General features: G+C 37.3%; 1 protein-coding gene and 1 long non-coding RNA gene across 3 annotated transcripts; one reads left to right on the forward strand and one right to left on the reverse strand.

Annotated features, from left to right (window-relative positions):
• Positions 1 to 15,061: 15,061 nt before the first annotated feature.
• LOC135318411 (sperm flagellar protein 2-like) lies at positions 15,062 to 60,693 on the forward strand. Of its 2 annotated transcripts, XM_064480010.1 has the most exons (10): positions 15,062 to 15,200; positions 25,905 to 26,007; positions 33,234 to 33,486; positions 36,565 to 36,735; positions 38,686 to 38,826; positions 40,305 to 40,369; positions 43,735 to 43,918; positions 48,318 to 48,506; positions 54,323 to 54,510; positions 60,504 to 60,693. In XM_064480010.1, the coding sequence occupies exons 1-10, from the start codon at positions 15,143 to 15,145 to the stop codon at positions 60,691 to 60,693; spliced, it is 1,542 nt and encodes a 513-aa protein (XP_064336080.1). In that variant the 5' UTR covers positions 15,062 to 15,142. The 2 variants fall into 2 exon arrangements, with proteins under 2 accessions (XP_064336080.1, XP_031299767.1); XM_031443907.2 differs by lacking the exon at positions 36,565 to 36,735.
• On the reverse strand, positions 49,434 to 52,589 carry LOC116150328 (uncharacterized). Its single transcript, XR_004134023.2, has 3 exons — positions 52,477 to 52,589; positions 51,496 to 51,599; positions 49,434 to 50,760 (listed from the first exon to the last, which is right to left on the reverse strand). It is a non-coding gene; the product is annotated as an uncharacterized LOC116150328 (long non-coding RNA).
• Positions 60,694 to 60,948: the final 255 nt, after the last annotated feature.

Below are 60,948 nucleotides of genomic sequence, written 5' to 3' on the forward strand. Positions count from 1 at the left end.
CAAACTTGGGGAAGAAAACAGATATCCAGGTCCAGGAAACACAGAGAATCCCAAACAAGATGACCCAAATATATCTACACCAAGTCAAATTATAATTAAAATTTCACAAATTAAAGAGACACTATTAAAAACCCCCAAAAAACTAGTACATATATGGGAGTCCTCAGAATATATCCAGTGATTTTTCCAGCAGAAACTTTGCAGACCAGAAGCATGGTATCTTCAATCTGCGGAAAGGGAAACAATTTCCAGCCAAGAATACTCTACCTGGCAAGGTTATCATTCAGAATTGAAGGAGAGATAAAGAGTTTCCCAGATAAGCAAAGCTAAAGGAGTCTGTAACCACTAAACCAGCTATATAGAAATGTTAAAAGGACTTCTTAAACTTTAAAAAAATAAATAAGTAAAATAATCAGAAGTAAGAAAATACATAAAGGAAAAAAATCTCACTGGTAAAGGCAAATGTACAGTAAAGGTAGTGGATCAACCACTTATAAATCTAGTGTAAAGGTTAAAAGATGAAAGTAGTAAAATCAACTATAATTAGTTAAGAAATTCACAAAAATTTTAAAATGTAAAATAGTACATCAAAAACATAAAATGTCACAGGGTGAGGAGAATAAAAATTATAGTGCTTTTACTGTGTGTTTGAATTACATGGCTATCAACTTAAAATAGACTCCTATACATATATATAGGTTGTTATACACAAACATCATGGTAACCACAAACAAAAAACCTGTATCAGATGCACAAAAATAACGAGAAAAGAGTCTGAACAACACTGGAGGAAATTATAAAACCCCAAGGGAAGAGAGCAAGAGAAGAGGCAAGGAAGAGCGACTACAAAAACAACCAACAAACTGGCAATAAGTGCACACCTATTAATAATAACTTTAAGTGCAAGTAGACTAAATTCTCCAACCAAAACCATAGATTGGCTGAATGGGTAAAAAGAAGTAAGACCCATCTATATGCTGCCTACAAGAGATTCACTTCAGATCTAAAGATACACACAGGCTGAAACGGAAGGGATGCAAAAAGATATTCCATGCAAATAAAAAAAATTGCTAAGGTAGCAATTTTTATCTCAGACAAAATAACTTTAAAACACAGACTGTAACTGAAGGCAAAGAAGGGCAATTTATAATGATAAAGAGGTCAATTCAACAAGAGAACGTAACATTTGTAAATATTTATGCATCCAACATATAAGTACCTAAATATATAAAGCAAATATTAACAGACATAAAGGGAGAAATTGACAGCAATACAATAGTAGTAAGGAACTTTAATCAATGAATACATCATCCAGACAGAAAATCAGTACAGAAACATCAGCCTCAAGCAATCCATTAGATCAAACAGACTTAATAGAATATGACATCCAAAAGCAACTGAATATACACTCTTTTCAAGTTACACACAGAGCATTCTCCAGGATAGAGCATATGTTAGCCCACAAAACAAGTTTCCATAAATTTAAGAATATTGAAATCATATCAAACATCTTTTCTAACCAAAATGATATGTAGTAAAAATCAATTACAAGAAGAAAACTGGAAAAAAAAAACCTAGATAACATGCTACTAGAAATCCAATAAGTCAATGAAGAAATAAAAGGGAAAATTAAAGAATAGCTTGAGACAAATGAAATCAGAAACACAAACTTCCAAAATCTATGGGATGTAGCAAAAGAAGGAAAGTTTATACACTACATGCATACATACCACAGGAAACAAGAAAATGTCAAATAAACAGTCTAACCTTACACCTAAAGGAACTAGAAAGAGAAGAACAAACAAAACCCAATGTTAATAAAAGGAAAGAAATAATAAAGTTCAGAGCAGAAATAAATGAAATAGAGACTAAAACAAATAGAAAAGATCAATGAAATTTAAAGTTGGCTCTTTGGAAAGATAAACAACATTGACAAAATTTTAGACAGGCTCATCAAGAAAAAAGAGAGGGCCCAAATTAAAAAAAAATGAAGGAGGAGAAATTACAACTGATATCAGGGAAATACAAAGGATTTATGATCCTATCTAGATATCAGCTGTAACTACTATGAAAAATAGTACAGCAACAAATTAGAAAGCTTCAAAGAAATTAAATTTCTAGAAATACACAATTTTCCAAGAAAATTGAATAAACCAATTACTAATGATGAGAATAAATCAGTAATAAAAACTCCCACAGACAAAAGTCTAGGACCAGATAGCTTCAATGGTAAATTCTACCAAACATTGAAACATTCAAAGAATTACTAGCTATTCTTCTCAAACTATTCCAAAAAATTGTAGAGAAGAGAATAGTTCTCTCGTTTTTGGAGGCCAGCATTACCCTGATACCAAATACAAAGACATCACACACACACAAAAAGAAAATCAGAGACCAATATCACTGATGAAAAAATCCTCAACAAAATATTTGCAAACTAAATTCAACAATACATTAAAATAATCACACACCATGATCACATGGAATTTACTTCAGGGATGCAAGGATGGTTCCATATCAGCAAATCAATCAACATGATACATCACATTGACAAAATAAAAGATAAAAATTTCCATAAAGGCAGAAAAAAGCATTTGACAAAATTCAATATACATTTATGATAAAAAGAAAAAAACTCTCAACAAAGTGGGCATAGAGAGAACATACTTCAACATAATAAAGGCCATAGATGACTAACCCACAGTTAACATCATACTCAATGATGAGAAGCTGAAAGCATTTCCTCTAAGATCAAGAACAAGATTAAGGATGCCCAGTCTTGCCACTTTTATTCAACATATTATTGGAAGTTCTAGCAATTAGGTAAGAAAAAGAAATAAAAGGCATCCAAATCATAAAGGAAAAAGTGAAACTATCACTATCTGCAGATGACATTATACTATATAGAAAATCCTAAGGATTTTCCACCAAAAAATTGGTAGAACTAATAAATCAATTCTGCAAAGTTGCAAGATACAAAACTAATATACAGAATCTACTGCATTTCTATACATAAATAATAAAGTATCAGAGAAATTAAGAAAACAATTCCTTTTATAATTGCATCAAAAAGAATAAAATATTTAGGAATAATTTTAACTAAGGAGGTGAAAGACTTGTACTCTGAAAGCTGTAAGACATTAATAAAAAAAAAAAACTGAAGAAAATACCAATAAATGGAAAAATATATCTTGCTCATGGATTGGAAGAATTAACATTGTTATTATGTTCATACTACTCAAAGCAATCTACAGATTCAGTGCAATCCTTATCAAAATACCAAAGGCATTTTTCACAGAACTAGAACAAATAACCCTAAAATTTTTATGGAACTGCAAAAAATCCAAAGAGCCAAAGCAATCTTGAGAAGATTGGTATCATGCTCTCCGATTTCAAACTATGTTACAGAACTATGGCAATTAAAACAGTGTGATACTGGCACCATAACAGACACATATATCAATAAAACAGAATAGAAAGCCCACAAGTTCACCCACATGTTTATTGTCAATTGACCTATAACAAAGGAGGCAAAAATATATAATGGGGAAAAGACAATCTCTTCAATAAATGGTGTTGGAAAAACTAAACAGCCACATGCAAAAGAATGAAAGTGGGCCACTATCTTACACCATATACAAAAAATAAGTAAACCAAAAATGGATTAAAGACTTGAATGTGAGACCTGAAACCATAGAACTCCCAGAAGAATGCATAGGCAGTCAGCTCTTTGGCATCAGTTGTAGTGATATTTGTTTGGATCTGTCTCCTCAGGCAGGGAAACAAAAGCAAAAATAAGCAAGCGGGATTACATCTAACTGAAAAGTTTTTGCACTGTGAAGGAAACCATAAATGAAAACCAAAAGGCAACCTACTGAATGGAAGAAGATATTTGCAAATCCTATATCTGATAAATGGTTGATACCCAAAATATATAAAGAATTTATACAAATCAATATAAAAAATCAGATTAAAAAATGAGCAGAAGATCTAAATAGACATTTTTCCAAAGAAGACATACAGATGGCCAATAGAAACATGAAAAGATGCTCAACATCACTAATCATCAGAGAAATGCAAATCAAAACCACAATGAGATGTCACCTTACACCTGTCAGAATAGCTATTAAAAAGATAAGAAATAACAAGTGTTGGCAAGGGTACAGAGAAAAGGGAACCCTAGTGCACTGCTGGTGGAAATGTAAGTTGGTGCAGCCACTATGGAAAACAGTATGGAGGTTTCTCAAAAAGTTAAAAAGAGAATTACCATACTATCCAGCAATTCCATTTCTAGGTATTTATCCAAAGAAAATGAAAACACTAATTTGAAAAGATATATGCACCCTTATGTTTATTGTGTATTATTTGCAGCCAAGATATGGAAGCAAACTGTATCCATTGGTAGATGAATGGATAAAGAAATTGTGATATATATACACAAAGGAATAGCTCTCAGCAATAAAAAATAATGAAATCTTGCTATTTGCCACAACATGGATGGACCTTGAAGTTATTATATTAAGTGAAGTAAGTCAGACAGAGAAAGATAAATACTGTATGATTTCATTTATATGTCAAATTTAAAAACAAACAAACAAACAAAACAAAATCAGACTCATAGACACAAAAAACAAACTGATGGTTACCAGAAGAGAGAGGGTTTGGGTGGAGGGGAATGGATGGAGGGCATCAAGAGGTATAAATTTCCAGGTAAAAATAAGTAAATTATGGAGATGTAAAGTATAACATGGGGAATATAGTCAATAATATTGTATTAGCTCTTTATGGTGACAAATAATTAGATACATTGTGGTGATCATTTCAAAATGCATATAAATTTTGAATCATTATGTTACACTCCTGAAAGTGTAACAGAGTACAAACCTGACTCCATGCTGGATCTACTCCTTTAGCTCTAATTTCTGTGCTCTGTTGTCTGTGCTTAGTCATGCTGTCTCTGCTCCTTTATCTCCTGAACAGTTAAAGAATGTTGCCTATAGCCTGAAATATACATGATAACCCTTTCTCAAGGCCCTGCCTCCCAGGCTTGACCCTTAAAGGCATAACACTTGTCATTCTGATAGAAATAAAACATTGCAGACCAGAAAATAACATTTGTTTTGTTGAAGATTTAAAGAAACTTCATGACCATACTTAACATGGATGGCTGCAAGAGCAAAAGATTATCACACTTCTCTGGGGTCTGGCCAGCACCAAGAGGTCTGCAACAATTAGCACCCTCTCCCCTTCTGGTATAAAAGAAGTCTGAATTCTAGCTCAGATAAGATGGTTCTCTGAGACACTAGTTTACCATCTTCTTGGTCTGCTGGCTTTCTGAATAAAGTTGCTATTTCCTGCCCCAACATCTTGTCTCTCGATTTATTGACCTGTTGTGAAGCAAGCAGTATGAGCTTGGACTTGGTAATAAACTCATATGATATTCTACGTCAATTATACGTCAATAAAAAACAAAAAATCTTTAAAGCTAAAGTCTTTTCAGTATTAGTGCTTCAAATTGTTGATAAATCAGTTACTAAATTAAAATAACTTTCTTTAGTACTATCCTGAAATTCAAGTCAAATGCAAGAACATATAAAGTGCAATGTGTATAAAATATTAAATCATAGTCAAATCAATAAAAGGGACACAGTGGAGTATTTCATAGGAATGTCATTTGTATCACTGTATTTTCAGTGCAAGATGCAAACAGAAAAAAACATCCAAACTATTATTCTTCTGTAAGTGTTAGCACTGGCTTCCTTTTTGAAATACCTTACATCTAGGACTGCCAGAGTAACATGTTAGGCCCCATTCTAAGCTTCAAGATCACAAAGGTCCAGATGCTATGGATCACAGAAATCTTCCTTCTTCATTCTATGACATTCTTTTTTTCTCTCTCTCTCTCTCCCCCTCTTCCTCCCTTTTTCCCTCCTCCTCCTGTCCTTTTTCCTTCTCACCATCTCTTCCTTTTCTACTCCCACTACTTCCTCCTCCTCCTCCTTTTCCCCTTTCAAGGCTCAGACGTCTAAACTTGGTTAAACCCAGAAACGAAACCAACTCAGTCGTCTTCGAGTGCTAAACCATTAACGAATTTCCTTTGGGAGGTTTGGAGGGGAAGGCGTGGCCAGATGGTATGTTCACTGAGAAACAGTGAGGAGTTGCAAGGATTCATATTATATAATGGAATTCAGTCACTGCCAACAATTTTCTACTGTTGATAATAATCACATGATTGATGTTTTTAGCAAAAAGAAATCAACATGTCAAATTTTCCAGCTTTGGTCTATTCTCTCATTAGCTATTTCCATATATGAGTAAGGCATCTAAGGAAAACAGCAACATAAAATTGTAATTGGATGATTTAAAAAAAACTAATAGCCTTTTCTCTATCTGGTTCTTGACTTTTACCTCTCTGGCCACATCTTTCACTTCTGTGTTTGTGGTTGTAAAGGAGAAAGAGATACATTCATTTTTGAGTTTTCTTGCCCATTCCCTGTCAGAAAGTTCTTTTGGCTCCCTTCCAACTCCAGACCCCATGAAATCATTCATGACAGTTCAAGTTGAATATCAATTCTGGGAGTCCTAGTATTATATCTTATTCAGAACTTCTTTAATTTTCCCCTTACATAGCATCTCTTGACTCCAGGTTTATTCTAAAGGTTAGACTTAACCTTATGGAAATTTTAGAAGGAATAAACTTTGTCTGTAGTCTTCCATCTTCCCTTCATCAGTCCCCCTTCCATTTCCAGAATAACTATCCCTTTCATTATACTTAGCTCATGTACAAGTTTCTGCATCCCATTCCTACTAATGTCTCTTAAGAAACTAACAGATAACAATGGTGTTAAGTGGGATAAGGCATAAGATGTGATCCCTTAAGTCTCCAATGGTCTTCAGGTTAATAGAGGGTTCCTGATTTCCAAAAACTTTAAATACTTGAAGAAAAGAAGCTTTTAGAGTTCCCTGATAGACACTGGGTTTATATTTTAAAAGTCTTCTTATGTAGTGATAGCCTATTCTGTGCTTCCAAATACTCATGCATTTTCAACCTGTACTAGAAATAAGCACAGTGATTTCCTCTCTTTCCACTTTTTATGTAAGGTTTTACACACACACACACACACACACACATCTATCTATCTATCTATCTATAGATATGTGTGTATATATATATATATATACATATGTATATTTATACACAAATCAAAGAACATGTGTGGAAATTGCTAGTAGCTAGTATGAAAAGGCAAAGGTAGGATCCATTCTTTGGATCTGACTTCCTGTTATTTCCATTTTCAATTGACAAATTGTTCAAATTCATACGCAGTAGACTTGTCCTCGTGAATCTTCTGTCTCAATAAAAATTCCACCTTGACTAATGAAATAATGTTACTTCCAAAGCAATGGAACTTAATATAATTATTGGTCATCAAATCATCACTATTTAAGCATACATTACAATCATTAATTTCTTGGTAGTTGTTAAAATCCTGCCTTGTCTTTGCAGATGCCCTAAGTATCTTTAACAGGAATTATTTGGTGAGCCCAGAAGGAATTCAATATAAAAAGAGAACCATCTGGTAGATATACTCAATTAATAGTACTTGAACACTGAGTTCCACTCTCCAAAAACTAATTAGGCATAAAAATCAATTCCTTAACAAATATAGATACATTTTTATTATAATTTCACCACAGATTTCCTTCCTCACATCTGAATGGTTTGGAATAAATAAAACTTTTGAAGACCTGTTATTAACTTGGTGAAATACCATAGATGATAACTAAGTAAGAAAACTGGAGTTAACTTCATGCTTCATTTAAATGTCTGAATCTCTTTGGCACAGCTTCTCAAACTTTTAAAGGATTTGACAGTCTAATCACATGCTTAGATCAGATATGTAAGAACATGGTATGGAAACTGCTAATAGCCAGAGCAAATATAGGGCTTGCTCTGGACTGGACTCCCCGACACAATTCAAAATAGTATGATTTAAAGCATCCAGATTAGTACTACAAGAATTCAGTAGTCTCCCAGGGGCCACATAATCTGAAGGCAATTTTCTTGTCTTCTTGGGGATTTGACTTATTAGTAAGGCAACTGTCTCATCTACCATGGAATTCTGTGAAATTTTCAGGTGAACTTTGTGGGTGTAGAGTCTGTAGATTTTATAGAAGACCTTCAAACTCCATGAAAGTTTGTAATCTCCATGTAGACCTGAAAAATATTAACCCCAATGTCTAACCCTATATTTATTCTTTCAGAGGACACAAAGATAGCCAATATCATTAAAAAAGAAATTGGCTTATGCTGAAAAAAGTACCCACATATACTCTACTCTTTACATCTACACACACACACACACACACACACACACACACTTTCCAGTTCATCAACATTCCAGTGTGGAAGGGTTGCAAACACCATGGAGACTAGGGATCCTTATGCAAGTGATACTACCTAGGTATTGTGTTCTGGGACAGAATTTTGCAATAGAACGTCTAATCTTCAAAGACATTCGTAAGTCTATTATGACATACTAATACTATGGGCTTTTCATAAAGCCTATTCAGTTTAAAGTACTGTTCTTAGTCCTGAAATTTTGTGATTCCCACTTCTTTTGGTGCAAAATATTCTTTCTTATGTGAAATGATGGCCAGAGAAGAAACAGTGATTTTAATGTTCTTACTCAGAAAAACAAAAAAAGAAAACTGGCAACCTTACATTGCCTTTCAAAGTTGCTTTTGAAATGTTACCAGCTGGTAAAACCCGAGAGTATGGAAATCACTGTCATACTTGGAGTATGTAGCACACATAGTTGGTTGTTTCATTCTTGCTGAATGAAAGGGAATTCTGGTTTTATAAACCACTTCATAGAGATTTAGTTTTATGGTATTGCTCTAGCCATTCAGAGAAGTTCCCTCCACCCAAAACAAGTAACAACAACAACAAAAACACAAGCTAAAAAAGTTAAGTAAATAAACAGAAAAGTAAAAAGCAGATAAATAAGAGGGAATGTAACTACAGTATAGTTATATCTTATTTCATGAAGTTTATATATGGTGGAAATGCTGCCAAGAGATCGTATTTCATTCCCTCTAATCCTGTATTATCCATAAAATTAGTATCTTGATTTCCCTTGAAATAAAAACATCACATAATTCAATAATTATGTTAATTTATTAGATAATCAGTTTAATCTTACTAGAGTTTCTTTTTAGGCTTTTTCATTCTTTATGCTATGGTTACAGTATCTCTGTAATAAAAAAGCACCTTTTCTTTCTGGATTCTCACTCTAATGCTCTGAGTCTTTAGTGAGGTTTCTCCACTTTGGCCAGTTGGAGCTCCAGTCATTCCTAGAAATGTACAACATCCAGAACCTCCAGTCAGCTTCCAGTCCCCCTGTGCATGAGAAGTCTTGTGTTTTACTAGTTTCAAGAAGACACCAAACTAATTTCTAGTGTTGCTTCTCTACATAGCTGCTTCTTTTCCATTATTCTATCCCACAAATTCCAGCTGCTTCTTTAGCCCCAAATTCTAGTCTGTTTCCTCCAACCAGTGAAACATTAACCTTCTGTTTGATGTCTATTTCTTCAAGCCACATTCAGGAAAACTTCCTCAGAAAGAAATCTGGGGTGAACGTGCACTATATGTCTACTGCCTGACAAGTTGCTTTAAGTACTTTTCCAGTTTTGTAATTGATTTACAGTGGATAGAAAGCACAATACTCTTTATTCCATCATGGCTGTAACCAGAAGCAGAACACGGGAAGAAGCAGTTCCTCTGTTCACATGGTCCTTTGTGATCATCATTTTCCTAGGACCCAGCCCATGACACGAAAGAATAACAAATTACACAACATAGTACACAGGTGCTAAAATGAATGGTACATATTAAACGTCCTGTTGGCATTCATAGATTCATGCCACAATACTTACTGAGTGAGCATTTTGACAGTTCTTGGTTTGGGTCTGTGAAAATTTGTTCTAGGTTCTGGATATGTAAAAATGAAAAGCAGTCCATGTATTCAGATATCCAAGATTCCACTGGTGCATCTTAGCCTACTGGAGTTGAGAGGAGAAGATTGCCAATTGAGGCTGTCAATAATCATTTTAAGAAAGAAATCTGACTTGAATTAAAGACTAGGCTTTGGTACAGTTGGTCAGAACGAATGGAGTCAGGAATTAGTATGGTTTATTGTTATTCATAATGGAATGTGTGGAACTAGAGATTCACTGAATAGAATAAAACTAGATTGTGGAGTGTCTGGATAGTCTGGCATATACTCTTAATAGGAAATGGGTAACTACTGCAGTTTTATAACGTATGAGGAATATCATGATGAAGGAAGATTAGACTGCCAAAATATTAAAAAATACAGGGTGGATTGTTATCTACACATAGAAAATTGGAAGCATACTAAAAAAAGATCCCACCAAGAGTAGGAGTATAGAGGATAATGACTTTCAAGAATTACTCAGTTCATCAAAACTCTAATTCTCTAGAAATTATTTTTTTAGAGAGGAATTACAGTGGAGTTAGTTGCCAAACTTGGCACATATAGAGATGCAGTTTGTTGTAAAGCATATTCTGTGAGAGAAAAAAGGATGTGCACCTATGTGCACAAGTGCAATGTAACAGTAGAAATAATTTGATTGCATTCAGCAGAGCTAAGAGGGTTTCCTGGTCATGTTTAATTTTTTTTCCTCAGGAAGGAAAAAGTAGGACATGAATTCACAGCTCTAAATTTAAGATACTAAAGGGTGGTTTGGCTTCTCCAAAAACTTCAGTATGGGAAAGTAAGTAATTAAAGCAAGAATTTTGATACAATAACTTTGGCTTATCTATCTCAGTCATAGAACAGATGACTCACTTTTTCTCATATGGTTCCAAGTTTTTTGTTTTGTTTTGTTTTTAACTTGATTTTGTTTCACATCTGATTGCTCTCTAAGACTGAAAATTTAAACGTCTGCCTGAGAAAGGCACAATCCATATATAAGACAAATCATGTGGGCCTGTAAAGTAAGACACATAAAAGAAAAGGTCATATTTGCTTCAACAGAAAAAACTCCAAGAATTTTGAAATAGAACTAAACTTTTCACAGTATTGCTGTTATTTGTCATGAACAATACGAGCCTAAATCAACACACATTTGGAAACGTGTTGAGAAAGACATTAGAAGATTGCAAAACAGTTGTTGGCCAAGCTGTGGGTATTAGGTAAGAGTTAGGTGTCTTGGATGAAAGTTGAAAGGAAAGCACTTATTTTGAGCTTTCAGAAGGGAGAAGGGACAGGGAAGATGGAGAGAGCAGGAGGTTTTGGGAATGTCATGACTGGTGAGGTGACTTCTGAAGGACAGGTAGAATTGGCTGAGATAGGAAGTTGCTTTTTTTTGCAAAGGGAGGAAAAGTGGGACCTGGTAAAGAAATGTGAGCAAGCTGTACAAAGGGAATTTGTGGCTTACAGATAAGTTTGGATTGAAGCTAGACTGTAAAGAATCTCCAGCGGGGTCTTTATCCTCCAGGACAGTGGCTCCAAAAATGTACCCCCCTCCATATTTACCCTTCCTACATGAAAGGCCCTTTGATATTTTCTATTCCATTTTATTTTTTGCTGTTTCCTTTATAAAGAATTCTGGCATGATCTACTATAGGAATTACATATTCTGTTAAGAGGTCAAAACCCACAATCAGTAAATGCTGCTCTAGTGAAATTCAGGCAAGTGTCTGAGCTGGGGAGTAAAGAAGGAATATGAACTGGACTTGTTGCACAGAATGACTAGAGAGAAACAGACAGGGGAAATCTAGCTTGGGTGTTTATTGTGGACACTAGATGAAACATGTGTTGAATTAATGAATACAAAGAAATGAAAGAAAGGCCATTGCAAAACGTGCTGAGAGGGAATGAGAGATTCATCTAACGTGCTGAAAAAGGGAAATGAAGAAATGCACTCAAGACATATGTAGAGGACCAAATACGATTTTCTAAAAATCCATTTATGTATATGTATTTATGTATATATAGATATAGATACAGATACTGAATTAGTCACAAATAAAATCAAAGCAGCTTTATGAAATAAATGTCTCAAAAACTTGTTGAAATATTACAAGCAAATCTAAGCTACTCAAAACTAAGCCAACCAGTAATGCAATGGAAAAATTCATATAGCCTCAGGAGAAAAGGAAAGAAACACTGGTTTAGTATCTACTGTGAGCCAGGCATTAACACACGCAATTTCTCATTTAATCCTCATAACTATGTCAAACAAATATCGATGTCCTTATTCTACAGATAAGGAAGTAGGCCTCAGAGAGGTGAAGTAGGTTTTCCAAAGTTGAAGAGCTAGTCAGATAAAGAGCAGACATCAGGATGCAAATGTGTCTGGTTCAAAGCTTGAGCTTTATTGATAGTGCAAAATTTCATTTATAAAAGAAGTTATAATTATTTTTTAAAAGACTAAGGTGTATTTCATTTCAATACGGAGCAGGACTTTTCAACCCAACTTGTGGTCTCAAAATAACTCTTCCTAATTCATCCTTGATTATTTACAAAGGAGAAATATTTATAATTAAATGACAAGTAATCTTTTAAAAATAAATTTTAATTTAAAATTGCTATGATAGTGACAATTAAATGCAGTATTCAGACATTCTAAATTCTAAATCTAATTCAAAACAATAAGAAAGCCATCTCAGGAACAGATGAGAAGCTGTCCATTTCTTTAACCATCTCCTCTCCCAACTGATTTCACATAGGGGACCAAACAATTCATATATCACATTAACGCAAAATACCAACATGGTCAGAAACCTTACCCAGAGCTGGGATTTCAATGAGGTGGCAATAGATTTAATGGTAAACTTGGACTATTAACTAAATTAGCAATTACAAAATAAAACACATAGCAAAATGCATGTATTGTGTAATAGCTCAAAATTTCATTAATATTTTAATGTCAGATCATTTTCAAGTTGGGTGCTTTAGGAGCTGAAAAACGACTCATGCTCTTTTTTTGTGAAATGAGGAACTTTGCCTTTTATTTTAGAAAATGTCTGTATCTGCATATATCTAAATCCTGTATATAAACTTCTTTTCCAAAAGACCACATTGGCATATTACGTTGTTTGAAGCTGGGTTCCAAAGACCAACACCACACATAACCCTTTGAAACAAACAAGAAACAACCACCAAACAGTTCCTAAGATAGGTGCAGAAATATTTTGCTTTGATCTGGGAATAATAGCACATACCTATGGGTGCTTTATGAGCTCAAACATTCTCTTCTGGTGCAGCTGTGGAGTCTGATGCACCATTATCTACATCCTTCTCCCAAAGTAATTTTCTCAGCATCTAGAAACCATCAGTTTCTATCCCCCGGGCTCTATAGACTAAAATTAAAGCTTGTAACTTCTTAGTAATACAGCACTAGTCATCAATTTAAATATACTACTGAGATGACAGAAAGCAGTGGTGTCTCAGAGGGCATTTCTAGGCACATATTCATCCTTTGCAAGTATTTTCAGGGATGACATGTTTCCAATGGATAAAGTTTTATTAGCTACATTCCCCAAGCTATAGAGGTTGTTTAGAATCTTATAATCTTGCGAATTTGGATAACTCTAAGGTGAGACATATGAAATGGATCAGGCTTCATTTCTGTTGGCAATAAATCTCCCTCAATATCCCCAAATTACGCCTGCTGTGTTGGGTGTGAGGAAACTCATGGTTTGGGAGATTTAAAAGTTAAGTGAAGCCAACATAGAAATGGTACTAAACTTTTAACCAATCAGGACACACAGATCAGATTAATCTTAAGAAACATTTCTTACAGTGGGACATTTCTGTTTAAAAGAATCATAATTTGATGAATCCAGGCCTTTGGGGAGAAAATTCTTTACATCTGTGACACACACATATATACTATTATATATATTCTATGTGTATTTTTCCCCCATTATTCTATCTAAACTTTTAAAAATTATTAACAGAAAATTTTTCTGACCCTTGGTAAAGACCGTAAGAAAGACTTTATTCAAGGGACTACTGCAGTGGGGTTTTGTAGTAAGGAAGACTTGGGACTCAATTCTGAATATAACAAGGAAAAGCAGGGATTTACAGCCAAGGAGCAGGGTTGGGGTAAACGGATGGCAAAGTACTAAGAGGAAACATCAGGGGCAAGGGCTGACCCCACTTGACAGGATTCTTGCTGAAGACAGGCCAGGATGATCGGATATCAGGGGTGAGAGATCAGAAATTTGATCAGATATGGAGGGTGGAGGATCTTCATTAAAATGATCCAGCAGGATTCTTGCTAAAACTTGACAAAGGGGCCCAGGACAAAGTTCAAGGTGGGGCCTCCGGGAGAAGAGGGCTCACAGGAGCCCAACTAAGTTTTGGACAAAGTGAGAGTCTTTCTCAAAATACAATTTAAAGTAATTACCTGGAAGGAAAAATTGACCAGAAAATACTTTCGTTATTTATTCATCTCTCAAAACAATATAAACATATGAATTATCCTAATTGTTAATTCTGTCACCACAACGACCAACAAAAATTATTGAATACTTGCTGCGGTTCAGGACCTCTATCAGTTCTAAAACTAAAAGATGGATAAGACATAGTCCGTCCCTGCCTGGGTAGCTCATACAATATAGCAATTAAAGCTGGCAATTTGTAAATTAATGACAAAACTGCTGTCTTGGAGCAAGAGCTTCCATAGGTTTCTTTAAAAGACAAACAGGAAGAAAAAAAAAATCCCCTTCTCAAAACTCTTTCTGCTCGTCCAAGAACCCAGTGCTCAATCCAGGAGCTTCCCCGACTCACCCTCTCCGCACACTATACCTCGCCCACTTCTCAGTGCCCTACTGGTCCCCCCACTCCCACCTTCAGCCCTTCGACGCCCACTGCGCCTGCGCAAATCCGGGTCTTACCCGCCACCAGGGGGCAAGCTACGATTTTTTTGTCCTCCTCAGGTGGCCTTTGGCGCCCCCTCTTCTCCCAGCCTTTCGTATAGTCGTGGCCTGGATACGCTTCCTTAGCAACGGGTTGCCCTTGGCAACAGGAGGACGCGGGCAGGCGGGCCGGGTTTCCCGCGCGTTCGTAGTACCTGCCTGAGGTAGAAGGCGCAGGCCCGAACCATGTCCGAGATCTTGTGCCAGTGGCTCAACCAGGAGTTGAAGGTGTCCCAGACCGTGAGTGAGTGACACAGACTGAGGGGAGCGGGTTGGGGACGAGAGGGGCGCGGAGCCTGGAGCGCGGCGCGCTGGTGGAAGGTGGCAAGGAAGGCGCGAACTGCCGCCGCCGGCGCACCTCAGCCACCGCAGGGCGTCTCCTGCCTCCACTCCGCCCCTCAGAGTTACCCATCATCGCGGTGGGCCCAACTCCAAAGGCTCTGACCTACTGTGGTTCTGAGCAATCAGAGGCTGTGGGGAGCGCTTCCTTGCTCCTATGGACAAAAGAATTTTCTGGACTCTGTAGTCTGGCCCCGACATTGCTCCCTTCACACTCTCAGAGGCATGATGTGCTGGCAAGCCTCTGAAATAGGAAGCCTGAAAGCCAGCTGCCGCACGACTAGATGTGTGCCCCCGAACGAGTTACAATGCCTTCTCTGAGTGTGTGTCCTCCAGTATAAAACAGATCCATTCATACCTGCCGTACCTAACTGCCTAGCAGGAGAGGGTGTGTGTGAAATGCGTTAACGCAGACTATGTTAACATTTACAGATTTCAGAAGTTTTAGTTCAGAATTTGCACATTAACTTCTTCTGACCACTGTTCATTCTTGCCTAGAGCGAACCTTACTCACTAACCTGATTTCATCCCAGCCATGGAGCTGCCACTCAGAGTTTCTAAATCCCACAATCACAGAGACAATTTTATATGCTGACAACTTCTATGACAACCAAGTAATGCTAGCATAGCACTATCCTGCATCTCAACTTCTTTCTGTTGTTTCCTTGACAAGAATTCATTTTCCAGCACAGTTTTTGCTCAAGTCAAGAGGCTTTCCACCCAGATCACTGCAGTCTGTTTTACCAGAAGCACCCTTGCATAATGCCACCTTATTACCAGAGTGGTAACAGTGCCAACCCAACCTCAGGTCATCCACAGAATTTGCTAGACCAGTAGTGTTTCTGCAACAGCAAAATATTTATTATCAGCATTGGAATCTTTAAATTTGGAACTCCTCCAGTTGCATCTCTTAAGGCATTAAAATCCTGGGCTTTTTCTTTGCCAAACCACCACACACACACTCTGATTGCTTCTCACCTAAAATGTGATGCTGATCTCAGGATGGTGTTTAGTATTTTTCTTCTTTCTTTTTCAACCACGGGAGCCAAAATGCAATATCATGCCTTTTAAGTTATACTCTTCCAATAAAAAGTAGTTACAGATTACTGGGTTTAATTTGGTTCATTGGCTTGATTAATAAAAATCACACCCTTTGCTCAAGTCCCTAAAACTCCATTGCATATTGAAACACTTTTGAGAAAAGTAAACAAAATTAATAAGAAATATAAAAACAGTAGTATGCCATTATAATTGTAATCAGTTTGGGGAATTTGGGTTTTGAGAGGAGGAGGAAGAATAACTTTATTCTGTGAAAGTTAAAAGACTGGAGACTTTTTCAGTAAGAATTTTAACAATGTAAACTATGAATGGACAATTCCTAATGTCTGTTTCCCTGAAGTATAAAGCTGGAAGCTGTCAGTAGAGACAGCTGCAGTATTCCACATCCCCTTCCCTAGAAATCCATATTCATTCTTTGATTCCAACTGCTAAGAGGAGCTTAAAGAGAGATAGAGTCTCCGAGGTAATGAAATTCCATGTGGTTAAAGGCTTTTCAGACTCTAGGGAACACACTCATCTGTGTTTGGAAACAGACAAGATAGGTCTGTGCATCTAAGAAGCACACTGCCAGTTGCTGATTTCTGTCATGAGACAAGTCATTCTCTGCTGTACAATGGAAGGCTTTGAATGGTTTATAGGAACTGTCATGGAAAGATTGTAAGTGGGTGCAACCTCCTGGGAAAGTAATTGGACAATTTCTGGGTTAAGTGTCCTATTAAGAACAAGGACTTGAAGGTCAGACTGTTTAGGTTGAAATCACTTATCCACAGTTAATACCTTGGGCAATTTATTTACCTAAATTTTACGATACTCAAAATAGGAGTAATAATAATACCTCATTGAGTTGTGTCACAATTAAATGAGATAATAAATGTGAAGCATTTAGAATAGTCCTTAGGATATAGTGAATGCTAAATCTCACTTTTCAGAAACTATCATACTCAAATAAAATCACCAATGTAAGGGCATTTGAAGAAGGATGTTTATTGTCATATGGATTGTAGGGATAAAAAGAAAAAAAATGGAAACAATTTGAATACCCTTCAGTAGAAGAATCCTTGAGTAAATGATGCTGTATTTATGCTATGGGTTGTTATGCAGTGGTTAGGAAGAATGAGTTAGTTGCTATAACTTTTGGCCTAAAGGATGTTCATGTATTTTTGTCAAGTAAAAAACAAAAGTTATAGCCTATTGGAACTAGTATAATTCCAATTTTGTGTGAGAATGTGTCAGAGAAATGTGTGGAGAGACATATATCAGACCGTTACATACATGACTCTTCATTTTGTGGTTTGTGTAAGCATAGAGAAAAATGTGGGAGGATATAAACTGGTGTATTGGTATTGGCTACCCTGGGAGAAAAGAAGATTGCTAGCTTTTATTTATGCATCTGTGTTATTTGACTTTTTGCTTATAATGCCTTCTTAATTTGAAAGGACAATTCAGTATGGCCTTACAAATACAAAATCAAAAAAGAAGATCTAATATCACATGACAAAATAGGAGAAAAAGTTTAACACTTCAGTTGAAATATGGTGAGCACCTTAAAGTATTGGGAAGTTTACGTAAGAGTTATTTTCTCAAATGGGTTTATAAATGAAAGAATAGTAATAATAAAAGTTATACTTTATTAAGCACTTCAGTACTTACACCAGACCCTGTGCTAAGCCTTTCACATAGATTGTTTTATTTAATCTTAAAAAATACCCCAAAACCCTAAGAGGCCTTGTCCCAGTTGTACAGATGAGTACAAAGGCTGAAGGCTTGGTAATTTGTTCGGAGTCACCCATCTAGTAGGTCCTAGAGCTACAATTTGAAGCTAGATCTTTGACTAGTGCTCTTAGGCACTGTATTATATATTTGAGTTTATACTTAGGGAATTTATTTTTTTAAAATTCAGCCCTCCCAAATGTATTTTCATATGAACTCCATTTATCAGGATTATTGTTCAGTTTGAAGGCACAAAAAGATTCAACCACCCAAGCCTGTTGTAACTTCACAGGGCATAACCTAATTCCTAGATGGTTAAATGGCAAAAGTGGACTTATTAGTGTTTGTTTGGGAGTGTTCCAGTCCATATGTTGCTTGCTGGGGCAGAAACAGAAATGAGAATGAAAAGGCCAAGTGAATGCATTTGCTGCCTTGGTGAAGCTCAATAATGATTTAGTTACTGCAGAGGCAGCTAAAGCCAATTGATTTCTGGATTATTCTGAAAAGTGGAAGTCAATTTGGATAAAGCATATTATGTTGCGTATTGTGTTGCCTGGACTACCCTGAACATCAGCAGTAAAGAACCTGGATTCCAGCGATCCTCAATTATTAATAGTCTCCCTCCCTCCCCTTAGTGAGGTTTCTGGGAGTCACCAGGGACCTGATTAGTCTCAGCATATGAAGATTCAGATCAATGTTACTAAAGCTAAGGATCCCCAGTGAGTTAAATTTAACTAGGCCATTTGTCCTGGAAAATAATGCTTAGATGTATATGTTAAATGAAATGTCTTAAAATATAAAAAGTTGCTCAATGCAAAATTACATCTGAAAGTCAAGCAATTATTTTAATAATAAAGAATAAGCAAAACAGATAATTGTTACTGGAAGATTTCCTGTAAAATTTTTTAAGAACTCTCATTTTCAAGAATAAGCATTGCTTCTGTTACAAAACTCTTTTGAATTCACCATAGAGAAAATTTACACCAGAATGTCACAACTGAACATTCTCCATAAATGAGTAGAAGCCTTTGAGTACCACATACTATACGGATCAGATTCTTTGTAAAGATGGATGTTTAAGACAGTCCATATTCTTTTGGGCTCTGGGTGGGGCTATATTGAAAATGGTAAATACTTTATTATGCATATTTTTATTGTTTTAATAATCTTAAACATCGTTATCAATGGTATCAAAGAACCAAAAAAAAAGAATACTAGGTTGGAAAGTTAAGTATCTCTAAATCTCAATTTTGTAGTATCCAAAGTAGAAATAATAATCTCTAGTCCCAATTTTATACTCTGAGAAATAATAATAATAATTGCTATATATTGGGGAGGGTATCAAATGACACTGCAAATGGAAACTATCTACCATAGTGCCTATCATTTATACCAGATCTAGACACTCAATAAATATTATTTTGACTACTTTTCTGTCTCTCACTTTAGAAGAATGCCTGTTATAGTACCTGTCACATAGTAGACACTTAGTAAATAATTGTTTATTACATGAGAATGTATGAGTGGGGCAAAAGTAAGGTAAAGTATTGTTTTAGGCTTAACCTTATGGATTTGCCCATCTCAAGAAGGTCACCCTGGGTACTTTGATCCTCACCTTTGAGATTTCAGAAGTTCCACTCTATTACTTTAAGCGACTTCTTAGGAATTGTCACATGCTAACTAAAATGACATTCTGCTGATTTTATAAGCCACGGTACTAATTCATCATGAGGAAAAGGATAACCAAATAACCTATACTGGTAAGAGAACATGATGCACATCTTACTGAGCTGGTACACACAGGAGAATACCAAATTTATAGATCAGATTTCTCCTTGACAATCAGAAATTAAATATTACCAAAAGAACCCTCAAATCAAGTTAATATTTGATATGTTTTACTTTTCTGCTCTAGAGAGATTTTATCTTGACATCAGTGAGTGGTTAGATTAGATTAGATTAGGTTATTTTAGCTTAAAGTCAGATTCCCTCCTCTTCCTCTTCTCCCAGTGCCTGGGGAAACCATACTGTTCAATAACATCTTCCAGTGTTACCACTGCTACAAAGGCTTCTGAAATTATGATATTTGTGTATTCTTCTTTCATTGCAGTGTATCTCTATTCTGAATGAGTTTAATACATCTTGAGATTATCATTTACATGATGTGTAAGAAATTTAAGTAGATAAATTATTGTGAGTTTTAAGAGATAATTCTATATTCCTTGTTAATTGAGTTTTTAAAAAATAAGTGAATTTCCATAGGTGGCTAATTTTGTCCTTTTGTATTAAATCTTAGTAGTTTTTGTTTTAGAGAGTGATATTTTCTACTGTTGTCCCCAATTTTAGGGACATCCTTAATTTGGGTCCCCTTGTGCAGTAACTATACTTTGTTAATTAGGTCTTATGTCCACACTTTTTCAAAAGTATCAAATTTTATTGTAAGAAAAGAGTAGAGATACCAAAAAATCCTATTGAATATTTATTTATATACAGTATTTTATAATATATTGTGGTGACCTTTTATTTGCCCATGACCTTACTGTATCATAGATACACAGAATTTTAGATCTAAAAAAGAATCTTAGACATCATTTAATTCTTCTTTGGCACACGAGGAAATTAAATCAGATATGTTTAGAGATTTGTTTAAAGTTATACAACTAAGTAGTGACAAGTTAGCAGAAGATTCTGGGTCTGCTGACTTTTAGTTCACTCCTCTTTTCCCTGGTATCATTAAACTACAGTTTCTCAGAGCTCAGCCTTCAGGGTCATTAGGAAACAGAGTGCTTGTCGCATAAAACAACAGATTATTTGATATTTTCTGGTTAGCTCAGCAGCGTTTCCCTTGACTGAAACTTGGCTTCCATTGACTAGAAATTGAGGCAGCAAATCTAATAGCAAAAGGCTGTTGTATAAATCAATGTCAAAATTTTAAGATATGAAGTCCCAAGAAAAGAATACCACTCAATATTTTAACTATTAAAGAAGGTTGTAATATCACAATTGAGATTTTGTTTCAGATAGTAAATGTTAAGAATTATGACAAAGTCTTCAAAGGAGAAAATTGTAAAAGTTCATCGTCCTATTCTTATACTGGAATAAAAGAAATTGTCAATATCCTCCAGCTGAGGAGCACAGGATACATCTGTAGCTGAACAAAATTGAATTTATTGACTTGTTACAACACATACCACAGGAACTGTGGGACATCTCAGTAAGTGGCTATCAGAAAGGACTTACAGCATTTGGGCTTGTGTTAGGTGTTTTTGGAGGAGGGCTCAAGGAAGCGGTGCTTTGCTAAGAACTGGATTCTGTAAGGAAGCATAGACAACCCTGTGATTGGGTATCTTAATAAATCTTACCTAGCGAGTGGGGGGAACAAAGCACAGAAAAAAGAAAAAAAAGCAGCAACCACTCACATTAGTCAGAATAGGCAGATGATGTTTGGTCATTTTTGTGTGTTGGACATTATTGTTTTGGTCTGAGTTCAGACATGATTACAGAGGGACTTTGTTTTTGTCTGAATCCATCAGGGTCACAGGGTAGCCTTGTCTGGTATTGGCATGCTGTGAAATTGATTACGTTCAGCAGAAGAAGGCCAAGGCCTCGTTGTGAACGCTGGGCCAGCTCCTAGGAGCACCAGGGTCTAATGGGACCAGACCAGGGCCCCGCCACCAGCAGCTGCCTTCTGTCTCTCGAATCAAAGTAAACTGGCTTGGCTTTTTCAGTGTGGTTGACAACCAAGGTTAGGTCTTTGCCCTTCTTGTAGAGGAGGGTCAAAGGCTACTTAGCATAGAATGTGTAGGTCTGCAGTCCCTGATCTACAATTCCCAAATCCCCAAATCTATTCACCTGGTGGCAAAACTTGACCAGAAATGCTGCGAGACTGTGTTTAGTCTTTATTTCTGCCACTCAAATGTTTTGCTACAAAAATCAACTGTGCTTGACCAGAAAAAGAAAGAAAAATGCCATATGATATCGCTTATATATGGAATCTAAAAAAAAAAAAAAGAAACAAATGAACGTATCTACAGAACAGAAACAGACTCACAGGCATAGAGAACAAGTTTACGGTTACCAGGAGATAAAGGGGGTGCGAAGGAATAAACTGGGAAATTGAAAATTGCACCTCATGGGGAGTGATGGAAATGTTAGCTATCTTGATTGTGGTAGTGGTTTCATTGGTGTATATACATCGATCAAAATTCATCAGATTGTACCTTTGAAATATGTGTAGTTTACTGTACAAGAACCATACCACAATAAAGGTGTTTTAAAAAAATCAAGCGTGCTTGATTACATGGGCTTCCCCAGACTGGTAAGAGTGTTATAGCTCTTATTTGGCCCCAAGGGTAGGCCTGTATCTGAATTTAAGGACTGTCAAATATTTGTTCTCTGAGTACTGAATCACTTCTAAATAAGGGTGTTTGTACTGTAGTCATGGAGGACCTGTTATGGAGCTTATGAATTGTGTAATCGATATAACCTACTGCCTTAAATTAGGAGGCAGTAATAATAACAATAAAAATGATCACTGAGCACTTACTATATATATGCCAGGAATTATGCTAAGCACTTTTCTTACAGTATCTCATTTAATTCTCAAACCAACCCTTAGGAGGTAGAAACCCTAACCCTCCTCCTTTTTTAAAGACAAGAAACTGAGGCTGTATAACTAACCAAAGTCTGGGGGCTTAGAAGCAGTCAAGGAGTCTAACAGGAAAATATTTCCCAGAACCTGTGCTCTCCTCATTACCATCGGAATGTGGAAGGCTTATCTTCTGTGCTTCCTCCAGCTGGCTCAGGGCCATCTGGGTGCAGAAGCACAGAGATCATTCCACCCGCCGTCCCAGCCTAAAGTAGACCATCCACAAAGGCCCACAGCAAAGACTGCAGCAAACGGAAACCTTAGGGATGGGGATCAGACGTGCGGCTTGGAAGGTTGGAGGCGTGGTTGAGCAGTTGCTGAACAACATTTTCCCAGATGTAGATCATTTTAGAGCTCAGGAAGAAGATCATCACTGGGCTCCCATGGTTCATTTATTCTTCATATTCTGCATTGTTCCTTGTCCTAGAGTCAACCCACCTCTTCTTTCGTGTAGGAAATTCCAGTTGTGAGTGCAGATTGTCTTACAGAGGTGGCCGTCATAAAGTTAGTCATGGTACTCAGAACATTTACTGGGAAAAAAAAGTTTGATAAACCAAAGAGGGGAAAATAAGATTCCCTTTTCTTTTTCTTTTTTTCCCTTACTGTTTCTCTCCCCTTATGTCTCTCCATTTCTCTTTCTCTTTCTCTCTCTGGCTTTGTATGTTTCTTCTCATACTTTTTAAATCTACATGTTCCTGGCTTATGTGCTTTTCTTTCATCTTTTTCTTCATCTAACTTCCTGCATGTATTCTTTTTTCTTCTCTTTCATTTTTTCTGCATGTTTTCCCTTTGTTGTTTTGCCATTAGTTACAGCACTTCACTCATTGTTCTCTTTTGTGCCCCTGTAGCACACAGTACCTGAGGTGTCCTGTGCATACACAGCTGCAGACACATGCTTTCGTATTTGCTTATTTATAGTAAACCACTTGACAATGAAATAATAAGTGTTTACTGTTCTTCTCTGGCCTTTATTTCCAAAAATGCCTCTATTTTATCCATATCAGAATTGCCTTATTAATATATCCTGCCATTTCAAAGGAAGTGGATTACAATTTTACTTTTCTAGTGACTTTTTGTAGTAAAGCGTTTGCTACTGACCGTTTGCCTGATGAGTTGAGAGTGATGGAATAGGATACAATTATTCCCCAGTCGTTCACAGGCTAGATTTCAGGTCTTCTGTCAACACAGACAGCAGGCATAGTGCAAAATCCAGAGGGAGGGAGAAGGGGAACAAGACCACCTGAAGGTGACATAGCAGCAGCTCCTGAATACAAAGTAATAGTCTATAGACTATTTATAGGGATCCATGAAGGGGCAGAGTGTAGCTCAGTGGTAGAGATTGTGCTTAGCATGCACAAGGTCCTGGGTTCAATCCCCAGTACCTCCATTAAAAAAAAAAAAAGAATTCATGGTCTGAGAATTACTGTATGTCCAATGGCACTTCAGAAAACTGAGAAGAACAGGGATGGGCTATAGAAGAGAGAAGGGAAAGAAGCAGAAAGAAGCAAGCAACAGACAGAATAGGTGCAAGGCACAGCCAGAGCAGCCCAGATTGCACAGTGAGGGCAGTGGTGGCAGCCAAAAACCAGGGAACAGTATTGGATGCCTGCAGTGGCAGGTCTCTGAAGAAAGGAGGAAGCAGGAGGAAATGCCACACCCCTGCCTTTTGGAGGCAGATGGAGCTACTAGGACTTCAGTCCCCTCAAAGACTGCCGCTGCGTGATGCCAGAAGGCATAGTCAGTAGATTCTGGAGCTAGATTGTTTAGGGGCTTATCCTGAGTAAACAAAATCAGTGAGAGTAATTGACATCCTTTTAAACTACTTTGTTATTATGATGATTTCACCTAAGAATTTGGGTATTGTTAAGAGTATAAAATATTCTGAGAACAGATACTGGGAAAGCTTTGGGCAAAATCATGGACCTCTGTCAGATCTGTGTCTTACGATAACGTGAAGTTTTCTGTGTGAGTTCTCTGTGCAGTGTCCTTTACAGAGTAACTCACCTGGCCCGTCTGCTACACACACCAAGCGCCAGTTCTACAAATCCTGAAGAAATTATTCTTTCTTCATTTTCAATTAGCCACTTATTATTAGTAGTCAAATAGAAGAAGATAGCCTGGTATGAATGAGTTTGTGATACTTGAAGTGATATGTATAGTATTTTAATTGCTCTTGTCTAAAGGACCCTGATAGAAAGTAGTTGAAGATTTTTGGAGGATTTTTAAATCATTTGAGAAATGACAGCCTTGTCCTATGATAATATAATTTATGTATCAATTTAGTATGTCATCCTTGAATATCATGTAACTATATATCCTTCACTTCATAAGAAATATACAAGTGATGCCAAACTAAGGACTTTTTTAAAGAAAGCAAATCCTATTTACCACTTAGGTTTTTTTTGGACTTATTATTATGTGCCTTTCACGTGGCAGGCATGGTACCAAGCAATTCTGGTACATTACCTCTAATCTTTAGAATAGCCCCCAAGGATATAAATACGGTGAGCAGACAGAAACTCAAGAGGATTAAGCAGCTTGGCAGAGATCTCACAGCTAGTGGAAGGCAGAGCCAAGATTCCAGCATAGATATCTCTGGCTCCAAAGCCTGTTTTCCTCAGGGCTGTCCTCCATCACTAAACAACTAGACCAGAGTAAACCCTCCAGACCACCAAAGGAAAGTTAGATTATGTTCAGCAGGCTCTATTTAGAAGGTGCAGATGATTTTTGTAAAATTTCCATTGCAAAAAGGTTAAAATTAAGTTTGAGGTTTAAAGAAGTTAGATTGTACCTCACTTGGCCAGAATATGTAATCATCATCCATAGGTTGTATTGATAACTAAGGTATTAGAGTATAATTTTATAAAATATATTGAAGGTATGTTTTTAGATCTAAGGTTATACATTTTATTGGTTGTGTTTTGTTTGGTTTGATCAAAAGTGGTCTTTTCTTTTAAAATGCAATATGGTATCAAGTACTGATTTACATTTATTCAGGGGTCTTTATAAGATGTCTGCTGTTAAACTTCAGTGTTTTCATTTGGTTATTAAAAGGCATTTTTAGAAGTATTTGCATGGCATTTTGAGTTCAAGTTAAATTATGGAGTTTTACCCTATGTATGCATAATGAAAATATATAAGCTCTATGTACAACATTATATTTACTTTTGTATCTCTATGTTTTAAATTCAGGTCCCAAGTCATTTGCAAAGGCATTTTCCAATGGCTATCTAATTGGAGAAGTTTTGCACAAATTTGAACTTCAAGATGATTTTGCAGAATTTTCAGAAAGCAGGTTAGTGAGATTATTCCTTACTTGAAAAAAGATTAATTTCTTTGGCATTTGGATGGTTTTAGCCTCCAAAGACAACATTAAAGAATCATTTATAACAAGATTCCATCCAAAATGAAACCAGAAAAGCATACCATTGGTATGCAAATCATTGCCTCCTCACATATACATACTTCATTTTCCCAGGAATACAAAGGACAGGAAGTTATGTGGTGCATCAAGACCTCATCTCTAGATAGGTCCCATTTTAATATCTTCTATATTCCTGCAGTCCTGTGTTTTAGCAGATTTGTGACCTTTTTCACCCACCATTTCTCCAAAAGTTCTTTCTGCCCATTTCTCTCTCTCTTCTCCTTCTGGTACTCCCATTATGCGTATGTTGGTATACTTGTCAGTATCCCACAGGTCTCTGAGGCATTGTTGATCTTTAAAAATAAACTTATTTTAGAAGAATTTTAGATTTATAGAAAAACTGTGAAGATAGTACAGAGAATTGTCATATTATTCTCATCCAGTTTCCCCTACTGTTACCATCTTATATGGTACATTTTGTAACATGGTACATTTTATAACAAAAATTTGTTATGATTTTTACCTAATATCTTTTTTTCCCCCAGTATCCCATCTAAGGTACTGTGTTGCATTTTATAATCACATCTCCTTAGACTCTTCTTGGCTATGGTGCTTTCTCAGACTTTCCTTGTTTTTGATAATCTTTACAGTTTTGAAGAATTAAACACTGGTCAGGTATTTTGTACATTGTCTCTTAGTTGGAATTTGTCTCATGTTTTTCTCATGATTAGAATGAGTTTAGGTGTTTTGACAACCTGTTGATTTTTCTTCATTCTTTTTCCTTTATAGTTCTCCTATAAATAATTTCAGTTGACCTGCCTTTGAGTTTACTGATTCTTTCTTTGCCAAGTCAAATCTCCTGTTGAGCTATTCTAGTAAATTTTTATATTTCATTTATTGTGCTTTTCAACTTTAGAATTCTACTTGATTCTTATTTTTAGAACTTTATTGATATTCTCTTTTTGTTGAGACGTTATTCTTATATTTTCTTTTTTAGTTTTTTTTTTAATGGATTTTTTAGTTTAATTAACATAGCTGACTTAAGGTCTTTGCCTAATAAATTCAACATCTAGGCTTCCTCAGAGAGTTCCTGTTGACTTTTTCACCCTATGTATGGACCATACCTTCCTGTTTCTCTCTGTGCCTCATAATTATTGAAAATAGACATTTAAAATAATATAATGAGGTAACTCAGATTATCCCACCTCCCCAGGGTTTGTTGTTGCTGTTTTGTGTTGTTGCTCCTCCTGCTTTTTTTTTTTTTTTAACGACTTTCCTGGACTAATTTTGGAGAGTCTGTATTCCTTGTGTACAGCAACTGAAGACTCTGCTTGGTTAGCTTAGTGAACAGAGCAAATGAACAGAGGTTGGCAAATAAACAGAGATGTTTTAAAATATCTTGAACTGATAAATCTTTCTTGGCTGAGAGACTGTGAGTTTGTTAAGGTATGTCTTTAGTACTTTCACAGTTTTCAGCTCTGCCTTAGCCTTTACTTCCTGCTTGTACAGGACCTCAAGGTCAGCCAGAAGTGAGAGATTTGGGCCTCCTTCTGTCTTTTCTGGGCATCCAAACATTCCTACACATGTGTACAGCCCTCTAGAGCCTCATGAATATGTCAGAGCTTTTCAAAGCCCCCAGTGGAAATTTCTTTCTTACATATTCCTTTTAAGTTTTGGGGCAGGCTCTTGTTTGCTCCAGTGGTATCACTCTTAGGTAGCTGTGATCTGAAACAGTTGCCACTGATTGACTTTTGCTAATACCATGGGAACTGGGCTTTTTCCAGTGACTGAGCTCTAAATAACGTTAACTAATGTTCTAAGGATAGGACTTTTTGAGGAGCTTTAAACCTGTCTGTCCTCTCAGATAGCTGTGAGGCTGCTGGGTTTTACAGCTTCTATTGTTGCAAGTCACCTGTTTTCAAGGTTAATGTAGAGCTGGGGAGAAGGGAATGGGAATAGGGCAAGTTAAAATGACTAAAAGGTCTCTGTTCTTATTAAGTTTTTTTCTTAAATAAATGTCCCTTAGATTGTTACAAGCCTTCAGCTAATTTCTAGAGTTATGAAAAAGTTGATGTTTATAATTTTTGTTAGTTTCCTTATTGCCTTTATGGAGGAATGGATTTTGGAGGCCCTTACTCTGCCATTCCTGACATCCTGCTCTGTATCCATAATATTTTAACCTGATATGTCCCACTCAAGAATTTCTTAGTCTTTGATTGCTTGGAATGGTAGACCTCTATTGAACAGTGCCTATGTTGCAAGACATTAAGGCGAAAGAATCTGGTACCTCCATTCTAGAGGTGAGTCGTTCTTTCACAACCCAGATTATTCTAGTTGTACAGGTAATAATAGTATGACACAAGAGAATATGTTCATACCAAATAAGCCTCTTTTGCTAATCCCAGATAATTCTTAAGCTTCTAGGGCACTGGGCAACTTCTAATCTGTGCCCTACACCCCACGTCTCGCATCTGTTCTTCAAGGGCAAAGCATACACGGTCCTTCACAGCTTAGCCCCACTGCCTCCTCTGCCTGAGCTTCCAGCCCTGTGTCCCCTCTGTTTCTACCTTCATTTCCTTCCCTACAGTAGAAGCCAGGACTAGACTCTAAAGGTATAAGATTTCCAGGTGAGTCAGTTTCCATGCCCTTCTTGTCTCCTTTTTGCTTTCTCACGAGTTCTCATATGCACAGATTGGTTTGTGATGATCTGCATGTAACCATGTTTCCAATCCTTTTTTGTTGTTACTGCTTATCCCTTTCTGAATGTTTTCAACTTATCTTTCACATTTACTCATTATAACACTGATCATGTTGTTGTCAGTTTCTTTATTTGTATCTTTCTCACATTGCATGTTATACATGCAAATGCCTTGAAGTTAGGGGTATTGAGTTATTTTTCTTTGCATCTCTAGGGCGGTCACAGGTCTGGTGCATGTTTAACTTTCAGGAAATGTTTTTCAAATTAATGAGTGACTACATATCCAGGTAAAAACTACATAAAAAGACCTTTTTTGAACTTGTTAGTAGACAGGCAGAACTCTACACACACATCTTTAGGTGTGTTATCCCCATCAGCTTAAGAAACTTTCAGTACTTCAGTTCCTCTTTCTCAAAGCCTGTCTTACAAGATGCTTCCCTGTGTGACCCTCATCTAGCTTTCCAGCCACATTCCCCACCAATCTAGAGCTGTAATATAAACTGCTTTGGTCCACAACCATGTCATGTGCTTTTGTTATGCCTTGCACCTTTTTATATTAACATTCTTCCTTCCCTTCTACCATGAGAAACTTTTATTCATCCTTATGATCCAGCTAAAAATCCACCCCTTTTCTAAACTCCTTGTTCCCCTAGCAGATTTAATTCTCTTTTCCCCTTTGTTTTAATAACCCTTTGGACATCCCATTTTAATCACATTAAGTTAAAATTATTTATTTATATGTCTGTTCTTATCAGGGTGCCTGCCACATGAAGGAGCCCAAACAATGTCTGATGAATGAATATATGAATGTTTACTCTTCAACTAGATTGCAAAGTCACTCAAAGTTGCAGCATATATTTATTCTTTGTGCTCCAGGCTTTGTTCCTGGTCCATAGCAGACACACAATAATGTTACTCTATTGAGTAAATGAATGATTTCAGAAAGTATATCTGGTGAGCCATAGAAACTTAAAAGACCATACTGATCAGAGCATGCATGTAATATTTCAGGTGTACTTTGGCTCCCGTTAGCAGGGCTATAGAAGGCTTTGTGTGCAATGGGAAGAGATCTTAGTGACACAGATCTTCGTGAATGGAGAGGCCTTTGTGCAAAGAAAAAGAAGCCCCTTTTTGGATGAAGCAGCCTCATGCCAGGTGCAGGGCTTCACAAGCTGAGCACAGGGTAGACTTCACACCCTTGCCCCACCTTTCCAGGTGTGAGTCCTGAGCATCATCGGGTATAGCAGCCCTGCCTTTCATTCACTGCCAAAGACTAACTTTCTATTCTACTGAGTCAGCCCATTTCTTTAGGCAGAAAGTGGGATCTTCTTGTCCTGACAATGAAATACTAACCATCTTTAGTTCCTGAAACAACCTACTTTTTTCCAGGGTGTGTGGTGTTTTAAAGAAAGCAATAATCAGTCAATCCATGGATATGACCTTCGTAATAGTGTATTCAGTGGGGAGAAGGATCCTTCTTTGTCAAAGCCCATTTTTCAGACAGCTCTCCAGTGCCAGAGCTCATGATTTGGGGATTTTTTTGTGGTATTTTTAGTTCCTTTAGTCTAAAATGTAAACAGTAAAACTAAATCTGTGTAGCTTAATAATTTGAAGTTATTTGCCTTGGGAATTACTTAATACTAAGAATAAGTTATCTAACTCTGAAAGAATTCTGTTTTAGGACTATCTTTAGTCCATCTCAAAGGGTGAAAAATGAGCAGATTAGTTAAAAGAAAAAAAAGTAATGGATATCCCTTGGGAGGGCAGCTTCTAATTAACCTTGTAAGATGTATCCCCTGACCAGGTGGCAAGGAGGAGAGGAGATAGGTAGGTAATCCCTTGGCAAATGAGGACTGCAAGTAGAGAGGGAGACGACTTTTCCCAGGTTACGTCCCTTATTCCCTCAGGGGTCATCATTTACATCATATGCGCCATCTCCAGAGCAGAGATGTCTCAGTGGTTTCTCTCTGTTCAAAAACAACTGTTGATTGTCATGTTATAATGATTGAGTATCCACTGTAGTAAGAGTGGACTTCCACCAACTTACACAGCAGTGATATTCTATGGGAGTAAAAATTCCCTGATTTTAATTGGAAACTTAGAATATTTATGAAAAACTTCCAGAGAGAAGTACTGTTACACCTGGATACTTTGACCGGACCATCAGAGCCATTGTAAAGCCTCCTGTGTAACTGAACCATCGTATTGGCAGGCACACTCTGCATTCTAGGGGTCGTGTTATGCAAGTAAGAGGAGGGGAAGTGTCCTTCACTTTTATTCGATGCAGGGCTATGTTTTGATACAATTTAGAAATGAATAGTGTTTGCTTTTGAATTCTTCCTTCTGAATTATGGTGCTTCCAACCTCTGTATCCCAAGGTCATGACCCAGACAAAAACCCTGACCAGTGGCTCTCAGGCTATTATCTTTCCAAATATGTGTAGTGGACAAGGCATAAAGGGCTGCTAGGATAGGAGGAACATGAAAGGATAACTGTGATAGAAGATCAAAAGGTGGGTGTCAGGTGCCTGTCCAATGGATGTGAACATAAGTCATTGATCAGACCATCCTCTTTCACAATCATACTCTTCGAAACATGGTCTGCTGTACCCTAATCATTTTAGGCCAGTATTTGTTTCTCAAACTGTAAGGTCATTTGTTGGGGGACAAATTGCAAAACTGGACAGTACACGAGAAGATCTAAAAAAAATATTTTACTCTTACTACTGATAAGATTGCCTTGTAGAATTCCTTATCTCTTCTCACCCCCTCTAAGATCTGTTTCTCTCTTATCAATTTAAAATATTTTATTCAAAGTTTGATTGATGTGGTAAGCCCTGCTAACTATGCTTTACCAAATAGAGGAAACAGGACGGTTAGTTACACCGCACAACTGGAAAGGAATTCAGCATCTTGTGTCACTACGTTTGTTGATGTTGGTCTTCCCACGATAATGTCTCCTTATTTATATTTAGAAATCATTTTTATATTTACCCAGCTCCACCTCCTTTTAGAGCATGGGTTTTTAATTTTATGTTATGAGCATAATGGTCACTTTTAGGCTAGATTTAAGGAAGTTCACAAACACACAGTATACACATTTTGTGTATATGCATGAATATGTGTTTTCTTTCCCTTGGAAAAGTCTCTGTAGGTCTCATCAGATTTCCAATGAATGGTATCTGATAAAAAAAAAAAAGTTTAGAGCCACTATATAAAGTTTAAATGCTAAGTGATCCATATCAGCTTCTAAAAATTTATTTGAGGTCATTAAAGGTCACTGTATCTTCCCCCATATAATTTTATAGTCCAAAATGAAGTTATTGAGTGAGTAACCCTAATTCTGCCTAATGTCCGGCAACTCCCTCTGGTCTAAGGTATCCCTCTGTTCTCAGGGGGGGAAGGGACTTTGATGTATAGCCAAGTATATTCAGTATTCAGTGTATTTTTCCCATTAAAGAATGCCACTGAATGTTTGGAAGAAGGAGAAAATAGGCCAGTGGTTAAAATTGGTGTTTGCTTCCAGTTTGATCATAGAGAGGCACAGAAGTTGAAAATGCATCTAACATCTTTTGCTGTCTTTCTGTCACTGGATTCATAGGCTCATTAATAGTCCTAAGTCATTGGAGGCCTCTATTACAGCAGTCATGTCAATTTATCTCTACTTGTTACTCATCTAGTTTTCCCACTATTACTCCTCTAGGGCCTCATTCATCTTTGTAAGGCTTTAATAAACTTATAAAAATGTATTAAATTTAATAAATAAGTTGTTGGTATATAATGGGTATTTAATCAATATTTGTTAGTTCAGAGAATAAATTAATAAATGAATTAATGAGCTTGTTCTAAAATGTGAGCTTAATTCAATAATAGGTAATTCGATAATACATACAATTTAGAAAGTCTTTACTGACTCTTAAGAAGTAATATAAATTGTACAGGGAAGGTTACATTACTAATTTAGTTGTGTAGCTAATATAATTCAATTAGATATTTCTACGATGCCTGAGAGGATTACTGTTAAATTTGTCACTGCAACTGAAAAAAGGGTTATTTTCAGGTTTTAGTAGTATCATTTCAAGAAATGGAATTTAAATTGCAGTTTTGCCTTTCAAATAAAATAATTCTCAAAGCCATGATTAAGTTTTTCCATTTAGAAGAAGGTATTTAGTCATCCTTTATTTGATATTGACTTCTTCTAGAAATGCTAGCATCTATTTAAGTAGGAAAGTATATAAAATTAATGGGTTTTAGTTTAGCCATTCAGGAGAAATAAATGCATGGAGTTCAGGATAACAGATAAAATCTCAATGTATTTACATGATTGAGTGGTTTTAGGGAGGAATGATGTGTTTAAAAGAACATGAGGTAATTCATATTATTGGATCATGGTAATACCTATGATATTTGTCGTCTGCTTTAATTCAGTGTCTAATTATGTAAAATATTTTAATGCCTAGGATTTCAACTGCCAAGCTTAATAACTTTTCTCGCTTGGAGCCAACACTTCACCTTCTGGGTGTGCAGTTTGATCAGAATGTGGCCCACAATATCATCACAGAAAAGCCAGGGGCGGCCACGAAACTTTTATATCAATTGTACATTGCTCTTCAGAGAAAGAAGAAAAGTGGTCTGACTGGAGTGGAAATGCAAATCATGCAACCCCTGAGAAACACAAAACTTCAAAGCATGAAAAGTGAGGTTTTCCGAGATGTAAGTGCATAAAGAAATATAATCGGCATATAATAGTATAAGATTTGGTGAAGGGGAAGGACCGTGATGCTGCATTCTCAAAGAAGCCCCGTTGAGTACATATGCCCCAATGGATGCTGTTGGCCATATTTGGGTCTTATTTTATGTTAATATTTTCTATTCATTTATCCTTTTTGATGCCTCCTTCCATTCCTATCCATCAATTGCCAATAACTTACCAAATTCTGGTTATTCCTAATTCCTAGTTCTTTTTATTCCTGCTCCTCTCTTTCCATTTCTACCCCCATCATATCTGTTCGGATCTCCTTCTGAATTCCTGCAGCAACCTCCTCACACGTCTCCCAATCTTCGGACTTGCTACCAGGGCTTAATTAACTGCTAGATGAATCTTCCCTAAATTCCATTTAGTTTGGGTTCTTCTGCTCCGAAACCTGCTGTTTTATATATATCCTGTCCCCAAATGAGACTGATATTGAAGTTCTTTCATTGAACAGTTTCATCCTGTCTTTTTAACTTTAACTCTTCATACCCTTCAGTATAAAATCTTTCCTCTACATTAATTTGCAGCCTGCCCTCTAGTAGGACTTTGTATATTTCCTCTCTTTCCTCTCTCCCACCCAAGCTCACCCTTCTCATCTCTCTTCTTCCTCCAAACTTTCCTACATCTGCTCTGTGTAACCTACCCAGTACATGTGGACTCTCCCTGTGGACCTCCTAGGGCACAGGTAATTCTCACTCTCTGGTGTTAACCTCCTTCTGCTGATGTTGTTGGCTAACTTTCATTACTTATCTGTCATATAGCCTCACAAGATTTTTAGTTCCTCAAGTTCAAGAAGTATGCCCAGTACAAAGCCTTGAACATTGCAAATACTCATTAAATATCTTTTGGTTATTTCACACAACTTTTTAGTTGGCAGATCTCTGTAGTTCCTTGTGATAAGTGAAGGGCATTAACTTTTCCAGGCCTGTGGGATAATGGGGAGCGCTGCACTGATGATATAAGCAATACTCCCCATTATCTAAGTAAGCACGAAACAGAAATGGAAATAATTAAATTTCTAAATTTAATTTATGAAGTAGCAGTGACAGTAGATATGAGGGCTACTCCTGCTTTCAGATTTGCCTATTTTTAATGGACATCCTTATGATCCTGGTAGTAGAATGAACTCAGCCCCCACGGAGAGCTAGAATTAGAGTAGGATGAAAGCCAGATAACTTAGTATTGTGTCCTGCTTCCTTCACTTGCAAGCTGTTTAACTTTGGGCCAGTCCCTGGAACAGTCTCAGTCTTAATTTTCCCTACTGTAAAAACAAGGATAATTATCTCTACCTGCCTAAGAACTAGGTTTTTTGGTATCTTCAAGAAGACAATATATAAGAAAATTCTTTGTAAAGTATAAAACAGTCAACAGTAACAGGTGCTACAAGAGCCATGGAGATGAGGCCAAATAGGAAGCCGCTGGGTTTAATGTTGGCCACGGTGATCTTCCAGAGTCAATCACTCATTCACTGAACAAAGACTTATTAGGTTCCTACTGTATGTCAGGTACTTGCATAATAAACAACACAGGAAAAACCCCACTTCTCTTAGGGCTTACATTTTGGGGAGAGAAAAATGTTTCAGGAGAGTGGTGGGATTGCAAAGGAGATGAGGAAAATGGAGCATAGACTTCTTTTGTGCAATGTGGAGGTAAAGGGGGAGAGACAGTAACAGTATCTGCAGGAGAGAAGCTCGATGGGAGTGTGAGATTATTTGTTCATTTTCTGGACATACAGACTGTGACAACTTTTCAGTTGAGGAAAAGAATCAGTGCAGGAGATGACTGGTGTGAGGGCCCAAGTGGAAGGAGACCCCCTGGGGAAGAGAAGTGGAGGCATGAACCAGTGGTTCCGATGAAGAAGGAGATATCTTACAAAAGAAATAGAGAAGCTTTTTTCTTTGATACGGATGGGGGAAGATGCAGGTGTCTATTACATAGTAAAATTAATAATGACAAAAATTGATTGACCATACACAGTGAGGTGCCAGGCCCTGTTCTAGGTGCTTTATGTGTATTTTCTCATTTGACCTTCACAACAGTCTTATGAGATAGATACTTTTATTATTCCCATTTTACAGATAACAAAACTAAGGTACAGAGAACATAAAAAACAACTTTCCCAACTTCATGAAGCTAGTAGGTAGTAAAGCTAAAACTCAAACCTAGGCAGCCTGACTTTATACACTTAACAGTAGACTCTTTGATAACTCAGTGAGTATTTCCTGGGTTAGGGGGAAATACAAATTAAGTTGAAGGTATAGGTATGTGTCAAAGTGGAGAGGTAGGATGTTGAAGTACCTGACTTTTCCTTGCCACCGTGAAGCTGGAGGCCAGGCTATTTTTAACTGTGGAAAGAGCAGGTGGATGTATAAGTGCTTAAAGTCAGTCAGAGGTCCTTAAATGTTCTTCTGAGTAAGTGCCGTTATCTACTGAGGCCGTTTTAGAAAAGGAGGACCAAGAATGGTTTGAGCAATGATACCATAAAAAAATTTAGTGAGTCATCAGCTTTGAAGTAGGTTACTGTTGGATACTAAAGTTTTAGTTAAATTATGTTAGCCATGTTGCTCTGAGTCCAACTTTATAGTCATCACTGAGAGTTCATTTTCTTGGACTGTTGCACCCTTATTTCCAGTGGCTCATTTTTTCTTCATTTATTACTAGGAAGTGGCTTAAGTAATAGGAAGAATCCAACTTCTTATATTATCTCTTATGTGTTGAAATTGGTTTTATAAATTATTTTTATGAAAATGTATTTCTAAGAATTTAAGTAGCATTCATTGAAAATGAAACTCAGGACAAAGAGTTTAATTATAAAAGTATATAGGAGACTATTTTGTAAGAAGGAATTTCAATCATGCATTTTTATTGTCCTTACATCAATTAGGGATAAGAGCAACTGGTATGGGGTTTGAATTTATTTCAACAATAGTAATTCATAGAAATTTTATTTTGGAGACAAATTCTATATATGCTTGTAACGACAATATCCTTTTAATTCTCTAATAATGGAATCTTTTTGAAATGCTTTCTTCATTTAGAGACTTAGAAACCTGATACCACGTCAAACTGATTTCAATCTGATGCGGGTTACACACAGGTTTCAAGAAAAATATAAACACATGAATGAAGATTTTGTCTGCATGCATTCTAAGAAACCTGAAAAATTTCAAAAACTCCAGGAAGAACAAAGATGTTTTAATATCGAAAAGGTTTTATAGAACAATTTTTCCAGAAATTCATTAGTGTTTGTGAGTTATGCCTGTAGTACACATTGCATAAGCATGAATCCAGCATGAGATGCTGGTTCCTGGTTCCTGATGCATGACTCCTGGCTCTGCCTCTCTCACCTTTCCCTCCCTCACTCTTCCCCCTTCTCCATCCCCACTCTCCCTGACTGTCACCTCCCCTTGTGGCTAAGAACCGGAACTGCCATTCCCAGGGGTAGCAGGACAGCTTGATCTATTTTTAAGTTGTCCGATGCTTTAGTGTTGGGAGGTTGCTACAAGTGACCCCAGCGAAGGCTTGTGAGTATTGTCACTACTGGGGGAGACAGAGTAGACACTTGTTGCTCTTGTTTCCCTCTTTGGTCCCTCCTTGGTCTTCCTGTCCTGCTCCATTTCTCTCTTCCTGGCAGTGTGACGATTCTCTGCTTGCTTTCCTTTCCAGTCCCCTTAAACGTGTCTTAACATCTTCCTGGCCCTTGCTTCTTGCTTTGACTAATTCTCCGCTGCTTCCCAGATTCCTTTGGAAATCTTTAGTGATCTCCTGTGCCTTTAAGGATATGAGAGGACAATGGGGTGTGGAATCATTAAAGACTTTTAAGAGAATTTCAGATGGCTGCATATATGGAATGTGTAAACTACAGGCAAAAGAATGATAGTTCTTCTCATTCTACTGTAAATTGCTTTTTAAATTCATATATTTAGAATGATGAGAAATAAGCATATTCTGAACATAGTCAGCTCCTTGTTGGGAGGGAGGGAAAGGGGAAAGACCAACTCTGGAAGATCTTAGGATCCCATTACTTGCCTGGGAGTGGATAAAGGTTTGGGCTTCCCCTCAGCAGTGCAGGGTAAAGAGACAGGCACTCTTAAAGTTGTGTTTCAGTCCATGCCAAGAGCTGGGGCTCTAATTTTATGGACCCAGCCCATCTCACTTTAAAGTGCCACATCGAACGTAGAAAGTCTCCAAAGGAAGTTGGGGGAAAAAAGGAAACATGAGCCCATGAAATATTCTGAAATAAATTATGTTAAAAATGATAGGCAAATAGGAGAAAAGGGAGAGCCTGTGTCTTCCTGGTTTTCTTAGGGGGAAAAAAACAGATAAACATTGCAGTTAAATAAAAATGGATATTTGGGGAAGTGAAATTAAGACAATTTTTAAATTATTTATAATTTCTGACCTTTTAATGGTAAAGTGAATTTTCTTACCTTTGGATATAGAACTGATGATCTTATTAATTCTAGTCTATGCATTAGTGGTAAAGTCATGATTAGTTTCACATGTTGCCTCTTATTTTTAAAATATTTAATCTATATTTTATAATACTTTTTCTTTCAATTACACCCTCCTGCTTATATTCTTCTTAAAATAATTACTGCCTACATAGAGAAGAGATGATCCAATGATGATAACACATAATTTAGTGTTAGTTCAAGATTGGAGGTAGCCTCTGAACTCATTGTATAAGTGTAACTGGGTTTTGGGGAAGCTTGTCGTTTCTACTGGGTTCCCTGGGAGCCCTCCTAGAGACCATGTCTTAGATTGAATTTTTTCTTCAGACCATCTTCAGAGACAGAATTTTTTCTTCCCGTTATTGGGCAGGTCATGAAGGTGGAACTGGGAAAGAATTATACTCTTCTTTGTACTGGGAACGCCTTTATTATTCTTTTAGTATCACCACCCAGAATGAAAATACACACATTTGGTTGGCATAATTTGGGGATTCCAAAACTGTGTTTTAATATCATACCTTTAAAATTAAGTTATATTGACACTTGCTTCATAACATTACACAGTTAACACCTAGTACGTTGGTTAATTGCTGAATTTGGAAAATTTCAGTGGGAAATTTGTATACATGTGTACCTGTGAGTGTAGAACATCGAGTATTATTCTGATGAACTGAATAACTAAACTAATGTATATGGGATATTCAGCAACGCTTGAGCAGAAGACGACAAAATGAAATAATGGCCAAAATCCAAGCAGCTATCATACAGATTCCTAAGCCTGCATCAAATCGTACTCTGAAAGCACCTGACACCCAAAAAATGATGAAAAAGAAAATAGAGGCAGAGGTAAGTGATAACCCTTTAATACTGTGTTATGTTTCTCTTAATAAAAGGATGATCTTTCCCTAAAACATATAGAAAGACTTCCCCAAGCTACCCACGTTCTTCTCAAATTGTCTCTGGCATTGTCCCTTCTCATTCAAAACTCCTCCATTATATGCATATCTAATCCACTTTATACTATTATTTGTTCAGAAGCAGAGAATGTAGCTTTAGGACAGGGATGGCAAACTCCTATTAAAGGACAGTACCTGCGTGGACTCCTGTGTTGTGGAGTCTGCGGCCACTAACAAACTGGGCCAGAATGGGTGCTGTTGTATTCGGTCATGATGCCCATGGGTACCACCGGGGTCAGTCCAGGTACCCATTCCATGGATGTGCCATTCCTCCTGTCTACTTTTACTTTATACCTCCTAACCATGCTGCACTATTTTTCTATGAATCCCAGAAATGTTTAAGTAGTCTGCTTGCTATCGGGATATTTAAATTTAAAATACCTACACTAGTGATATTCTGCTAGACTATACCAACTGTCAATCAAAAGGAATTGACTATATTTCACAGGGGAGCAATGCTACATTTTGATGCTAAGTCCTGCAATCTCCACTGCATCCTGCTATAACGATTGTTAATGATATTCTCTCCCTTGACTTAAGAAAAAAGATTAATAGCTACCATTTACTAATTACCTGCTACATGTCAGGCTGTGGGTTAGTCACTTCACATTATCTTCAATTTGTAAATAACTCCCAAAGTAGGATATTATTTTCCCTATTTTGTAGATAAGGAAGCTGATCTCTGAAAACTGAAATGTTTTACCCAAGTTTACGATGCTGATAAAGCAGAGATTGACAGGTCTCTCTGATTTCTAAATCCATTGTATTTTATATTAATTCACATTTTTTAATATTTAAAAAATCCTATAGTTGGATTCTAAAAAATACTACCTATAGAGGCTTTTTTCTGACCCCATTTTATAAAAGGCACTTAATTATTATTTTTCCCTAAATTGATAAAAGTTTATTAATAAGGATTTGCAGTAGGCAGAGGATCAGCTAAAATTAATTTTCAGAAAGCAAATTAAGGTTGCACAAGAAATGTTTAAAACACCCAAGATGATCTTTAAAGAAATATTTATATCCCAAAAGTGCTTATTCTCATTTAAGAGAATTGCAATTAAAAATGCACATCCTGACTCTTTGATAATTTTTATTCTCATTAAATGCCCTTTCATGTACTGTCAGAGCTAGAACAGTGAAATAAATGATTCAGGTTAGGCAATTTTCACCTTCTTTTAGGTGCATTTAGCCTAGTCTAACAGTAACAAAACAGTATAGAAGAAGATTCTAGAATGCAGCTTTTCAGATCTTACCTCCTGATCAGCTTGAATTATTAGTGCATATCATTTTTTAAATCTGAACGGATATTGTAAATGAAAATGTTCGCTGCTGTTTAGAGATACTGAAAATGACTTTTCTTTAAAGGATGTTGCCAATGAAATTAAGAATTTTGAAGCATTGATAAAAAAGGATCTCCAGGCAAAAGAAAGGTGGGATGAAAATTGTTTTAATAATCACAAACCTGCATTCTGTTCTCCCTGTTCTCCTTTAATTGTGAATATTTAGAAATAGTTTACCTGAAATAGCTGTTCCAAAGATGTTTTCACTTTGTAGAATCTTCATTAAGAGAGTGTCTTAAGGAAGATAAATGAGTTAAAATTCAGATTAATTGTTCATTACCTACTTTTATAAAGATCAAGAGGGAAAGTGGCTATTGTGAGATGTGAAGTTAATTTATTTTTCTGTGCTATATTTAAAAACACTTCTAAATTCACACATTTTTTAAACATTCACTAAAATTTTTTCAAGTTACCATTAATTTAAATTTGTCACAATAAAGCCTTTATTAGCCTCTGGTTACTCTCATGTTGTAGCCTCAGCATTTAGCACTGGGGCCAGCAATAAAAAAATTGTTGAATGATTTTGTTGAGTGAATGTCACTAAGACAGACAGTTAAGTCAGTTCATTACAAAAAATGCCTGGTTAACAGGCTCCTTTTTCCTAAATACGAAGGTCTTTTCCCCTGTTGTTTCCTTTTAGGGTCATTGACTCACAGAGAATAATTGATCAGAGCCTGCTTATTTAGGAGCAACTTGAGTTTTTCTAAATTTTTAAAGGAAACTATCTAAACTCTGTTCATTTACGTTTTATAGAATAAGAAATAAATCTCTATTAAAGAAGAAAAAAAGACCCAAATGGTACACTTTGGTTCCACATTAATATTTCTGAGGGATGGAAATAGAGTCAAATGCAGAGGAATAAGAAGCTTGAAGAAGAAATGGTGAGGATGTCAGGTGTGAAAGGAAAATGAAGCAAAATAAAGGACATGCTTGAATTACCTTTCCTCCTCCCCTTCACGGAGACTCCTGATGCCCTGCTCTGACCCTGCCCGCACTTGTCAGTGCTTCCCTGATTCCTAAAATAACCACAATCCAGGCCTGCCTACCTGTGCAGCTGCTGCCTGACCCCACCACGCCCACCCTGACCTTAGCCCATCCAACCACTCCATTTCTTCCATCCTTCACTCATCTCACCAGCCACCTGCTCTGGAGTCATAAACAGGTGATGCCCACCAGAATGACCATCTTAAAATACTGAAATACCTTATTACTTTTGGTGAATGGTTTTCTCTGTAGCTCCACACCCAGCCCCTTTCCTGGGACGCCTTGATTTCCACACAATTTAGCAGCCAGAATTAACACCAAGCACAGCAGCATCTTCCAGCCCCTGCACCAGCATCCATTTTGATTGATTAAAATCCTCACAATGTCAGTGACTAAATGTTTTAAAGATCCTCCCCACACAATACAGCTGCAGACCTTCACCCTGAACCTCATTGCCTCCCCAACCCAACCTGAACCTAGGCTGGAAACCCTGAAACAAGACTGGGTGAAATTAGTTAGAAGTCTACTTCTCTCTCCTGTAATAGAAATCAGAGTATCAGCAGCCCAGGGCGTGTGTTGCCACTCCGAGGTCATCAAGGACTGAGTGTTCCCTTTAGTTCCGCTGTCCTGATGTGTGGTTTTTATCCTCAGAGTCACACTCGCAATATAAGACAACTTCTGGGGCTCTGGCCATTTGGCCCATGTTCCAGCATCAGGAAGGAGGATAGACAAGAAGTGGGTATGTCCAATCTGCAACAGCTCCTTCTAGGAGCCTTCCCAGAAGTGCCCTATAACATTTCTGCTTACATCTCAGTGGCCAGAATTCAGTCACGTGGCCATACCTAGCTGAGTAGGAGGCTGGGAACTGTAGTCTTTACCTCAGTCTTCCTGTCTTCCTGAATAAAACTGGAGCTCTTTTGAAGAAAAAGGGTGGGAAATAGCAGTGTTCATCACAGATCCTTTCTCAACAGAAGCCTCCACTTAGTCTGGCCAGAGATTCCCCAGTGGGGACCCCACGAGCTATAGACATCCTCACTTCTCAGAGCAGAAGGATGGGCCTGGGGCAGCTGGAGTCCCTGGACCAGTCACCTGTGGCTGTGAGCAGCCCCGTATGTGACTCCAAATCCCTCCCAGGGCACTGCACAAAAGGCACCTCCTCTGATGGACCCCCAGATAAAAGATGTTGGGAAGCACTAATCTAGAGCACAGCTTTAAAGAAAAAAGAAAAAAGCCATGGTACAGTGTGGCCCTTCTTAATCCCTGTTATTAATCACTACTTATTTAGTTCATTCTGAATTCTCAGCTTAGAATCAGGCACACTCTGGGCTCTTCCAGAAACTTTACTGAAGTTTTTCAGCCGGCTCCTGAAACACTTTCTCAGGGATGTCCATCTTTTTTCTTTTGTGAGAGAAAAATGATGTCTCAGTGAGAGCAATGTAAGAGTTCCCACTGCTGGTTTTCCCCTACATGTTCTATTACTATGTTTCTTTAAGACAAATAATAAATGCTGTCTGCTATTTATTTCTTTAGCTGAAACTGTTGGCTGCTGTAATTTAACGTTGGGATTCATAGGTTTACCTTAAGCTCTTTCTAACAACTGCCTTTTTAATATATACAAATTTGGCCACAGTTCCTATCACTAATAATTCATACACATATAATTATTAATTCTATGGAGCCCTGACAAGCAAACAGATATAAAGAAAACATAATTATTGCCCTCAAGAAACTCACATCTTGTAAAATGAATATTTATTCAAGTAAATGTCATGTAGCTTTCATCAGACCTTAACTGGCATGACAGCAGATGGATGTGTATATAGACGGACGGACAGACTGATTGATAAATAATGGAGAAGCAGCATCTTAAGTATATTGTTGGCAGCACAAATACAGTGTTGAGAGAGCTATTAACCCATGCTCAATCCAAGGCAGACTCGTTTAAACAACACACGAAAGTTAAAATATAGTAAGAATTTTGATAAATGATCTAAAAAATTATGTCACACCATTTTCATAAATACTTAATTGTACTAAATCTTAATAAATAAATAGGGTTATACTTTTATCTTACTGAGTCTCTGGTAGCTACATAATTTCTACTCAACGACTCTGAGAGAATACAACTGAAGACTGAGCCCCTGCTGATAAAATAGCCAGAATTTCAGTGTGTGATTTTTTAAAATTGTATTACACTCATAAGGTGCTTCTTAGCATATCATTTGAAATGTAGCAGACATCAGCTACATGTCAGGACTATGAGGCATAGGTATAGAGAATAGTAAAACAGGATACTTTTCTTATGAGCTCAGAGTTCAGCTGGGAGCAGCAAACCTACAAATAATGAACTATTGTATTCATAAATTAACAGAGCACTCAAGGTGTCTCCTGATGTCTTCTTTCATAGTCACAAGTTAGTGGCATGTGACTGAGTTATTTGTTTAAATCTAAGTAAAAACCATTGTCCTTAGTGCATCCAGATCTTTAGATACAGCAGGCCAGACAACCACTGATTTGCTAAACACTTACTCGGATGACGACTACATTAAAAAAATCCAAAAGCGCCTTGAAGTAGATGCTTTTGCACGAGAACAAAGGGAAAAAAGAAGGCGGAGACTGCTAATGGACCAGTTAATAGCCCATGAAGCACAAGAGGTAAGATATTTAGTTGTTAGTTAATAGTAGTGCTGGAAATTTTACAAAATGTGGTCTTTTATATGCACGTATATTTATCTTATGTGTGTATTATGTGCTACTCTGAATCACTGGGACATCTTCACAACATGGCAGCAAATACACTACATAAAACAACTCTACATAAAACATTTACTAAAGAATCTAAAGTCTGGTGATGGTGTATAACACTGTGAATTTACTTAATTGTACACTGAATTATACACTGAAAAATGGTTGAAATGGTAAATTTTATGTTATGTGTGTTTTACCACAATAAAAAATACTAACAAAATAGGAATCTAAAACTCTATGTCAACTCTCTATATATGTTATTACTTTTAGAGGTAAAAGGGAACTTTCTGTCTCAGTTTTATTGAGGTGTAATTGACAAATAAAAATTCTATATATTTAAGGTATTTAAGGTGATATTTTGATACACATATACATTGTGAAATGATTACCATAATCAAACTGATTAACATATCCATTACCTCACCAAAAAATATGTCACCATTTTTGTGTGTGTTTGGTGAAAATGGCTAAGATCTGCTTTTATAAGATCAACTTTTTTAGATTCCACATTTAAGTGAGATCATGCAATATTTGTCTTTTTATGTCTGGCTTATTTCACTTAGCATCGTGTCCTCCATTTTCATCCATGTTGTCATAAATGACAAGATTTCCTTCTTTTTGAAGGCTGAATAATATTCCATTATATATATTATATATGTGAGATACATCTATATATATCTGTATATATATGTATATCTATTCACCCATCAATGGACACTTAGGCTGTTTACATATCATGGCTATTGTGAATAGTGCTGCAGTGATCATGGGGTACAGACATCTCTTTGAGATACTGATTTTATTTCCTCTGGAGATATACCCAGAAGTAGGATTGCTGGATCGTATGTTTAATTTTCTATGTTTAATTTTTTGAGTAAGCACTATACTGTTTTCCATATATCTATATACCACATCTTCTTTATCCAGTCATCTGTTGAAGAACATTTAGGTTGCTTCCATGTCTTGGCTATTGTAAATAGTGTTACTGTGAACATTGGGATGCATATATCTTCTTGAATTAGAATTTTCATCTTTTCCAGATATGTGGCCAGGAATGAGATTGCTAGATCATATGGTAACTCTGTTTCTAGTTTTTTAAGAAACCTCCGTGCTGTTTTCCATAGTGGCTGTACCAATTTACATTCCCACCAACAGTGTAGGAGGGTTCTCTTTTCTCTTTCCTTCACACCCTCTGAGATTGTTTTCTTAATTTCATTTCTGATAATTCATTGTTAGTGTGTAGGAACACAGATGATTTTAATGTGTTATTTTGTATCCTGAACTTTTCTGAATTTGTTTTTAGTTCTAACATTTCTTTGTTGGAGTCTTTAGAGTTTCTATGTGTAAGATCATGTCATCTGCAAACAGAAACAGCTTTACTTCTTCCTTTCCAATTTGGATGCCTTTACTTTCTTTTTCTTGCCAGTTCCCCTGGCTAGGACTTCCAGAACCAGTAGAGGTGGTGAGAGTGGGCATCCTTGTCTTATTCTTGATCTTAGGGGAATGGTGAAAATCTGAAAGCTTTTAGCATCATATCATTAGGTATGATGTGAACAATGGGCTTACCATGTGTGATCTGTATTATGTTGAGTTATATTCCTTCTATACCTAGTTTGTTGAGAATTTTTATCATGAAAGGATACTGAATCTTTTCAAATGTTTTTTCTGTCTATTGAGATTATCAAAAAGGGAACTTTTTAATGAAAACCACATGGAAAAGTTCTTAGCACTCTCATTTTGGTCTACTGCAGTGGTCCTCAGAGTGTGTTTTGGGACCATCGGCATCAGCATCACCAGGAAACAGGAATGTAAATACCTCGGCCCTACCTCCATGTGCAGCTGACACGAGTACCACTGCTCCCCACTGGTGGAATGGGAAATTCCCATGTGCAGCATGGCCTGTTTTCCCATCCACCCTTCTCTCCTTCAAAGAGAAAATGGTATTTGTCAGGGCTAGGATTTCCTCTGCTTCCCTCAAGCATGCACTGCTTTTTGAGAGCATAGCGCAGATCTCATGTCAGCCCTAGATGCTTTGATTCCGGCTCCATTTGCACTGAATCTATCAGAAACAGCTCATAATGTCTTCTCTAGCTTCCAGGTTGTTGCCATTTCCCCCTGGAGTTTATAAACTCTTGTTTTAGTCGGGCTTGTGTTAGGAGATCCAGAGACTTGTGGTCGGGTCGCTGTCTTGCTAGTAATTCATAAAGAGGTGTAATTGTGTGAGTGAATGATGAGATTTAAGGTTAGAAAGATCACTTTGACTTTTTTTGGAAAATAGGTTCTAGAGAAGAGCTGGAGGAAAGGCGTGGTAAGGAGGGGCTGATGCTGCCACTGTAAGGTAGGGGTGGTCAGTAGGTGTAGATGGAGTAGACGATGATTTTAAAACACGAATGGGAGGCAAAATAGACTATTTCTTTGAGTATTGTATTAGAAGTGATTAGAGGAGTGAACTTAGGATGGCTCTAACACTTTAGGTTTAGGTTTGTAACATGTCTGACCTCACAGGAGTCAGAATGGCCAGCTCTCAACTCCACAACCAAACTGCCCTGCTATATAAACACAGCCAAATGTAGATATAGTCCACATTAAATATAGAATTCACTTGGAATAATACATCAAGGCTCTACTTTAAAAATATGCATAGTTGAGACTGTGCCTTTTGTATCCCAAGCCACCCAAAGTGTGGTCGGCAGTTCGGGCTGGGCTCAGCTGTGTGCGCCTCTTACTGGTCTCACCTGGCCTCGCTCAGATGTCTTCGGTCAGCTGGTGGGTTGGCTGGAGCCGGCTGACTTGTGAGACTTTCATCAGTTCTAGCTGAGAAGGTGGTTCCTCTCTCTCCCTCCCTCTCTCTTTCTCACTCTGTGGTCTCTCATTTTCTAGCTGACCAGAAAATGTGGTGACAGTGGCAAGGGTTACGAGAGAATTAAGAAAGTCAGGTCCCCAAGTCTTTTGTTTTGTTTTGTTTTTGCTAGTGTCCTATTGGTCGATTCAAGTCAGAGGTCACCCCGTATCCCACACTTAAGGAGTGGAGAAATAGTTCTACCTTTAATGGGACTGTCTGCAGGATAACATTGCAGGGCTGAGGGTGAAGGAAAAAAAAAAAAAACTGAAGAACTTGTGGCCATTTTTACATTCTGCCTCACCTCCACTGTTGGATCTCAAAGGAAACAAATGATTAACATTAAAGCTTCTAGAATTTTATAATGAGATGAGACATATGTTTCATTGTTGTTCATGATTTTATTTTTTACCTGGTATATGTTACTAGCAGAAAAAATTTCATATTTATTTTCAGGTGAACTTCTATTTAACCTACAGTTTACTATAATTCCTAGGTTCAAGTTTTGTCATTTACCACCGTGTGTTGTTATTTGTATCTTGATTCTGAAAATATATGTAATATTTCTCCTATAATCTGGAAATGTCACTAATGATGCCAGATTTTCTTTGTTGCGTGTTAAATGGACAACTTCAATGTTGAGATAGTCTAAGTCTTCTTAGTTCTCAGAGAATTTTAATTACCTCCTCCTTCCACATGATGTCTCTGTTTAGACAGAGTGAGAGAGCTTGAAAGGGCCTTAGAGATCCTCTTCCACCTAGACCCTTCATTTTACCTGTCAAGAAATGGGCCCTGAACATCACAGTTACTTGCCCAAGGCCACTCAGCCAGTTCATGGTGCAACTGGGGCTGCAACAGCAGGGATGCTGATCCCCAGTTTAATGCTTCTTCCACTGTTTACTTACTGGTTCCCTGTCTGTTCTCTTAAAATAGCCAAGGAGCCAAGAGAACACATCTAGTTTCTCTTTCAGGTTACTACTGCTTGGATTTTCTAAAATAAGCTTCCCCTAAGTCTCTTCTCCAATTTTCCCATTCAATAGCTTAGGTATGGAGATGTCCCTACTCAGAACTAATCAGCGCTGCCATCTTCAGCCAGACAATGTCTGCGTTTGTTTTTACAACTAGTATTTATGTTAAGAGTGCATAGAGTGCAATTCCAAATTCTGAAAATGTACTTATAAATTGAGAATTATACCCTTCATTTATAATACCGTGATAATAATTCACTTAAAATAACTATGAGTTGCAGGACCATAAGCTTCTGGGTACCAAAATGATACAAACTTCAGTGGGAATTTTTAGTTTTATAACTTGATTTTTGCCATGTTCAAATTTAAGTCAAATGGCACAAACTGATGTAGCCAAATACCATGCCTTAACACATGGCTTATGTATAGGCTTCTTAGCCCAGTGGGAAATGTGGGCACCGCCTTGACAGATAACTGGCTCTTGCAATGGCATCTCTAGGAGGCTTACCGGGAGGAGCAACTGATCAACCGGCTGATGCGACAGTCTCAGCAGGAGCGCAGGATCGCTGTGCAGCTCATGCACGTCCGGCACGAAAAGGAAGTTTTGTGGCAAAACAGAATTTTCAGAGAAAAACAGTATGAGGAAAGACGACTCAAAGATTTCCAGGATGCTCTTGATCGAGAAGCGGTAAATAATATCTCCCTTAAAAATCTTTCTGAGATCACTTTTGATCCTTTCCACCAACTCAAGGTAAACAAAGCTGCATTTAGTTGCCAGTCATTTAAGGAGTTAATTTTTCATATGATCTCTCCATTGTCTCCCCATTTTTCTTTTTGTAAAACTACCCTGACAGCACATTTAGCATCCACGTGCTAAACTCTCCCTTGAGTCTTGACTTTACAACTATTCAGTGCTCCCCGCCAGTCCCTATGTCCACATCTCTCTGGTCATTTCAGTTGTTTGAAACCCTCCAGCAAATTCCTCAAGAAGGCCTCAATCAAACAATTTTGTATATTGGTAACAGTGTGCGCCTTTTCTACTTGTCGGTTTTGCTGTGTATAAAATCCTTAGTTCACATTTTCTCTCCTTGAATATCCTAAATATATTATTCCATTTTCTTCAAGTGTAAAGTGTTGCTGTCAAAAAGATGAATGATAATCTAATTTTCATTTTCTTGAGTCATTACTCTCTTTTTCTAGATGCATAAAGGACTTGCTTTAAAGTCCACTAAGACACCATTAGTCTTTAATGAGCAATTAATTCCTTGTTTTCTGGTAAAACAAGATTCCCCAGGCCCATATTGTACCCTTCTTTCCTCAGAACTAGAATAAGCTGTTTATCTAGAGATACTTGGGTTCATGGTATTTGAGGGTGGTTACAGAAGCCAAGATTTGGATGCCAAGTATGCTCTTGGCCACAATGATACCATCGTGTCGAGACCCTTTATAGCTCTGAAAATCAAAATATCCAATCTTTTAATTATTGAATACATTCATATTTTTCCTTATATGTATTACATTGTTCTAATAAACAAAAGAGATTTTTTTTCTCAAGTGATCATATGGATCACTTCCTATCTATTTCCTATTGGAAGAGTCTCAGATTTGTTCAATCCATTAGTCCAGATATGACTGAAGAAATACAAAACTCATGTGAGGGCCATTTCAGATAGCCTGACCTTCCTGTCACAAAATATTCATAAAACCAGGCTGCACAGAAGGGAAAACCTTACAGAAAGTAGGAAGGCAATGCTTTATTTATCAGCTTCATGGTTTCCACTGAGATATTTCATGAAAATGGGATGCAACTTAGTGAAAATTATGCAGTTGTTAGAAATATCACTTGGAAAGTACTGTACTCTCCAGAGGCAGGAAAATGATGCTTTTGCCTTTGCAGACCAGACATAGCTGAAATGTCAGGGGCAGGTGGGGAGCCATTCCCATGAATTTCAGCTGCATCATCTCAAGTGCCTTCAGGAGCTGGATTTTCTGAATAATTGTTTCATCCCTCTTTTTTTGCCAAGAGTAAACTTGAATGGACTGAGTGGCATTTGCTGACATGAGAAATAACCGCCTGTTTGCTAAATATGTTTGCTTCACAAGCCCAGTTAATTAAGTGCAGAATAGCAATGCCTAGGCCTCGTACAGCTGACCTGGGCTCACTGTGGTGAGAAGCATTACCTGTCCTTTCTTGAAATGGACTTGAGCTGACTTCAGAGCATTGGGATGCTCAGACCCCTGAGAGCCTTGAGGCCAGAGTTGTGAGGCTCTTCAGCCTCCGACAAAAACCATCCCTTCCTCTTACGTGATTCCCTTTTCTTGAAGCGGGGTGTCTGCTTCCCTGGCGCCCCTCCCCTTGAGATGGCTTGAGTTCACAATCTGAATGTACCACCTCCTCCGGCAGTGGTGGCTGGTGCCAAAGTAGGAGCACCGTCAAATGAGCACCGTCATCTTTTCTTTCCAGTATCATTCGCTAAATAAACAAAATATACTTGACCACTCTCAGCATTATCCCTCTGCTGCTTCGTTTTTATGAAGAAGGGAGAGGTTTTTAAAATTGTTGTGATTCGTTCATTGTTATCCTTGTAGTTTTAAATTATTGTTTGTGCTGAGAGAAAGGGGAACATTCTAGATGTAATCTTAAATTTATTGAGATTTGTTAAGTTTGTTAGTGATCCTCACCAGCTAATAATAACTTTTCATATGATAGTTAACATCAGCTGTGCTAGCACCCGGAGCCTTTCTGCTGCTGAAACCATCCTCCTGTGTCCCTCCTACTTCTTCAGCTGCTCCTTCTCAGCCTTCTTTGTCGGCTCGTTTTTCTCAAATACCAAAGCATTTCATGTGGAGGGTCCTTAAAGCTCAGACCAAGGCCTCCTCCTTCTCTCCTGTGTGTTGTTTCCTTCCGCAGCCTCCTCATCCACAACAACAGGGTATAATCACTGCAAGAGACAGACGACGCATGCGTTTATGTCTCTGCCCTCTGAGGTGTCGGTCCACATGTTCAACCGCTGTCTTGACATCTCTGCTCAGAGATCTCAGAGACACTATGAAGTCAACATATGAAGCCAAATTTATGACCCTTATTCATCAACTGGACTTTCTCAAGTTTCTGTATCTCAACAGATGGCATCACCATATATTTAGCTGTACAAGCCCAAAACCCCAGGGCCCACCTGAAGCCAGCTTCACCCTCACTTCTCCATAGCCAAAACATCGCTAAGTTCTATCGATTTCATGTAGTAACTGGCTCTTCACTTTGTCCATCTTTCTCCATGTCTACACCACGACCCCAGTCTCTACTACTACTGCACTGGTCTTGTTCATCTATTTTTAGTGGATGTGAAGTCGTAACCACATTTGGGGTTACAGCTTTTAAATCAACCTAAGGTGAACTCCGACAACCCACCTCTGCCCAGAGACACACAGTGCCCAGGTCAAGACCCAGGTCATCAGAGAGACACTCGGGTCATCAGGGAGCCCAGCTTCCCCAGCCCACGCTCTGTCGGTGGCACAGGTCCAGCCTTTGTCGTCCGTCCTTCATGTGTCCCTTTTGAGGCTTTGCTGCTCCCCAGGAGCTGCCAGCAAATAAGACAGCAAAACCCCCCATCTCTTCCTCTTTCTCTTTGCCCTCAAAATCTTCCACCTCTGTCTTTGAGTGACCAGGATCAATTCACCTTTGAATTTAGCCTTTTCATGTGAGGAAGGAGGCTCCAACAGTTTCCATTTTCCCATCCTGCAGAAATTCCCTAAAGCAGGAGACAAAGAGACATCCTTCTACCTGTCAGAAATGAAGAAGAGGGAAAGTTAGAGACAACTTCCACAGAATGCCTTCCCCGCTCCCATCTCCTCCCAACCATTCTGCAGCCAGAGGAATTCTGCTGACCCTGAGACGTGACCACTGCCCTCTTACTCAGAAACCCATCATGGCTTCCTTCGACTCAATTCCTGCTCACAACATGTTCCCCTTTGTCCCCTGGACTCTGGCCATACTGCTCTGCTCGCAGACCCCTGAACAAGTCATTCCTTCCACCTTCCACCTTCCCCCTCATCTCACATGCCTTTCCTGGGTTCATCTTCATCGTGCAGAGCTCCATGCTCAGGCCACTTCTCATCCTGGTCAGCCACCTGCTATGCCACCCCACACCCCACGGTCTCCCTGGTGACGCTGGTCTGAGTGTGTAATGATACATGTTAGTCGTCTGCCTTTCTGACTGCTTCTCCCATGGGGTGTGAGGTCCCTGAGGACCGGGACTATGTTTGCTTCTGTTCATTATTGTTTCCCCAGAGTCTAGGCCAATGTCTGGTACATTTAAAAACAGAAAGACAGAGACAGAAACAGGGAGAAGAGAGAAGAAAGAGGAAGAGCAGAGAAGGGAGGGAGAAAGAGAGAGAGAATGGACTTCGTGTTTTTTACTGTCAGGAGTTTTTGTCTTTTGTTTTTAGATTAAACCTGCTGGTCTCTTAAGGCAATTGGGCGTCTATTCTATGTTAATTAACACAGTTCCTGATTTCAAATTTTGGTGCCACTACTGCCATTAACATAGGTAATCACAATAGTATTTAACATTTTGAGCACTCACTTTTGAGTCAGCACTGAGCTGTGTTCATTACTTACGTATATAATTCTCATGATGCTGTTCGTGGTGGACACTAACCTGGTCTCCAGTTTACACAGCAGGAAAACGAAACTCAGAAAGCCCAGAGTCACCCAGCGGCTTGTCGGTGTGTAGCGGGGGCACAGTGGCTCTCTCAGACCCCAGAGTCCAGGCTTCTTAGCACTGAGATTTACTGCCTCCCACAGACTTCCTTTTTCCTTTTCCTTCTTTCTTTATTTAGGGTTGCAACCCACTTTGCTGTAATGGGACCGGAAATTGTGGTGGGTTTCACACAGTGCAGGGGAGGGGGTAGAAGTAGCAGACTAGCTAGAAAGAAGGAAGAGAGGCAGGGAGGGATGGAGGGAGGGAGCCCTGGGTGAAAGCTGCTCTGTCCCTGCTTGGGAGGTCCAGTGTTCCCACCGAGGTTCTGGCTGCACCGCATCCTAAATATTTCCGCATATGTTACCAGCCCTTGGTAGTAATCCAACCTCAACCCATTTTATCATCTCTGTCCTAAATCTTCATCTAACTGCTTCTCCTCTCTTAGGTCCCTCTGAACTCTGAACTCTTTAAACTTCACGAAGCTTGCCAGAAAGCTTTGTACTTAAACTGTGTGCCTTCTCCATGGAAATGGCCTGCAAAGCAATACATCAATAATATATTCTGGTGTAATTCCTGAACCTGCCCAATGTACAGATTTGACCTTAAGGGTCACTCAGCCTAACTCCTTTCCCAACAAAAATAAAACAAGCAAAATAAAACAACAATACAAAACCAATGAACCTTCTGTTTGGGTCAGTGGACAATAGCAGCCTGTTGTCCTGCATTTAGCCACTTGTGAATAAATAAGAAGAGGTGTTTGCTCTGACAATCTTTCTGTTTATGCCAAGTCGTTTTTCTCTCCCTGCTTACCATTGAGGAAGTAGAGGGGTAGGGAGGTTCTGATTTGGCCAAGGTCTCGCAGCTAGTCTTTGACTTCTGTATGAGCGGGGCCTGAATTGGACCACAGTGCCTCCAGACCCAAGTGTGCCTCCATTGTACAGTCATTGGGTTCAGTTATAGGAGGCAAGTCTTGTTTCTGGAGCGTGTTAGCACAGGATAGAATTTCTCAAGGAGCCAATCTAACTCTTTGAAAAGAAAAAGCAACATTTGGTCATGCTGAGTTTGACTTCTGCACTTTATGTGAAGAAAGAGTTCCCTCAACAAAATAATAGTGCCAAGAAAGCAGTAGGTGATGTCAAACTGTTTAAATATTTCATTACTTTCTGCAGAAATAGATGTCTCTATGAAGGAGTTTTATCAATTTATTAAGACTGTAACAGCAGACGGTTTTGTGGTCTAAACACATTTAACATTTGTTGGCAAAGGCGTTATATTCTCAAGCCAGTATAATCAGGGAATTTCCAGAATATTTTCCGAGTATAAATCAGTATCCAAGAAGTCTCCCACTAAAAGACAAAGGGCATTGGCTGGAACAGACTTGTCAGGTTATAAGGCTCCTGAGATGGGGACGAAGGGGCCAGCTATGCTTAGGGTCCTGCGTGCACTTGCCTGCTTCTCTGAGATCCACGACTCTTATTTGCAGCCCATGAACTCAGGACTTTTTAAACACTTAAGACACAGTTTGTCATAAATCCACCAAGTACGCTTCTCTATACTATGTTTTGTGGATAGCATAAGCTAAGGGTGGAATATTTCTAACATTGTCATCATACTCGGGATTTAATGTATTTAAGAGAAGGTGCCTTCTTGTGATTTATTTGTTCCTGATTAAAAGGAGGTTTCATTCTATTTAGAGTTTTTTTCTTTCTTTCTTTCTTTTTTTGTCTATTGAAATGATGACATTGTTTTCACTTGAATCATTGCACGATGATGGTGACTTAAAAATATGGCTTTGCTGTCTTAGGCTTTGGCAAGACAAGCCAAGATTGATTTTGAAGAACAAGCCATCAGAGAGAAGGAAATTCATGAGCAGATTGCTGTAGAAAGAGCTCAAGCTCGTTACAAAAAGCATTATTCAGTATGTGCAGAAATTTTGGATCAAATACTTGATTTGTCTACTAAAGTGGCAGACTATCGAATGTTGACAAATAAGTAAGTATTAACTATTTTTTATAACTAATACAATAGAAATATCACAGAGAATGAGAAAAGGATAAGATTGTGAAGCAGATTCTAAGCTGATACGTAAAGAAAGAGAAGAATGTTTCGTGAAAGCAAGATTAAGAAGTGGGGTTCAGGATACCTCAATTACTGACTTAATTCACCCATTGACAAGGTATAATTGTATGTCTTTTAACATTTAAACTTTGTGTCTAAATTCTCTATAATCTACAAAGATAGATTTATTTGAAACACTAGAAACTTCCTAGAAGACTGGAATTAAAGATTATTTTACTGATCATTAAATCCATCTTCATTGAATCTTCTTTCTAAAAGGAATCAACCTATTTATAAGGAAATATTCAATAATACAAAAAATATTAAGAATATCCCAAAATAAGAACAAAGGAAAATCCAAATAAAGCAGAAAGTTAAGAACAAGGAATAAATTGAAACACAGTTATACAAATAGCAGTAGATTTGCCAGTTACTGCAACTGAATTGCAAATTTTATCTGAACTTTCTGGTGGCCAAAGCAAAAAGGGAAATGCAGTTTGTCACATGATTCCCATTTCCCATTCTAGAGCTTTACAAAATATACAATTTTTCTTGATCCTCAGTTTGAAATAATAGTTTTCTCATGTGACCTCTCTTTAGGTACAATAAGTAGCATAGTGGATCTAATGGAGAATGACCTCAGCAACAACTTTTAAGCAAATATGACATCTGGCTTCAGAGACCTGTTTCTTGTGATGTTCTTTGCTGAAAGCTGAAGGGGAATGACATCACAGTAGATCTCAGTGAAAGCATTTCCACAAGGACAAGGATAAGGCACTCCAGTTAAATTTGTGTACCTCTAGTGTAGAGAAAAGGGAACCCATCTACACTGTTGGTGGGAATGTAGTCCGGTGCAGCCGCTATGGAATACAGTATGAAGGTTCCTTAAAAAACTAAAAATAAAGTTACCATAAGATTCAGCAATCCCACTCCTGGGCATATAACCAGAAAAAATGAAAACTCTAATTCAAAAAGATACATGCATCCCAGAGTTCATAGCAACACTATTTATAATAGCCAAGACATGGAAGCAATCTAAGTGTCCATCAACAGACTAATGGATGGAGAAGATGTGATATAAATAGACAATGGAATATTACTCGGCCATAAAAAAGAATGAAATAATTCCATTAGTAGTAACATGGATAGACCTAGAGAAAATCATACTACGTGAAGTAAGTCAGACAGAGAAAGATAAATATATGATATCACTTATATGTGGAATCTAAAAAATAACACAAATGAATCTATTTACAAAGCAGAAACACTCAAGTTCAGAAAACAAACTTATGGTTACCAAAGGGGAAAGGGAGGAGAAGAGGAATAAATTAGGAGTATAGAATTAACAAATATACAATACTATATATAAAATAGATAAATAACAAAGATTTACTGTATAACACAGGGAACAATATTCATTATCTTGTAATAACCTATAATGGAAAAGAATCTGACTATATATATATATATATATATATATATATATATACACATATATATACCTGAATCACTTTGCTGTACACCTGAAACTAACATAATATTGTAAAATAGTTCAATCCAGGAGCCAGAGGACTACAGTCCCAGGGAAGTTTCTGTGCTTTTGTGAGTTTCACCTCTAGAAACACCACTAAATTCTGAGGGTAAAAATCCCAGAAAAATCCCCTTGTATTTCCGCTAGAGGGTGGGAGAAAATAATAATTAAAAAAAATGTCCAGAGCATCCTCCATAACAATGTTGTACTCTGCAAAGGGAAGCAAACAAACAAACAAAAAACAAAACTACACCTTTACAAGAGCCTTATCTCATCTAGGAGTAAAGGACAATTACCCAGTTTCAACCGTCTCCAGCCATTCCATTTTGCCTCAGGAGGGAAAAAAGTGCTTAAAAGCAGTTGAGGGTCACAGCCCAGGGAAGGCTCACTAAAACACTGAGATTTAAATTAAGAGATTAAAATAAAAATAATTTAGAACACTTTGCCTCCCTGCATTTTACTACCACACTAACAGGGCTCTTGTGTAATAATAGGGTATTTCAGATGAAAGAATCAGACATGCAGTTTCTTTGTCAAGAGGACTTCTTAGGAAACTAATGTAACAGGGGAGACATAATAGCAGAGACAAAGAAAAATAAGAGGAATTCACTATAGCTGCAGAAAACATTAAATGCAGACCAACTCTAGTCCAGATTAACAGAAAAATCTTATACTAAAGGTCTATTTATCTCAGTATAACAATATGTCAAACTTTCAACAGCAACAAAAAATTACAAAGACATAAAAAATGTCAAGAAAAACAGTCTGATGTGACAAACTAAGTTTCAGAGCAAGACTCAGATATGACCCAGATTTTGGACTTCTCTGATGAAGAATTTAAAATAACTATGACTAAATGTTAAGGGTTCTAATGGAAAAAAAAATAGGCAACATGTGAGAACAGAATTACATAAATAATGTAAGCAGAGAGCTAGAAAGTGTGAGAGATAAAGAAATGCTAGAAATTGAAAAAAAGAATTGTAATAGAAATGAAAAATATCCTTGATTCAACATGAGACTGCAGATGACAGAATTAGTGAACTTGAGTGAACTTGAAGATAGGTCAATAGAAACTTCTAAAACTGAAATTCGAAGAAGAAAAGAGGCAAAAACACAGAACAAAATGTCTAAGATCTGTGGAATAATTTGCAAGGTGTAACATGTAAGTAATTGGAATATCAAGAGGAAAGAGAATTCCAAAGAAGAAATATTTGAAGCAGTGATGGTTAAGTATATTCCAAATTAATGATAGACTCCATAGTACAGATCCAGAAACCTCAAACAATATAAATAAAAATATCAAAAAATCTACACCTTAGCATATCATTCAAATGAAAAGTTGAATCTACATAGAGTGTCAGAGAAGAAATAAATGAAATCTATTAAAATAAAACTAAGCAGATTATTTCTTCCTACATTTTGAGTTTGTGTCTTACAGTGAATTTGTATCAATGTTTTCACTTTTTGTCAAAAAATTGTTCATATTAATCCTTACTATTTCTAAAGTCTGTTGAATCAGTAGTGATGTTTCCTCATTCATTATTAACATTGGTAATTTGTGTCTTTATCTTTCTTGGTCAATTTGGCTATAGTTTTATCAATTAAAAATCATTTTATAGAAGAAATACTTCAACTGAAAAAAATTGTGAACTTCTAATGTTACCCAGATTGAGATCTTCTTGAGAACCCATAGTGACAAGAATGAAAGCCAGGTGATCTTCAGGGTCAGATAGAAAAGAGGAAAGCATTCCATCACCCCTGGACTTGATAGGAGCTTTCTCCACAGATCTCACCCCTACAACCATGCTGGAGACCCTGTGGGGAGCCAGAATTGCCACCTCCCCCAGCAGTAACAAAGATGTCCTCCCCTCTGGGGGCAAGGAAGACCACGTGGGGACTTCTTCCATACCTGTCAGTAACGTGGTGGCCCCTTCTCTTTCCCTTTCCCAAGTGATGTCAGAAAAACCAGCTAAAACAGAAGGTTTATTTAAGATCCAGAGTCTTGCAACATAATTTGGAAATGTGCAGATTTCCAAAAAAAAAAAAAAATCACTCATCATTATAAGAACCCGGAAGAGCTCAAACTGAATGTAAAAACTAAATGCATAAAATTAAAGTCCCAGAGATATTGATAGAAATTTTTAAGGAGGTTTTTACTTTGGAATTTTAAGTGTCTACAAAGGCAATATATACATGCCTATATTTGGGTTGAATTCTGTCCCCCACCCAAAAGATATGTTAAAGTTCTAACCCTCATCCCTTACAGTATAACCTTATTTGGAAATAGTCATTACAGATAAGATTAGTCAAGATAAGGTCATTCGAGGGTGGGACCTTAATTAAACATAACTAGTGTCCTTATAAGAAATAGAGAAGAGACACACAGGGAGAACCCCTTGTGACAGCAAAGGCAGAAGGTCACGCAGCTTCCGAAGGATGCCAGTGATCCCAGTGACACCTGCCTCAAAGAGCCTGATTCCTCAAACCCCAGTTCTGTGAATGCTTTTGTTGGGAGATGTTGGGCAGATAGTCCCAGTAGCACTGGGTGGGGGCCAGCATGAAAGTAACCTGATGGAAACCAGCTGTCCTAGAGGCAATTTAGACCTTTCTTTTCACCCATAGAAGTATTATTTCTATGTCAAATAGGTGACTTAACAATCAACTTACAGAGCACAACTAATCAGCAAGTTGACAACTTTCTATGTGTATTTCATTTGATTATTGTAACATTTCACAGAGGCCTATACTAGTCTGTCTTTTACTACCCTATAAGTCCTGCTTCATGAAAATTAATATAGAGAATATATTGGTTATAGGAAGCCATTTTTACTTTAATGAAAAAATATATAAAATTTTAAAGTTTCAGAGGTGTTGGTATCATAAACTTTTAAGGGACCTTTTACTTTAAAATTTTAAGTGTCTCTTGCAACTGAATACAATAATTACACATATGTGTTAAGATCTTGTTAGTCTACACTACGAACAGGCAAGATCAACTCATATTATTCTCTTTGTGTATTTCTCTAAACAATATATTATCAGTATATTTGTTTTCTAAAGCACAGGGATATTTTTGGCATCAGCCTACTTACATGAACTGACTTTTGTCAAGATTGCTTCTTAACAAAATCATTGATATTCAGATTATAGGATATTAATTCAGTAATTGCAACGTTAAATTTTGGATAATATGTAAGTTGTTAATCATTTATTTCACCATAAGAGCCAATGCCATTTCAATAATTCCAATGTTATAATTTTTCTATGCCTGAACATATTAATTTCTAAACTTCCATATCTCTATAAAGTAATCATTAGCAAATAGAAAAATTTTATTAATGGAAAACATACTATTATATTTGAGGTTTACATTTAATTCAAATACTACTTTATTATTGTGGAGAAACATTCAGAACATCAAATTTATCATTTTAACCATTTTGACGTGTAGCAGTGGCATTAGGTACAACCATACTGTTTTGCAACCATCCCCACCATCCATCTCCAGAACCTTTTCATCATTCCAAACTGATGTGCCTATTAAATAATAACGCCCCATTCCCCTTCCCTCCAGCCTGGTAACCTCTGCTCTACTTTCTGTCTCTATGACTTTGTCTATTTTAGGTGCCTCATGTAAGTGGAATCGTGCAATATTCATCCTTTTGTATCTGACTTATTTCATTTAGTGTAGTGTCTTCAAGGTTTATCCATGTTGTAGCATGTATCAGAATGAAATACTACTTACTAAATCGTAATTTCAAGCACTAGTCCCACTATTAGAAAAATGCTCCTGAATCATGTCAGCCTCTTTCTTCCCTTTATACATTGTGTTCCACTTGAAACTATTTTTCTATCACTCTGTCCTGATTACCTCCAATTTGTTCATCTGACTTAAACAGAAGACGTACTGACAAATAATAGTAAAGGTTATCAAATGTGCAGTGACAGTAAGACCGCCATACATTAGATTCTTCTGTTACAAATCATTTGCAAATGTGTAAATCAACTGTCATCTTAAAAGGGCCTTGATAAGTATTCAGTCTGTTCATTTTGCATAGGAGGACACTGATACCAGAGCAATTAAGTGATTTCCATTTAATATCACAGCTGTAAATTAAATAACCTATGTTTTGTGATAGTGCTCATTATTTTTAAATATATTATGCTTTTAGTTTCCAATCAAAGAAAGTTTGAAGAACCAGTGACTTTAACATTCATTCATTCAAACCTACTAAGCTTCAGCCATTTTACTAGCTGTTAGGAATGTCATAGTATGTGGAACCCCTGGCCTCAAACTGCAGACCCTTGGGAATGAACATGGTAATAGAAAGACTAAGATTGAAGATGTATAGTTAACTATTGATTCATCACTACCTTTTTTTCCTTTTTGCTCTAGCCTGATTCCATATAAGTTGATGCATGATTGGAAGGAACTGTTTTTTAGTGGAAAACCCATATATGAGCAAGCCTCTCTTAAGCATCTATCTGCTAAGCCCTCTGCAGAACAACTCGTAGAACTGGAGAAAAGGGACTTCCTAGATAACAATGATTATGAAGAATATAAGGTACCTTCTGATAAGAAATAATTAGAATGCAACGTAATAAATGGTGTTTCTTTAGCATTAATTTTGTGATTTTATTTTATTTCATCCCTATTAATAAAACTGGGCATTTTATGTTTGCATTTTCCTCTGGTTTAATTTCGGTTTATAGTACTAAGTTTTAAATGCCTAACCTATTCATAATCTATTATCTGTTACTTCCAGTAATATTAGAGAGTGGTCTGAAAAAAAATCAAGCATAATACATTGGGTAGATTGATTGCAGAATTTTAAACAGGT

Source organism: Camelus dromedarius, chromosome 3 (assembly GCF_036321535.1).
Source record: "Camelus dromedarius isolate mCamDro1 chromosome 3, mCamDro1.pat, whole genome shotgun sequence".
NCBI lineage: Eukaryota > Metazoa > Chordata > Mammalia > Artiodactyla > Camelidae > Camelus > Camelus dromedarius.

Excerpts from the sequence above, each read along its gene's own strand:
- LOC135318411 (XM_064480010.1), top strand. The coding sequence starts at position 15,143 with ATGTCCGAGATCTTGTGCCAGTGGCTCAACCAGGAGTTGAAGGTGTCC. Across the intron at positions 15,201-25,904 it reads GAAGGTGTCCCAGACCGTGA|GTCCCAAGTCATTTGCAAAG; the intron begins GTGAGTGACACA and ends TTTTAAATTCAG. Across the intron at positions 40,370-43,734 it reads GATCTCCAGGCAAAAGAAAG|TGCATCCAGATCTTTAGATA; the intron begins GTGGGATGAAAA and ends CATTGTCCTTAG.